The 71,777-nt window shown below is 46.5% G+C and overlaps 5 protein-coding genes across 5 annotated transcripts; 3 read left to right on the top strand and 2 right to left on the bottom strand.

Moving 5' to 3' along the window:
• Positions 1-5,611: 5,611 nt before the first annotated feature.
• LOC136511677 (large ribosomal subunit protein eL20-like) lies at positions 5,612-7,736 on the bottom strand. Its single transcript, XM_066505720.1, has 4 exons — positions 7,582-7,736; positions 7,350-7,465; positions 7,191-7,254; positions 5,612-6,142 (listed from the first exon to the last, which is right to left on the bottom strand). Exons 1-4 carry the CDS (start codon positions 7,594-7,596, stop codon positions 5,801-5,803), a joined length of 537 nt encoding a protein of 178 aa, XP_066361817.1. The 5' UTR covers positions 7,597-7,736; the 3' UTR covers positions 5,612-5,800.
• A 278-nt stretch (positions 7,737-8,014) lies between these two features.
• LOC136511678 (large ribosomal subunit protein eL20z-like) lies at positions 8,015-13,250 on the bottom strand. Its single transcript, XM_066505721.1, has 4 exons — positions 12,912-13,250; positions 8,765-8,843; positions 8,552-8,669; positions 8,015-8,270 (listed from the first exon to the last, which is right to left on the bottom strand). The coding sequence occupies exons 1-4, from the start codon at positions 13,180-13,182 to the stop codon at positions 8,211-8,213; spliced, it is 528 nt and encodes a 175-aa protein (XP_066361818.1). The 5' UTR covers positions 13,183-13,250; the 3' UTR covers positions 8,015-8,210.
• A 29,294-nt stretch (positions 13,251-42,544) lies between these two features.
• Positions 42,545-60,764, top strand: LOC136513097 (probable sucrose-phosphate synthase 4). Its single transcript, XM_066507095.1, is given in 15 exon segments — positions 42,545-43,268; positions 43,399-43,488; positions 44,679-44,920; positions 47,928-47,970; positions 47,972-47,988; positions 48,168-48,870; positions 49,033-49,146; positions 49,255-49,386; positions 49,474-49,650; positions 53,021-53,074; positions 53,169-53,231; positions 53,329-54,231; positions 54,332-54,459; positions 59,763-60,077; positions 60,526-60,764. Coding segments are annotated over 14 exon segments (3,183 nt in total). The 5' UTR covers positions 42,545-43,028; the 3' UTR covers positions 60,040-60,077; positions 60,526-60,764.
• Positions 60,765-65,584: 4,820 nt separating this feature from the next.
• LOC136511328 (uncharacterized mitochondrial protein AtMg00810-like) lies at positions 65,585-66,445 on the top strand. The gene has a single exon (XM_066505435.1). It carries the CDS (start codon positions 65,585-65,587, stop codon positions 66,443-66,445), a length of 861 nt encoding a protein of 286 aa, XP_066361532.1.
• A 3,663-nt stretch (positions 66,446-70,108) lies between these two features.
• LOC136512563 (ethylene-responsive transcription factor ERF094-like) lies at positions 70,109-70,969 on the top strand. The gene has a single exon (XM_066506533.1). The coding sequence runs from the start codon at positions 70,109-70,111 to the stop codon at positions 70,967-70,969; it is 861 nt and encodes a 286-aa protein (XP_066362630.1).
• Positions 70,970-71,777: the final 808 nt, after the last annotated feature.

Genomic DNA, 71,777 nt, shown 5'->3' with positions numbered 1-71,777 from the left:
GTCCAGTGGCGGCATCGAACCTCGTGTCTAGCGCTCCGGCCCCAACCTCTCTCTTATAGCGTTGTGTGACAGCGGCCCGCCGACCAGTGGTCGGTTGTGTGTCCCCGATTAGGACACGGTCAAAGGGTCCGACTCAGTCGTTGGATTGAGTCGGATGAGATCAATCCTAACATTCTCCCTCTTGATATCACCTTATGACTTAAACTTAACTTACTTACTTTATCTTGTTCCTATTCCATCACAGATCAGTGCATAGAGCGTGCCTCATCGTCACGGTCTGTTGCCATTAGATTAAACAGCTACAACGCACCTCTCTGTTTTGAAACAGATACTCAACTAGGCCCTTAGTATCCAGAAATCATAGGCTTTTCTATAAACCCATGTCGACTGTGTGTTCTCTGAACGCACTGGGTGATTAGCCTTTGGAAAGCGGATCCGCAAGTACTTACTCGGTACTTATGTGCTCAATGCTTTTCAAAATGATTCTGGATTTTCTCTTTTACAACATATACCTTAGTGTCAATGTGTTTGACAGCACACTTGACTTGTTGTCTTAGGAGTTAACTTACTTTAAATGGTTATTGCTGTTGTCTACCATTGTTAAATTCGGGTACAAATTCACTTAACCTCCTTTTGCCTGTTCTTTAAGCCTCATGTCAAGCTATACTATGGTATGCATCACTAATGACATCACAACTGTTTCCTTGAAGCTTTTCCACAATAATACTTCAACTGCGAGTGTTAGCAACTGCTATGGATTTCACTACACATCTCGTTAAGACTTAACTTTTGTACCCTCAACTATTTGAGAGTACTTATTCTTTCTTACTCAGCATGAGGCCTATGATACTTTGCTGAATTGCAAGACATTCTCAACTCCATTCCAGTGATCTATATCTGGACTGGACTTCTGCCAAAATATCCCGGATACATAAACTACGTCAGGGTAAGTTCTTACTTGTACTTGTACACTCATCAGGCTTCCAACAGCTGAAGCATATGGAACCATATTCTTTTGATCGATCTCATATTGGTTCCAGGAACACTTAAAATTTCCAAAACTATTAATCTTGACTATAGGAGCAGACGTAGGTTTACTTGCATGCATACTTTACTTCTTTAGAATCTTTTCTAAGTATGCCTTTGCGATAGTCCTAATACCCCCATTTTCTTTTATCTTGGTGAATTTCGATTCCTAGAACCAATGACGCTTCACCAAGATCATTCACATTGAAACTTGAGGACAAAACTTCTTCTTCTCCAATAACAAATTAACATCACTACTAGTGAGTAGAATGTTATCTATTCACAGGATATGGAAAAATAATTTTCCATTCTTGAACTTCACATAAACGCTATTGTCATTCTCATTTTTCTTAAAACCTAAACTTTCTTATCGTTTCATCAACATTAAATACTACTGTCTAGAGACTTGTTTTAACCCATAAATAGATTTCTACAGGCGGCATCCTATACATTCTTTTCTTCCACGACAAAACCTTTTGGGTTGTGCCATGTAATTGTTTTCTTATAAATCCCCATTGAGGAATGCCGTCTTTACATCTATCTGATGTAACTCTAAATCATAATTTGCCATTAACACCATTATGATTCTAAAGGAATTCTTACATAAGACTAGAGAGAAAACTCTCATTGTAATCTATTCATTCTCTTTGCTTAAAGCATATTGTCACAAGTCGTGCTTTATATCTTTCTACATTTCCTTTGGAGTCATGTTTTGTCTTGTAGACACTTTTACAGCCTACTGTTTTTGTTTCATTAGAAATTACTTTTAAGTCCCAAATATCGTTGGTATTCATCGAATTCATTTCAACTTCCATAGCTTCTTGCCATTCAAATGAGTAAACTCTTCTCATGGCCTCTTCAAGTGAGGTGGGATCACCCTTTATTTGAATTTCTTTACTAATATAGACTTCATAGTCATCAGAAAAACTAGTTTATTAATTCTTTGAGACCTTCTAGGGCCTCAGTTACTGACACTTTTATATGGGGCTATTATTGCTCTTCATTGCCAAGAGGCAACTGATTCTACAGGCTCTTGTATAACAAGATCCATATTTATATTATTCATCTTTTTTGAAGAGCTAACAACAGGTGTTGTATTGGTCATACAACATCAACAGGTATTGAGAAACTTGTTGGTCCTGAGTCACTGGAGTGGGCACATAGTCCCTCTTCTCTTCAAGTCTTAGGTTTCTACATACCATGCTCTCCCAGAACTTCCCATCTTTTCTAAAGTTAGTGTATCTTCCAATTTCTTATTTGGGTCCAATCTGTTAAAACCTTATATAGCGCTTTAAGCGCCTCTTTAATATCTTTGATGCTGACTACGCTATCTTCCTGTCGGAACTTTAAAAGGTCCAGAAATTTAGCTATTTCTCTGCTTAGGGGTATCATTTGTTGGAGCAAGTCCGATCTAGGGTTAGGGTTAGGGTTAGCCCTACTGTTCATCTTCCCCATCAGTCTTTGCGGATTAGGGTTAGGGTTCATTGTCTGGGTCGATCCGAATCGGGCCGAATCGAGCCCTCTTTCTTCTAATGTTCTTCCCCTTCTTTCTTTCTCTTACCCCACGCGCCCACGGCGGCTCGGGGTGGCTTCCTTCCCGCACGCCGTCGAAGCGGTGGCGCGGTCTTCTTCCTTAGAGTTAGGGTTTCGGTCCTAATTCTATTTCACTTTTCTACCCCCGATCTACAATCTACACATTAGGATAACCTGGCTCTGTACCATTGATAGAGAATAGAACCTCCAAAACATATATCAGGGGATAAATTGCTCTTAGATGGGGAAACTGGTTCCTGTACCTCGCCCTAGCGTAGTTGCGTCCATGGCGCCGCAGCGATGTAGACGCCGGTGTCGCGCCAGCGTAGGACGCGGTGGAGTCCAGAGGGCGGGGGGCTGCCGGCGGCGCTTCCTGTCACTTGCAGCGCTACCCACGATCGGAGGGGATTCTAGGGTTCTTCGGTAGGGTCCAGTGATGGCGTCGAACCTGTGTCTAGCGTCCCGGCCTCCACCTCTCTCTTATAGCGCTGTGTGACAGGGACCCGCCGACCAGTGGTTGATTATGTGTCTCCGGTCAGAACACGGTCCAGGGGTCCGACTCGACTGAGTCGGATGAGATGAAACTAACAACGTGCACTCGCACATACGGTCACATGCAGTGCACACCAACCGCGGTTCAGACTCTGAGAAAAACTGAAGGGCAAAAATGGGGTTCAGAAATGGCATGGATATGTGTCGAATTGTTTCTTTCTGCGGCTGCACTCATTGTGCGATGGGCCAGCGCGCACTCGAGTCCACCCGGACCGATCGAGCGGAAGGAAAAGCGCGAGCGAGGTGGCCAGGTGGGGCAAGCCCCTGCTGGGATCTCCATCCGTGTGCCACTACCCACTACTATCTGCTTCACCGCACGGCATCACCCCCATCACTCATCACTCACCACACAGTGACTGACCCTTTCCTTTACCTTGTACTGTTGGAGTTTGTACAGGCGAGGTTAACGTTTCCAGAATTCCAAAAGCCACCGCAAACGATCGTTTCATTTTTCACTGCAGGAAGAACCAGACCACGCGCTGTCTGCTGCTTTTGGGGTGCAAAATGTCAAAGGCCCTATTAGACAGCACTTACTGCTGTTGCGACTGATTTATAAAGCTAATTTATTGTGAGAGAAAAATATTATTTCCACGGCTGAAAACTAGAGCAAGCGAACAGAGACTCGTACAGGCGCCTACTTCTACCGTCTGGCCATAGCTGCTTTCACCGAGGCCATAATACTCTGCGTGGCCATGGCCTTTGTGTGCTGCAATGCAAAATTGGTCGTGAATGGTTCGCTGAAAATGGAGTCACCTGTCACCTGACTTTGTCATCGTATAATCATGCCCCTAATCTGCTTTCCAACGACCACCATTCCGTTGGCCGATATCAAATCATAAAAAAAAGGAACCGGAATAATTCGCAGGCAGCCGCCAACGCCAGCGATGGTTCAGCTCACTAGGATCTGCTTCCGCAAGCAGCCTGAAACCAAACCAAACCATGGACGGACGCCCTGAGCAGCCGATGCGCCTTGCTTTCGGGTGGTTAGGGCCTTGTTTAGATTGTGAATAATTTCATCCCGATGAATAGTAGTACTTTCGTCTTATTTGGTAAATATTGTCCAATCATGGACCAACTAAGCTCAAAAGATTCATCTCGTGATTTCGAACTAAACTGTGCAATTAGTTTTTTTTTTATCTATATTTAATGCTCCATACAAACGGCTAAAAATTGATGTGATGGAGAGAGAGTAAAAAAACTTAAAATTTGGAGGTGATCTAAACAAGGCCCGTGAAGAGCCCTGCCCTGACGTCGCTAGCAGCATCTACACATCTAGCAGTATCTACACATCTACTAGTGCGCTATGCAACCATGCACATCCGCCGCTGATGTCGCCTTGATGGGATATCCAACGTTTTCCACGTCCAAATGTGCATCATTTCAGCAGCAGCCGCTCAACTGTGCTGTCCAATCCTCTCCTGACCTGCCTACCTTCGGGCCTCCCAGGCAAGGCTTTTGAGCAGCTTTAGCTTTATCTATAGCTGAACGCCTCTATGACAAACGGCTTCTGCTGCAAAGCACTAGAGCTGAAGCCGTTTTTGACTTGAGCAGGTGAAAGCAGCTTTCGTGGGCTTGTGCATTGAAGCCACGTTTTGGCTTCTCTTGCCAAGGCGCCCCGTTCGCTCGGAGGAATTTTGGAGAAATCTAGAAAAATTTATGAGAGAGAAACACAGTTTCGGATGAAAAAAGAAGTAGATCAAACTAGATTTAAGAGCACGCGAACAGGGTTACTGTTCTTCTGAATGAGAACAAGAGGGTTCCAAACCCACGGCATACAACCACAGGATGGCGGTCTTGAGAGGCAACAAAGTTTGCTGAACCTGAAATTATTTCAAATTTCCTGCAGGCAAACAGCATGCGCTACGAAGTTATAGGAGAGAGTCATCGAGCATGTCCAACAAGCTTCTGGCACTCTTTGTACAAAAGCTAAAATGCAAGTTTTATAAAATATTGACCTACAAAGATTCGACATGTTCAACAACTGAGTGTTGCAGAAATACATGTGTTGCAGTGGATTTGTGGTCACACAAGAATAGACGGAGTTCGAAACAATGATATATGTGATCGCCTAGAGGTAGCACCAATTGAAAAAAAGCTTGTCCAACATCGGTTGAGGTGGTTTGACCATTTCCAAAGAAGACCTCAAGAGACACCAGTGTATTGTGGAGTCCTAAGCCAAACTAATAATATAACAAGAGATAGAGGAAGACCGAAATTAACATAGAGGACAATAAAAATATATTTGAAGGCTTAGAATATACCTATATATATTTATGCTTGAAAAGCAGCTATTGAAGTGACTGAACCGTGACTTAGGGCTCTGGATGGGTTTCAACTATAGCCTATCCTAAATTGCTTAGGACTAAAAGGCTATGCTGTCGTTGTTGTTCCTGCAGGCAAACAGCGGGCCGCAGTACAAAATAAGAAATTCCAGCTATCAGACAACCAGGCAATTTGAACAGAGTATAAACGCATTGAGAACCACCAAGCGAGACAGGGCAAGTAAATAGCAGTCTGCTTATAACTAATTGGACGAAAGTCAAGGGTTTGCATAGCATCATTCAAATCCGTAACTGGAAACATCAAAGTGCTCAATCCACGGGGCACCAAAACTTGCACAGGGAAAATCTTTTTATCTCTCAGGCGCTAAGACACAGAACACACAAGTACGATATTCTGACAACGCCTATCACATGAACAGGTTGGGCCTGGATGCCTTGAAGGTGGTCTTGAGCTTCCTGGTGGGTGGCCTCACCTTGCAGTACACGAGCGGGAACTTGATCTTAGAGTTGTGGAACTGCTTGGTGTTGTCCCTCTTGCACAGCTTGAAGTGGACCGTCGCCGTCTTGATAATCTGGATGCAGGGGGACCTCACGCGGTGGCGGGAGGCCATCTCGTTGTACATCTGCTCCACGGCACCGTTCAGGGTGGTGTCACGGTACTCCTTGTACATATTGTGGTAACCTGTCCTGCTCTGGTAACGCAGCCAGATGCCATAGTTCTTGATAGTGGTTGGGTTGCGCTCAAAGATCTGAGAAACATCAAGCGCATTAAGAAGCAGATATGGATGGGCAAATAAAACATAAGAGAACAAGTGACTTTGGTATTGCAACCACATCCTCATCAAGCTCTGGCTATATCTATCTAGGGCAGGCTAGAAAAAAGACACCAATGAAACCCATCAACAACTAACAAAATTTCTAAATAGCTAAGCACCATTCGACAGATATTACTAAATCAACTTATGGTAAGTTTGCCACCACAAAATGATGCCAGACCACTACATATTACAAATTCTGGTCATCAAGGTTCTTATGCATCGCGAAGTATGGTATGGAACATATGTTTTTCAACAATGGGCACTGCCATAGCTGCAACAGGATTTTGACATGAATTGAAAGTTTGGAGCTCTACACTGAAAAGTGGAACACATGCACTTCCTATGTTTACATTAACAGTACTTGTCAGTTTTGACCCTGATTGATCAAGTAATGGTAAATTTAAAAGTGACAAGCAAATGCAAACTGAGGAAGTGTGATATCACTTCTGCAGAAACAGAAACAGAAACAGAAACAGATATGCTTGTGCTTGTGCATCAAACGTACTCCCTCAATTCTTTAATATGGTAAACGTACTCCCCCAAATCTTTAATATGGTAGTATTCAATACCACAGTTTCATGTAGAGCAGCACCCACTCATTGCTCAAATAATCAGAGAGCAAACCTAGTACATACACGATTGACAAATTCAGAGCCCAGTACATAGCCCAAAATAAAACCTAAGATCTCTCTACATTGAAACAAGGGTCATCCCTACAATTTAAGGGTTTTGAGCTCTTAATTGAAGAATCACCGAACACATAAATTTCATCTATTGAACTTAACTAATCAATGATGAAGTAAGAGACATTATCACTAATCTGGCCAGGAAGGGCATAAACTTCACGACATAACATCAGCAATGGCAACACACCAACGAAAGCTATCTATGGCATGCTGGCAATACTAAACCATTCGATCCACACCAATTCATAAAGCGTAGCAACGTTCAAGGTAAGAGGCTAAAGGATTGGTTGTACCTCGTTGATGGCGAGCATCTGGCCATTGCTCTTCTTCACCTTCTTGAGCTTCCTCAGGAAGTACCTGCGCGCAGACAAGCGAGACGCCATCGTCAGAAATACGCACCGAATAGGCAATCAGAGAATCCTAGCATCGGCCCGAGAGTGTACAGCACTGACCAGAACTTGGACTTGGCGCGAACCTCGTTGGTGGCCCAGAGCTTCATGCGGTAGATCTTGGGGTGCTCATCGGTCGGGGTCGGCAGCGCGCGACCCACCACCTGGTACTGATGGAACTGCCGCGACCGAAACAGATCACAGAAAAGCGGTGGAGATCAGCGACACCGGGAAGAGCAAAGACGCGGCGGATCAAGACAATAGGAGGCGGAGAAGACGGCGGCGGTAGGCTTACCCTGTGGGCGACCATTTCGGCGAGCTCGCGAGCCTGGAGGGGCGGCGGACGTCTCCTAAAACCTAACAGGGAAGATGGCGGCCGACTAGGGAGGACCCGGAGGCGAAGGAGTATTTATGTGCTGGGGCGAGAAACCCTAACGGGCCGTGTATTGTGGGCCTGAATGCTTGATTAGTTTGTTCGAGTCAAAGTAGTGTACTGGGCCGATAACTGTTATCTCGGGCAACAATAAATTGATAGAGGCTTGCTCAAAAAAAAAAATAGTAGAGGCTCATTTGTTGCATTTTCCTTTTTTCTGATTTTTGTCTTCCTTACTTTTTAGTCTATCTACTTTCTGGGGATTCTTGACCCTTGATGTATTGTATAATATCTGAGGCTGTCCAGTGGGCCAGTCCTGCATCTTGCAATTCATTGGAAAACAGAAAATCCGCAATTTACACAAGGTATCTTATATATGATATGATGCAGTGCTGCTTACAAGAAGCAGATGGTACATTACTACATTTAAAATTTCATTACAAATTACTGGAGTACATATGGACATAAGAGAACATGGACGTTGCTCCACACTTTTAATACACACAGATATACAACGCAAGTATACATCCATTGTCTTCTTTGGAGGCAATTCACCACACGTGTGTTCCTTTAGTTACCCCAAGGAGGATGGCAATCGCAGCAACGACGGCCTGTCACATCAAATTCGAAGCAAAATCAGCTTGAGATTCAGAAAAAAAAATGGAGTTAAGATAAAATGATACAGCCAGCAAACAATCACATTCAATTTAGCAGTAATGTACAGTAAATGTAAACTTTCAGCAGATTACAATTTAAAATCAGTAATACTAGGTATGTTTAGTACACTTAATTTTTAGTTTCAGTTGTTACAGCAAAGACTACTAGCTCAATCTCAAATTCCATTGGTGAAATAGGCAGCAGGGTTGCATTGTATTAATAGAAATGAACTTACAGCAATTGTGCAAGCAACGTATCCTGGTTTCTCTCGGTGGTCATGTACCCGCACACATATCAGAACGAAAGCTCCAATGTACCATGGAATGGCCGCAAGGAAAAACCCAGTAATGAACCTTGTTCGAGGAAGAGAAATAAAGTTTGTTAGTAGTTCTGTATAACTTCCGAAAATACAGGGAAATAACACATGTACAGAGGCAGAGACACTCACAGACACCAGCCTAAGCTGAGGCCACAACATGGGAGACGCCTCACTCTCACAGGTCTTCCTTCAGCAACAGGACCATAGCCTAAGGGGCCAAAAACCATATCATCATTAATATAGATTTCTATTTTTCATGTTCGGCACACATTTATTCGATATCGCCACAGTGTAGTTTGTGCAGATTAGCTATGTTCAATTTCTTGTATGCTTTCAGAAACCAGAAGTCACTGGCCCGCCGCAATCACTTTTAGTCAATGGGAGCCACTCAAGAGACTGGGACCGACCGGCCCCGGTTAGCCCCCTCCCCCCCCCCTCCGCCGGCGGCCACCCCGGACGCCGCCGGTTGCTGCTCCGGCTCCGCTGGCCTCCCTCCTTACCCCTCCCTTCCCTTCCGCCCCCTTTTCGCATGTCCCTGTGCCCGGTGCGGGCCGGATCTGGGCCTCCGCCAGATCTGTGCCGGGCACTCTCCTCCCGTCAACGGTGGCTACCCTGGCCGTCGCTGACCGCTTCACTACCGCTCCTCCGCCTTCCCCCTTCCTTGCGGCCACCCGCATTCCTCGATCTCTCTTGCTCCGCTATGGAGAACGGCTCTCCTTCTCGCCGCTCCTGGGCGGACGAGGCCGACGATGAGCTCCCTTCCCCACGGTCCTTGGGCGCGGGGTCCCCGGGTCTCTTCCCGGGCGCGGCGGCCTTCGGTGAGAGTCCGTCGCCGTCGGAGCTGGAGTTCGGCCGCGGTGACAGGATCTCCTTCAGTGACTCCGAGGACTACTCCGACTCTGAGCCTCCCTCGCCGCCTCCAGAGGGGAAGGGCAAGGCTGCTGCTGCTGCTGCTGCTGGGCGCCGCCACCGTCGTCGTTGGCAAGAGCAGGGTTTGTCGGGCTTCATGGCGGCGGCACGGCGCGCGCACCCCACGTTGGAGTCCGTCCCGGTTGATGCTCCGCTGCGGCGTCGAGCCTCCCCCTCGAGCGTTTGAGGAGCCGGATGCGGATGGGTTCTACAGGGTGCGGAGTCATCGTCGCTGGCGCCGTTGCTCGTCGCCAAAGCAAGCGAAGCCAGTTCCCCCTGCCCTTGTCGGCCTTTGCTTCAATTGCTTGGCTGACAACCATGTCAAGGCGGATTGCACTTTCCCAGCGAGGTGCTTCAACTGCTGGTGTGTGGGGCACCGCACATTCGCCTGCCCCCTGCCTCCTCGGCCCTCGGGGGGCAAACGGGCGCGCTCGCCACCTCAGGAGGGTCGCCGCGTGGCCTCGCGTCGGCTGGCCGTCGGGCGACGGCGTGCCCGTGTCTTTGCGGCGGATGATGACACGGCTTCCGCGCGGTCTGCCTCCTTGGGACGCGCATCGTCGGTTCCTCGTTGCTACGCTCCACCGACTCCACCACCACCGCTGGCTGATGACAGGGGAGGGACCACGGGCCTAGAGGCGTCGGCTGCTGGACCGGAGGGCCGCCCGGCGCAGCCGCGTTGCAGTGAGTTTGTTGTCGAGTTTGTCGTCCCTCGCTCTGCGGAGCTGCAGGCTGCCGAGGACGAGCTAGGCCTAGCCCTTGTCGCTTGCGTTGGTGGTACCAGGCCCTCGGTGTCGCCGGCCATGATGAAAGGTCCTAATGGCCAGGAGGTGTGAATAGCCTAATAAAAATTTCTACAACACTTAACATAATGGTTAGACAATTATGAGGCGAAGTAAGTGTTGCACCAGCCTACTCAAAGTGCAAGTCACTTACCACAATTCTAGTTTAGATAAAATCTATTCACACAATAGCTATGACATTATCCTATGTTAGTATGCTCTCAAAGGCTAACTAAAGAGCCACACCAACCAAGCAAGCAAGCTCTCACAACTAGTTACACTAAAGAGCTTGACAACTAGTTTGTAATAATGTAAAGAGAGTGATCAAGAAGGTTATACCACCATGTAGATGAAGGAACCAATCAATCACAAAGATGAATAACAATGAAGACCAATCACCTCGGAATTAATGATGAACACAATGATTTTTACCGAGATTCACTTGCTTGCCGGCAAGCTACTCCTCGTTGTGGCGATTCACTCACTTGGAGGTTCACGTGCTAATTAGCATCACACGGCAAACCATCGATAGGGTGCCGCACAACCAACACAAGATGAGGATCACACAAGCCACGAGCAATCCACTAGAGTACCTTTTGGCTCTCCGTCGGGAAAAGGTCAAGAATCCCTCACAATCACCAAGATCGGAGCCGGAGACAATCACCACTCTCTGCTCAACGATCCTCGCTGCTCCAAACCGTCTAGGTGGCGGCAACCACCAAGAGTAACAAGCGAAATCCGCAGCGAAACACAAACACCAAGTGCCTCTAGATGCAATCACTCAAGCAATGCACTTGGATTCTCTCCCAATCTCACAAAGATGATGAATCAATGATGGAGATGAGTGGGAGGGCTTTGGCTAAACTCACAAGGTTGCTATGTCAATGAAAATGGTCAAAGATGTGAGCTTCAACGGGCCATGGGGCTTAAATAGACGCCTCCACGAAATAGAGCCGTTGTACCCCTTCACTGGGCACAACTCGGACTGACCGGACGCTCCGGTCATGTTGACCGGACGCTCGACCTCAGCGTCCGGTCGCCCAACGACAGCCACGTGTCCCGACTTCAACGGTCACTTGAGTTCTTGGATTCGCCGGGTTCGGTGGACGGGAGTTGCGCTTCGGGTTCGGTGGCCTTGGCTTCGCCGGGTCGATCAAGAACGGACCTGGCGAGCATTGCCAGACTGCTTGGCACACGGCAACTTTGGAAAACCGGCGCGCCGCCGCGTATCAAATTCTTCTTCTGGCTTGTTATGCATGGAAGATGCTAGACGGCACATAGGAGATGGTGTCATGGACTTCAAGAAAGTAACACTTGCATCATCTGTGACCAAGCGGTGGAAACAATGGATCACATCATCCTTGGCTGTGTCTTCAGCAGGGAAGTGTGGGCATCATGTCTGAGAAGATTTCGTTTATAGGATCGTGTGCTTGTTCGGGAAAGTGATGTCATGCTATGGTGGACGGACTCTAGGAAGTGCCTGCCCAAACCGATTCGTCACGGTTTCGATTCCTTGTTCTTCCTTGTCGGTTGGACGTTGTGGAAGGAAAGGAATGCGAGAACCTTCAATGGGACGCCAAAGTTGGTGGCGCAGGTGCTCCAAATCATTGAAGATGAGATTATCATGTGGATTGCGGCGGGGTACCGGCACTTGGGTGCGATGAACTCGCTTCGTCGGGCGGATTGAGGTTGTTCGTCGTCTTAGTCGCGAATTATGTGTACTATGTAATTACAACCACGTGCGAGCCTGGTGAGGGGATGGCTAACTGTAATCTTTGGATTACTGTGTCGGTGCGTCGCCTATAACAAAACTCTATTCCTCTGCTTAATGAAGTACATGCCTAAGCACGTTCTCGGAAAAAAAAACTTTTGGTCAATGGATTCAATTATCTCAGAACTACAGAATTGTATATCATTGCTTCCATCAGGAAAAATCTCCAATTATATAGCTAGTGTTCACAACAATGGTAGCTCAACAGTGGTTAAATTTAGCACAACTAGTTTGAAGATTAAAATCAACTAATCCAGTTTTCATTATCATAACTTGCAGTCTACCCAAGAACAAGTGCTAAGGTTCTGAATCGGTTCACCGGATCGGCAATCATCAGCGAACGCATCACAATCGCTTTTGGTCTGTGGATCCAATCATCTTAGAATAGATGAATTATATGCCTTTTCTAGTTTGCTTCTATCAAAAATATCTCCAATGTCCCTACCACCTGAATTAATGTTATAGTAGTGGTCACAGCTGTGGTAGCTCAGCAACAGCTAAATGAAGCGAGCAAGTTTGGAGATTGAAACCGATTACTCCATTTTCCTTATCATGGATTGCAGTCTACCAAAGAACAAGTGCTAAGGTTCTGAGTCAGTTTATCAGATTGGCAGTTATAACCTGTGAATTTGCCAGTTTGCCTCACGTGGAATCTAGATCATGAACCAACATAAATCAATCAAACAACTCCACCATGAAAGCCTCGTAAATACTTCGAATCGCACTCGCACCCCCAGCTGCATCTTTTCCCCACCACACAGCTAAGCTAAGCAGCGCGAGCAAACAATCTCAGCGAAAAAGAAGACCCCCACCATACCTGGCACGGCCTGGTACCCCTGGGCGTAGTACGGCTCCGCGGGCGCGTAGGGCTGCTGCTGGTGATAGCCGCCGCCGCCGCCGCCGAACCCGGGAGGCGGGGCAGGCTGCGGGAACCCGACGGGAGGTTGCCGAGGGCCCTGGAACGTGCCGTACCCGTACTCCTGCGGCGGCTGGCCCTTCAGGTGCGGCGGCTCCGACGGCGGGAGGCCGGAGGAAGAGTAGCCCCCGGCCTTTCCGCCGTCCGCCTCCGCCTCGTGCCTCCCTCCCATGGGCGATGGGTCGACCGTTGACGAACGCGACGGGCTGTGGTGCGCATGTCGTCGCAACAGGACTACAGGAGACGCGCGGTGGGATCTGGAAGGACACCGATGACTTGATGAGTGACTGTGAGTGATGACTAGGCGACGCCGACTCGCCGAGAGAAGTAGTAGTTGGTAGTTGGGGTGGGCTGGGCTCGGCGGGCCCCTCTATTTGGATCAGGTGGTGGGCCGGGTAGTGTGCGTTAGGTCTGTTGGACGAAACGGAGACCCAGTAGCAATGGACATCAGGACATGGCAGGTAGAGCCCATGTAGTACTGGTTTCGTGATCATGGGCCGAATCGAGCCCATGTACCTCGGCCAAGTGTCAAGCATTTGAGCAATCGGATACGCTCTAACACGCCTTTTTTTTTTGCCACCCGCGCCGCACCCATCTTTGCGTTGCCGTCGAGCACACCGGTGACCTCCACGCTCCACCTACCTGCCCTCTGCGCGCACCGCCGCTGCCCAACTCTGTGTTGCCAGTGAGCACCACGCCGCCGGTGAGCACACCGATGACCTCTACGCGCCGAAGCAGTAAGGAGATGTTTGCACTGAAAGAGCATGTTGCAAACATATTTTTTAAGTGTTTTAGATGTTAAAGAGGTATGTTGCAAGTGTTTTATAACGATATTGCAAAAGTAGATCAAGATGTTACACATGTTGCGATAACTATACACATATGTTTCCAATGTATGTTACAATTGGTTCATCTGTATCAGACGTATGTTGCAAATGTTTTCATCTGAATGTTGCAAAAATAGATCTGAATGTTACATATACATGCATGTTGAAAGCGTATGTTTTAAGTTTTTAGGTATTTCATACGTTTGTTGTAAGTGTTTCATCTCAATGTTGCATACGTTTGCAATGGCTTTCAAGTGTTTTCTAAGTGTTTTGCAAATGTTTCAGACGTATGTTGCAAGTGTTTCAACTATTTTTGGACGTATATTGCAAGTGTTTTACCTGAGTGTTGCGAAAGTAGATCTGGTGTTACACATGTTGTAATAGGACCCGCCTGTCGCAGCCACCTGTTGCAGCTGTTGGGTGATGTCCGTACGACGTGGGCCCGCTACTAGGGTGTCACCGAGTAGGCGCAAAAAAAACGAGCGCAGGCATGGGGGGCCACACTTTGGGGCACACGAGAAATAGACAGTGCGGGCTCCTTCTCTCGCGTGCCGGCACCATAAGACTGCAACACTTTGTTGCAGGTGAAGCTACAAAGAGTTAGCATTGTAACTTTTCCTCCACTTTGAGGTGTGTGTTCATTTGCAACACAATAGTCTACATTTATGTTGTATTTTTTCTCAAGAACATTGTCGGGGACCTAACACCGGGGTACCCCAGGAGGTGAAACCAATAACTATCGAACGTTAAAAACTTATGGACGGACAAGGGCGCCGCTACGTTTTTTGCCCGAATGACGGGAGTTTGGTTCCGCCTCGCCCGACGCCTTTGGGCCAGCTTCGCCTCGCCCGAGGGCTTAGGGATAGACTCCGCCTCGCCCGACCCCCGAGGGCCAGGCTCAGTCTCGCCCAAGGGATAAGGGCTAGCTCCGCCTCGCCCAAAAGCTTAGGGATTGACTCCGTCTCGCCCGACCCCCGAGGGACGGGCTCGGTCTCGCCCGAGGGACGCCCACAGCACTGCTTCCTGTTCCGACCCCGTGACTCCGACCCCGTGATCGGGGCTCGTGGGAAGCCTGCTCACCGCTCTTCTCCGACCGACGCACTGAGGGACGACTAGAGCCATCCGACCGGGGGCTCCCTGTTCGAAGGGAACCAGAAGACGTGAGGAGAAAGGCAAGGCATCGCTCATAAGTCAAAATCTCTGAACCAGAGTCTATACCCTGCGCCCCGACAGGAAAGGTACTGTCAGGGAATGACGGGATGGGTGCTTTAGACCCTTCCAGACGTAGCAGAGCCTAAATAGTGTTCTGAGGCGCATGCTCTTCGCCCTACAGTCCCTACAGAGTTGTAGGCGCCTGCCTTTCAGCTCTCGAACACGGAATCCAACTATAGACATACGACAACCTACTATGGTCCTAGGAAAGGACTCGTGTCCTCCACAAATGATGGATGTGCTGTCACCACGTTATGGCCCCAAGGGAGTCGGCACCCGCTTCACTGGCCCCTCAGGATCCACCAGATTGGAACACTCGCTTTGGCCTTCGGACGCCCTCTCCGATCGGAAGGCCTTGCCCCCAGCGCTACTTCAGACCCTGACCCCACGTCCCTCCTGACAGGAACTCATAGGAATCAGAAGGCATGCGGAGCAAGGCTAGGCAAGGCTCATAAGTCAAAACTACTGTACCAGGAGTCCATACCCTATGCGGGGTAGTACTCTGTAGCCATCCTAACATTCTACAGTGCATCGACAGTATTGTAGACGCTTATCATCCTTTCGCACCCACCGGAATGGACAACAAGGCTTGGTAGACATGAACAATAAAGCTAGGTAGCGTACGCATCCGAGCCCTCTCACTTGTAAAGTCGTCCCCTTCATCTATAAAAGGGGATGTGCTTCCTTCAATGAAGGGACCGACTCTTGACGAACAATACACATCACACACAGTTAAGCTGCTATCAGGCTCTTGACATCCTTTCGACCCTTTCATCAGAGACTTGGGACTAGTCCCTCTCTCGACCGTTTGTACCCCTACTATGAACCATTTTCGGTGCTAATAACACGAGCAACAATAGACTGGACGTAGGGACATTCAACCTGAACCAGTATAAATCTTGTGTCTATTAGCGCACCATCCGGGCCTAACGCGCATAACTATAAATTTACTTGCCGGTGCTTATTCGAAACACCAACAAACATGCAGGTGAGTTGCATGTATTTGTACTAAGAATATTGAAAACATTGTAGTTGTATATTTAGATTTCAAAGGAAGTTGTGTTCTGTGTTCTGCTTTTGGTATATTAAATTCAATTGCTAAACGTTATTCTACTTTTGTGTTACATTAAGAGGAGGACAATAGACATATTTCTAAGGACTAATCGTTAATGTCATCAGGTGTATGGTTGAGATTTTCATATGTTTTTCTCCCTATATGTTCTATATTATGGATTTAGAGCGTTGCATGCATGATTAGTTGTTAATATTTAGTTGTATATGTTGTGCAATCCATTTATTTTTAGCAGCTTTCTGCTTAGCAGTTGTAAACCATTACAGATATGAACTTAAAAAGTAATAACAAGAATAAATTGACCAACAACAAATACTATACCCACAAGTTCTCCGATGGGAGAACCCAAGTCGGCGCGACAATGCCACGCCATGTTTTCTAGTCGTAACAGGAGAACATGGTAACTAGATGCAAATTTAGATCTACTTTAGATCATATTCTTAATGGTATAGGTGTATAGAGTCATTAATTACTTTATTTTGTTTTTACATAACAGCATCAATGTTGGTATATTTAATACACACAGATAAATCCGTAAGCGTACGGATACCGCTGTAGTTTTCACCCGGAAGTATTCCAAGTATCGTATCCACAGGGAAACATGTGAGACTAACTACGGTCTAACTTAACAAGGGGTAGCGACTAGGTTAAAGTTTAACTTAACTAGGAGTAGCAACAAGGCTAAGGATAAATAGGAGCGTAGAGAAGATAACTAAGGTTCTCTAATTCTAACATAGGTAAGCTATGCCTTCTACTGTTCAACTGGGGATATTACTAGGAAAAAATACTAGCAGATGATGCTTTTCTTCGTAACCGGGTCCTACTTAGCCTATAGAAGGGAGGTGGACTACAAAGGATCAACGATGCTATATAGTACGAGGCTATATAGTACTAATGTCACAACCGTGATCTACCACCGATCTAGAATGCAGGGCGCATCACGATTAACCTAAGTCTAAGCACCACGCTTACACTCATGATTAATACTCTACTCCTCCTAGGAAGAGAATAAAGCACTCAAAAGAGAGTCATGATCCTGATGAATAATATAAACAAAATCTTACTTGAATCAGAAGTTGATTACCAGAGAAATCTCAGAAGCAAGCTCAGGTAGAACTTGATTCCGCCAAGGTATAAGCCGTAGAGAGAGCATCGACAGGCCGGCATCTCCTCCAAACTCTTCCCTCACTCTTTATCTCACTATTTCTAATTATAAGACTAAATCCTATAGAGGACTAATCTTCTCTTGATAGCTGGCTCTGATCCTAACGAGGAGAACATAAATTAGGGTTTTAGGATGGCTCCAGAGAGGGTGGCAGGGGCTGGTATTTATAGGCTGGAGCGTCCAATGTGAGCTCTTGGATCAAACCGACTTAAAGGATGGCGTAGATTGGACCTCAATAGCGGTGGAGAACCGACATTCGAAACAGAGACTGACAGGTGGGCCCCATGGGCCGACCGGCTCCACATGTTAGCCCCTCGGGGTCTGCTTTGGTGGGTTGCCTTCCAGAGTGTTCTAGAATCTTCCCGCATCGGTTTTGTTGTGGATAAACGTGATTTACTTTGATGAATAGGTCCTCCTTGATAGTTTTCTGGATAAACCCTTCTAAAAACACAAATTCACCAAAACTCGTGGAATTTATTAGTTTAAACCTTTATACCTATGTTTGGTGATGGAATTAAGTATAAATTCAGATTATGTTGACGGTTTATAATTAATGTTAGTGACCGTCAACAATAAGTGCTTAACTATTTAAAAAATAGAATAGATTCTATAACTTTTATTATTAGGTTATTGCCATAACCAAGTTTTTCACACTTAAAAAATGAAAGATCAAACGCAAACAGAAAGTCTGAACCATTGCAGGCATTGGACATAGTGTCTCCCCACGATCCTACCCCAAACTTAACTGGTTCCCATGCGCACATACGTGTTGTTTAGTTGATTGGATTAATTGGCTGAGTGGTTTATCGGTCAAGCTGAAAGTAGCCTAATCACAGTTGTTATTTCAACTTTCAAGTATACACAGTCTGAACCATTGCAGGCATTGGACATAGTGCCTCCCCACGATCCTACCCCAAACTTAATTGGTTCCCATGCGCACATACATGTTGTTTAGTTGATTGGATTAATTGGCTGAGTGGTTTATTGGTCAAGCTGAAAGTAGCCTAATCACGATTGTTATTTCAACTTTCAAGTATAGACGTGTTTGATCCTCACTTAGATCGATTTACCCATAAGTTTCATACTTGGAGTACTGCAGCTCATGTTAAGAAGAGACTTCAGGGTGTTATTTCTCTTAGTTCAAATTGCTGACTATTGTATGCAATTTTGGATTTGAACCACTAATGGGACCTATTATTCTATTCTCAAAAGTCATAACCAGTTCTTTCGAAAATCAAGCTATAAACATTGTTCGATTGACAATATACTCCATGATTGATTCTCCAAACAAGGTTACATTTAGTGCGCATATATATTAACGGTACCTGATTTTTTAGCTGTCAGGCATTTAGATGTATGAAGATAACTTTTCTTTTTGCTATTTCATCACTACTCCATGCTCTTTGTTGTATTTCTATCTGGTTTTATTATTTGACCACATGTTAAATTGTAGCAAAGCTAATTTATTTTTTCTCAGAAAGAATCATTTGCTACCATATCGTTCTAGGGCTCTCCATTCTTTGAACATTGTTGTTGATCAGTGCACCCATGGTTCAGAAGCATGGGTGACTTAAAAAATGAACACCACATTATCCTTCATTTGGTAGACATTTCATTTTGTCACCGAACTATGCTAAACCACTTTCCCACGCCCTTCAGGCGTGAATTACACTTCCAAATAAGATAATACGGTTGACTTCTTTCATCTACAATGGTGACAGCAAAATTGACGGCTGACTCACCTACGGTACAATGCAGTAGTAGTAGGCTCTACTAGCAGCCTGTTCGCTTGTCGTATTTGGCTTATAAGCCATGACTTATCAGCCAATGAATAGTATTTTTCTCTCACACCAAACCAGACAACAGTACTTTCAGTCATTGCTTATAAGTCAAACAAGCCCAAACGAATAGGGCGTAGGTTGATAAGCACGCTTTGTTGCAGCTGTTTTCACGATACGTTATTTGCGGGTTGTGTGAGTAATTAAGGATTAGAGTAGGTTGAATAGTAGGTCTCATGAGATATGTACGGGGCTCGTTTGAATCAGATTTTATTATCTCTGTTTGGGATAAAAAAAAACTACCGGCGTCTAAGATTTTCGAAGGGATAGGAGAAACCCAGAGGTGAGATCCGCATAAACCATCTATCTCTCCGACCCCAAATAACTCGGGATATTTCAATATTCCCTCCCCTCAAAGACAAGTTTAATCTTATCCTTTCACCTCCGCTCATCTTCATCCCCTCACGACCTCCCACGCCCATCGCCATAAGCCTCACACTCCCAAGCACCGACACCCCCACGTGATGCTGCTGCCACCCCCCACGCGGCACTCCTGCACGCAACCTAACCACCCTTCCTAGGAGATGGACTTTTTTGGCCATTAGGTTTTGGAAGATGACGACGACGCACCAGATCCAGTCAAAGGACCAAACTTCTTTACCGAGGACGACACTTTCCCAATTCAGGACAATGCATCCTAGATTATAGAGTCCCATCATCAAAACTCGTCCAACATACTAGACGTCATGAATATTGAACTCAAAATGTATTGGTTATACGTGACTTCGACATGAGGTTCACATTTGCCATTGCTAGATGGCTAGGATCCACACATGATATGGGAGTATTTAATGATGCCATACACAAATATTGTGATAGGTTTCCACATCCACCAGCGGGTACCCTTCACTACTATAGATTTACTTTTCATTGTCGCCACTTTCACTGTCGTAGCGATAAAAGCGTCGGTGTGATACTTCCATCGTTAGTTGGACCGATAGAGAGGCCTCGTAAGGAACAAAACCGGTAGTTGAAAACCATCAATGCGGCGGTGGTAGTGAGGTTGAATTCCACTGTCGTTTGGAACGCCGAGATAACTAGGATAGGCATTATGGCCGTCGGCCCTACACAACCGTTTTGTGTACCGACGGTAGTAAATTCAGCGTAAGTTATTTCCCCATTTCCTAAATACCCACAACACAGTTGCATCACCATTACTTTTCTAAGGAGTATGCCTCATCTTCCCTAATGCTTATATTAACTGCTCCTCTCTGTTTCTCCATCTTCAAGGTTGGACTATTTAAGCTAGGGCTGGATGCGTTTCTTGGCAATCCACACACTCCTTCTTCCTTAGATACAGATAAAGCTCTTGAGCTAACCATCTATATTTTCTTCATTGCCATGGTGCTCCTTCCCCAACTCCTCTGGCGACAGCAACGGCGTTGGAAGAAGGCCTTCAAAATTGGGTACTACTGGCATCTAGGCGTAGCGGGGGCTACTCGATCTAGGTGCTAGTGAAAGTTTTGTGATTAAGGGGGTTCGCTTATTTGGGCAACCCAAGGGGTACTCAATGCACTTTGGTATCCCTAGTTTGCCCTGCGTATTTCTTGTGCCAATTCACCATTCCATCGCCCTGGCGATCCTCCTTCCTATGGAGCAGCAGCGATGACGACGATGCTTCTCTTCCATGCCTTCCTCGCGACCATGAGATGTGAGCACCACCATATTCTGATCGGCAAGGAAGTTATTACACAAGAAAGGTGGACAAAAATGGTTTCCTTCATTTTTTCCTACTGCTAAACTTACATATTGACAATTAGTCATCCTATGCAAGAATGCACATGCTCGCGACCATAAGAGGTGGAGATGCTCCTCTTGCTCTCTCTTGACTGTGAGAGGTGCAGCAAGGAAGGTAAAGCACCTCATTGAGATGCTCCTCTTTTTTCTCTCTCTCTCTCTCTCGACCGTGAGAGGTGTAGATGCTAGTGGAAGTTTTGTGAGGTGCTGCCTCGTCCTTAGCTTGCACTGCCTGTCTCCAGACTCGACTATGGGATGTATCAGTACTCGATAGGTCTTTGTTATTGTACACCCAGTAGTTTTCGATATGTATTTGTTATTGTACAACTATGGAATGTAACTAAAGTTATGAATGAAGTTGCTGTGACAATTGTTACTGTGTCGTTTATATATAGTTTTTGCCATAAAATAATTAATAACTAAATGGCGATGCTTATTACTCTATTTTTTAAGTGTCGTAGTATTTACCTTGGCTACACAGACATGAGATAAAGCAGCTCACTAAGATGGTGCTGGAGTGAAAGTATTTGCCTTGGTTAATTTGCAAATTGGTTTGTTATGTTTGTTCGCTGAAAAGTACTGTGGAAGTAGTGCTAAAGAACAGGGCAAAGGTTTTTGTCATCATGACTATAGTTGCTGATAGATCCTTGTTATTGTACGCCTGGTGAACGAAAAGTGTAACCGAGTTAATCGAAAAAGAATGTCTTTTTGTTGATTTTGAACACTATTACCTCACTGTGATGCTGGTGGGGTGTTGGTTTGTATGTGCAAACCGCCGTATGGTACAGCTTTGTAATCGTGTCCATTGTTATTGTAGAGATCAGTACCTTTATTATGCAACATCAACTGACGAACTTTGTCATGTTAGCGTCCATTGTTATTGTAAAAAAATATGATATGTGTTCAGAAATCTACTAAGGCCCAATTGAATTACATTGTACAATTATGTCAGCATCGGATATAAGCGGCATTGAAAAAATTATATCACCGCTGCTATTCGCCATTGGATGCTAACATCTTCTTGTTGTAACCTGCAAAAATAATGTTCATAATATTTTGTTCCTTTCCAACGTTCAATTTTCGTATGACACGCCCATCGTTAGGTGCTACTCTCTCTGTCCCTAATTGTTGGTCGCCATGATTTGTGTGCCGATAACTTTGACTTGATTTATAAAAAATGCCTGCAACATTTTTATCTCCAAAAAAATTATGAAAAAACTAGATTCAAATATCTATCTAATAATACTAATTATGTATCATAAACATTAATATTTGTTAATATATATTTAGTTAAAGTTATTTTTCAGGAAGCGAAAATGACAGATATTTAGGGACGGAGGGTACCATCTTCTTTAAGACCCAACCACCACCACCTGTAGCCTTCACCGTCGATATCATCAAAATTTGCAAACTAGTGCGAGGCTCTCGCGTGTTTTTAGAATTTTTGGTGCGTTTGTCGTTAGTTTATAAAGACCGCTACCAACCTAGCCACCACCCTGTCCATCTCCTCCTCAAGTGCTGCTATTCCTCACCTACTCAACGATGTGCAATCCGTCACTCACCGTCGATAAGCTAGTGCTCCACGCCTATCCGCCTCACCGGCACCATCGTGGCCGTTCGAGCTCACTGCCACAAGATCTAATGGCAAGGGTAATGCCTTCTCGCACTTCCCTTATCCATGTTTCTTGGCTTTTATTCCCCTCTTATCTCATCGGAGTATGAATCAAGCTTCCATCTGACCATTAAGGAGCTCATGAGCACATCTCAGTAGGTACTCCTACTCTAATTCAAGCGACAACGCTGCCGCTTCCATCGTCGGTCCCGCTCCACCACATTCTAGTCAAGATGGAGGAGGAGGCCACCAACAAGAGGAATGAAGTAGACATCCTCATAGACGATGTCTTGATCCTTATCCTCCATCGCCTCACCGCCCGTACCTTGTGCAGCTGCAAGTGTGTGTGTCGCTCCTGGTACCTCCTCATCTCTGAATCCGAGCACCATAAGGAGCTGCCCTAGTTTGTCACTAGATTCATGTATGGCAACTGAAAAAGGCAAACACCGATTCACTAGCTTCACCGGTGAATATCCCTCCTTTTCCTTCTTATCCTTCCCCATTCAGGATTTAGTCATCTCAGATTGCTGCGGAGGCCTCTTCCTTTGCTAGTGCGTTGAGATTCACTATGTTGTCTGTAATCTGGTGACTAGAAAATCAGTGGTACTACCGCATAGCAACCTTTGTTATGGTTCAGCTCGCTTAGGGTTCGATCCCACAATCTCCTCACACTTCCATGTGGTAGAACTGTGGGTAAGTATTGATGAAATCTAGTCGACCTCACACATTCGGGGCAGGATTATCCTGCATTGCCTCCACGATCACTTCGTTGCCATCGGCGTTGATAATCTAGGTTATGGATCCAATCGTGAACGACTAGCCTGGCTTAGGGAAGATCATGGATCTCGGGAATTTGACCATCTAGTTGACCATGGAATCAGCACGCACACCCCCTACCTAGTGTGCCACTATCGATGAAATCTAGTCAACAGTCTATTGAGGGGTATACCCATAGTAGTAAATGATCAGTGGGGGTGCGCGTGATCAGAAATCGGATGATAATAGAGACACAAGACACAAGATTTATACTACTTTGCATTGTGTAGGTTTTGGAGTCTCTGTGCTTTTGAACGATTTTTCTGCAATGGCTATGGGAGGAAGAAGAGGGGTTCCATGTTGTATTGGCTATCAAGCTGATCAAGGAGTGCCAATCTGAAGGAGCAGAGCACATCTATCTTGTTTTAGTTACGTAAGTCTGTAGGGAGCAGAACCTTTATTATGCTATCTATGCATCGCTTGTGTTAATTCATCAGTTGACACAATTGTTTTGTTAGTGTCGAGCATTGTTATTATAACAAGTACTCTTCATTGTGGACATGATGAATGATGTGTAATGATTATATTTGTATGGTGTGTGTTCAGTAAGTTATTAATGTCTAGCTAAATTAGTAAATATATTGTGAAAACCGAATGTAGTTTTGTCATCATCGGATGTAAGGGTCGTTGGTTGTTTTGTCATCACCGCCGTACCACTCGCCTTTAGTGAAGCAGACGGCCATCACCACCACTATTTGTCTGATGTAGCAGGGGTCAATAGTGCATCACTGCCGAATCGTTTAGTAACCCGACATCGACTAAAGGATCGTCACGGGCGGATTGTATTACAGCGCGACGGTGACCATGCCCTATGACCAGCCGGTTCATACACTGAAGTGACATTGATGTTCGCCTCAACACAGGTGGGTCATGCTCCAATACGATAGAATAAGGATCTGATCATAGACGGTGCATAAGCCATGCAGTGGTGTTAGTGCATACCCACTCACGCGGGTCGTGCTCCAATGCGATGGAAGTAAGGACCTTATCATGGACGGATGATAAGCCAATACGGCGGTGTAGTGTACACCCCAGTCGGTCTCAGATACCGACGGTTATGGCTATGAGTATCACTGCCCACAACTTACTGGTGAGGCCAAAATTGGACTGTGATGTGGGTTACGACGTGGCTGTGAAAGGTGCAAGTGTAGTAGTGCTTGTGACTTTGTTTGAACTCATATGTTTATTCGATCATGTGTGGCAATGTTTTTTAATTTAGGAAAATTTTAACTCGGGCTATCCAAACCGACATGGATATCTTGCACCGTACGGAGAAACAAAGTATCATTTACGGATTTACCAGAGTTTCGACAAGGAGCAAGACCAAGTGGGAAAAAGAGGTATTTAATTTTGTGCACTCTCGCTACACAACGTGATTGAAAGATCATAGCTTCCATATATGTATGTATATGTGGTAGCGTTTGAATTATATGGGATTTTATATTATCCATATTCCTAAAACCTAGATTCTAGATACTAAAAATCCCTACCTATTCGGACCTTTGGATTCTACTTATTATAGATTATAGTCATCTCAAGCATCTTTCCCCAAAATGCCCTCAGCCTTACGTCTCATGTCCTGACAAGTAAGTGAAACACACGCAATGGCAAATCCAGGGGGGTGCAGCCCCCCTTGGGAACCTTAAATCACATGTAAAATACTGTTTATTAGCCTCTAAATCACCATTATTTTCTTAACTCTAGCCCTAATCTTCATTATTTAGCCCCACGAGGAGCTTATCCTGGATCCGCCCCTGAACACACACGCGTGCCATAGTGTCCAGATTTATATATAGACGTACATATTATTCTACCAATTACAAATCCATAAAAGAACCTAAACATTTATATATAGTCCATATAAATATTCTCTTACATTCACGACCGCATCGCTACCAAGGCATTAGCAATATTATCCATGAACACATTCGTGTCTTCATCTTCGTCTCCCAATTGAGAATTAACACCGCTTGATTCTGATGAGCCGGCCATTGCAAATGACATGTAATTTTCATCATAATCACACATGTCAAAGTCTGCATCGGTCATTGCACTTTCACGAATAAAGCTATGCAGAGCCAAGCAAGCAAGTATTATTTTCGATTGTTTTCTCGTTGGATAACTTGGTAAATCTAACAATATCCACCACTTCATTTTTTGAACACCGAATTATCTACGTAATTTGTGTATGGCATATGTGTTATCTTTTTTAAAACAACGCCTCGAGTCTATTTATTCATTCGCACCGGGTTCAGTGGAATCGTGAACCAAAATATCAGATACAGAACTCAGGAGGGGATCAAGCCAAACATGAGGTTGATTCGGGTCCCAATCTAGATTCAAACTTGTGAGTTCATGAGCACTCCCATTACATGATCTAGGACAATGAACAATTTGTACTAAGACAAAACATAATGAAATCAGCTCCCCTACTTCTTTGTAGAAGACGGATGCAGGGCTAAGATCACGCTCATCTAGCAAAAGTGCACTCATTGTGTTCATTGAGCCAGTTTCAAGTATAATTTTCCCCATACCATGGCTCGACGCCGCTTGCAAAGCTACAATGCAAGCTTGAGCTTCAGCACAATCAGCATTATGAACTGCTCCCAAAGAACCAGATCCCGCCACAACTGCGTGGCCATTATGGTCACGAATAACAAAACCCCAGCTACCTGTCTTTGTTTCAGCAAAGAAGGCTCCATCGCAATTTACCTTGAGGATATCCCTCGGTGGCTGAGTCCATGTGGTATACGTGAGCTCTTGTTCGCCTCTTCTTTTGGCCTAGATTCCATCGTTAGCATGGATGCACAATGAAGAACTTGGCCTAGAGAACACAAACCCTCGCCTACATTTGCTTTACTCCGAGCCTCCCACCACGAGTATAGGAGCATAACCACCCGCAAGCACAATTCCTCGCGTAGTGACAGGATGGCCAAAATCACTTCGGACACTGATTTTTTCTGGAGTAGTTCAATCCATATGTCCTCAAGTATAGCTTCTCTCCAACACTTAACAACAAACTTGCATTTTAAGAAACAGTGCCCCCATCTTCGTTTAGTCTCCAGCATACCGGGCATCTAGTATCTATATCTATTCCTCTTCTCTTTATGTTCATTTGTAACGGGAGACTTATCTGAATGCCCACACAACAAATTGTTTTTAATGTGTTAAAAAAGTAGCTACCCTGCAACCGGGATTACTGATTTATTTGACGCAAATTATTGAAGCTTGAGGCCGCATGCACCACAGTACAATGTGGGGTCAGTACAACCCTTTAGCCCTCCTTTGGAACGAAGGTTTCTCGTAGGAATTTCGTAGGAAAGCGGTTTCTTAGGATTGCTGACGTCACATGCCGTTTGGATCAAAGGAATGAACCTCTCCGTTCCTATGAAAAGGCCAGCTATCCTCCATGAAACACAGGAATGAGAACATCCACTCGGACTCAAATTATTTTGTGGAAGTCCGTCCGAGGCACGCCTGCCATAGAGAGGAGGTGCGCAGGAAACTTGATGAAGTTACTGGACCAAGCGCCGGTGCATAGGGCTACGTCGCCTCTTTGGAAGAGATGAGCAGGTGGCGCAGTATGCTTGACAGTTAAATCGCAGAGAGCGCATTTTAGAGAAAAAGATGAGCAGTAATGCAGGGGAGATAAGAACCAATATGGACAATGGCACAACACTATGCTAGAGTAGGTGTTTTATCAGTGGGCCAGCCGCTAGGTAGCTGCAAAGAACAACACATCGAGTGGGGATTGCCTGTATTTTATGTAGTCGTATAATACGACCAGTGTGACGCTTGGTCACGACGGCAACGGTGGTGTGTGGGGGGGGGGTTGGGGGAGCGAGAGGCGAGGGGCAGTGTGCTACATTATATAGCCAAAATTTTCAGCATGTGTGACAATACAAACTTACGACAGAGAAGAGATGGGAGTGAGAGGCGAGGGCAGTGTTGTCGATGCGGGACCCACAGGATACCCCGCAAGAGAGAGAGAAGATCTAGTCCAACTAGGATTCTCCCCATGTAATCTTAGTAGTATAGCTATTAAGTAATCCTACTAGGAAATCTCATTGTAAACGGACTAGGACTCTGGCCTCCTGACTATATAAAGGAGGGCAGGGCTCCTGAGACAGAACAACAATTGTACAACACAACACTCGACAATCAATCCAACGCAAAGGCTAACGCCGACTGGACGTAAGGTTATTACTCGATCTACGATCGAGGGCCTAAACCAGGATAAATCGACTGCGTCTTGCGTTAATCGTCGAGTTCGGCATACGCCGAAGCCCGAACATACTGCCCCGGGTACCCCCGTGGCAGGCTATCGATGGTGAAACATCGACGGCTGGCGCGCCAGGTAGGGGCCTTCGGCGATTTTGCATCCGAGAACTCGATGGACCTCGACAACATAATCTTCCCGATGGGATCAACTTTCATCTTCGGCTCGTGGATCTGCGAGGCGGACAACAACGGCAAGCTTCAGGGCCATCTCCTCAAAGATCTAGATCGTCATAAAGAATTTCATATTTCACCAACTACAACGGATCAGCTCACCAGAAGATTCGCACAACTCATAGTATCCGATTCAAATCAGATCTCACAGCCACTCATATCCGATTCGAATTCAAACATCAAGGCGAAGTTTTATCCGAGTGCTTTCAAAAAACCGAGTTCTTTTTTGGCAAGATTCCAGAGCACAACCCAAAACAACTCGGATTACCCTCAGAGTTCTTCCAAGAAGTCGAGTTCTTTTCTATTTGGGCTCGACAACATGGCAAAATCCTATCAGGGACAGTTCGAAAGATCTTTTAGTCCAAGATGCGGGATACCACTGACAGGAGCTCAGGAGGGTCTCGTGCTAACAATAACATCCCAAGACTGCATCATCCACTGGCCAGGTTCTGTTCCTGAGGACAGCGGTACCCAACTAGTCGGCACGACGACGACAGCAATTCTACCCTACCAAGAAGGAGACTCGATGTACGACACCGAGGCATCCACTAAAGTTATTAACAACTCCGACAGCATGAAAACTAACGCCAATAACAGAACGGCTCATGTGCGAGAAGTGCTCATGGTTCGACGACCGTGGTCACCATTAAATCCCCCTAGAAGTACCCGATGTCAGATCATCAGATGAATCAGAATCCAACATATCACCTTTTACCCAAGGCTACGACAGAGAAACAGATAGTCAGAAACAAGCTAGAGAAAGAAAAAACAAGTTGAAGCAAGGGCGTCAACACCGTGCTAGGCAGCGCAGGGAAGCTTGGATCAGATACGAGTCAGAATTGGTAGAGTACGACAAAAGAAAATCGCAACGAGAAGTCGAGGGGAGACACACGGCGAATACACCTTACGATAAGATTCGAGAAGCATTAGAAGAACTCGGAAAAACTTCACATCCCAGTGAGAAGTATGAACAGCTCCAGGACTTGCTCCGACCGACGATCCCGAAAACGCATGAAGAGAGAGCTCGATCAAGACTACCCGCCAGATCAACAACCCACAGGCAAGAAGATCAAAATCAAAGGAAATCCGCTTTCGAAAGACTTGGGCCGGGTGGAAGCCATGACGAAGGAAGTAGGAAGGAACATAATCAAGGCCACCGATTTGAACCACCAAAGAAGACTAGGAGTAGGGTACCTACCCAGACAATCTCGCAAGATTATTCCCGTCAGAACGACAGTTGGCTAGAAGAAGGTGCCAAATCTGAATTCAAAGAAACCAAGACGCACGACAGATTCCCCTGTTTCGCGAACAGGCTTGCATTGGTACGATTACCTCACAAATTCAAACCGTCTAACCACTCCAAGTATGATGGCAAAACTGAACCAAGGCAATGGCTCAGAATATATTCACAATCAATTGAACTAGCCGGAGGAGACGACGATATCAAAACCCTGTTCTTTCCCATGGCACTGGAAGCCATGCCTCTCCAATGGTTCGACAAACTGAACCCAGGATCTATCAAAAATTGGGAGGATTTGCAAAGAGCTTTTTGTGAGAATTTTGTAGGAATCATTACATATCCAATCACCCATGCAGAATTAAAAGGACTCAAGCAAAAGGGAGGTGAAAGTCTCAGAAATTACTATCGACGATTCGGCGAACTACGAGCTCAAGTGCATGACATAACCGAACGAGAAGTAATTAAAGCTTTCTCTCACGGAATCATGGCTAGGTGGCAATTTCAAGACTTCTACAAAGAAAATTCGAGAAACAATGAAGAATTCAGACGGACAGTAGAAAAGATGATTACTGCAGAAGAAAAAACACGAGAAAGGTTCCCGGATAGAAACAACCAGGACAACTCGAACAAGCAAAATCATCGAAATAGCAGACATCAAGAAAGAAAACGTAGACCAGACAATACTGTGGCAATGGCCGACAAACCAAAGAAGTTCAACAAACCCAGAAGATATGATGACATTGAAACATACGTTGCCCATTGCACCCTAGTGGGAGGCACACCATCGGAAATTGCTATACTTTCAAAGATCGATACATAAGAAAAGATAGTAAGGAAGACACCAAAGAGGACAATTAGAAAAGAGAAGAAGACAACCACGAGGACAAAGGATTCCAAAAACCTAGGGGAACGGTAGCAGTGATTTTCTCATGGGCTCCGGATTGCAGAAGCAAACATTAAGAAAAACTAGCACTGCGGACCATTATGACAGCAGAACCGGCTACACCAAGATACCTCAATTGGTCACAGTATCCTATCCAATTCACCAGAGAAGACCAATGGACTAGCGTGGGGAACACAGGCCATTACCCATTGGTTCTGGATCCGACTATAGCTGGCATGACCGTCACCAAAGTACTAATCGATGGAGGAGCTGGGCTTAACATCATCTTTTCAGAAACTCTAAGGAAAATGGGACTACAACTCGCCGGGATGATTACACCAACAAGCACACCTTTTTACGGAATAGTACCAGGCAAAGCAGCCATGCCACTTGGACAAATTACTTTACCTGTTACCTTTGGAACTCCTTCAAACTACCGAACAGAGTTTATCAAATTCGAAGTCGCTGACTTCGATTCATCATATCATGCAATCCTAGGACGTCCAGCACTGGCCAAATTCATGGCAATACCACATTATCCGTACTTACTGCTTAAGATGCCAGGACCCCACGGTATCCTTTCTCTTCGAAGTGATTTAAAGCGCACTTTTGACTGCGACGTTCAGGCAATCCAAATTGCGGCTAAAGCACAAGCCGACAATGGAAGAAAAGAAATAGCCGCAATCGCTGCAGAAACAAGCCAAGAAGAATTAGAAATACCGGCTAAAAAACCCAGTATCATCGCACCACCAAAAGAAGCCGACATCAAGCAAATCGACTTAGGCACAGGCGACACCTCCAAGACAGCAACTATCAGTGCTCACCTCTCGGCAAAATAGGAACTCGCGCTCACCAACTTTCTTCGGGACAACAAAGATATCTTCGCCTGGAAGCCAACCGACATGCCAGGAGTCCCAAGGGAGTTGGCTGAGCACAGAATTGATGTTAACGAAGGCTCCAAACCTGTAAAACAACGGTTACGACGATTCTCACCCGACAAGAAGGCAGCAATTAAAAAGGAAATAACAAAACTGATGGCAGCCGGATTCATCAGGGAAATCCTTCATCCAGATTGGCTAGCCAACCCGGTCCTTGTACAGAAGAAAAACACGGACGAGTGGCGTATGTGCGTCGATTACACAGATCTCAACAAACATTGCCCAAAAGATCCATTCGGGCTACCACGCATTGACCAGTTAGTCGACTCAACAGCAGGGTCTGCGTTATTATCTTTTCTCGATTGCTATTCAGGGTATCACCAGATCGCACTAAAAGAAGAAGACCAGAGCAAGACATCTTTCATCACCCCATTTGGCGCCTACTGCTACAAGACCATGTCGTTTGGACTAAAGAACGCAGGCGCCACGTACCAAAGAGCTATCCAGACTTGCCTTGGGAATCAAATAGGTGAAAATGTGGAAGCATATGTGGACGATGTGGTGGTGAAAACAAAGAACCCAGACACTCTAATTGAAGATTTAAAGCAAACCTTCGAAAACTTGAAGAAATGGAGATGGAAATTGAACCCAAATAAATGTGTATTTGGAGTTCCCTCAGGACAACTACTCGGATTTTTGGTTAGTCAGCGCGGGATCGAAGCCAGCACCAAGCAAATTCAAGCTATAACAGAAATGGGCCCACCTAGGAGTGTCAAAGATGTGTAGAAACTAACAGGATGCATGGCGGCCCTCAACCGTTTCATATCAAGACTCGGCAAAAAGGGGTTACCTTTCTTTAAACTACTAAAGAAGACAGACAAGTTCGAGTGGACAATAGAAGCCGACGAAGCTTTCAAAAAACTTAAAGAATACCTCACTTCATCGCCCATCCTGACACCTCCAAAGAAGGATGAAGATATGATGCTATATATCACGGCAACTCCCACCGTAATCAGTACAGCAATAGTCATAGAAAGAGAAGAACAAGGGCGCGTGTATAAAGTGCAACGTCCAGTATACTAGTACTGTCAGAATCCAAGATCCGGTACCCACACGTACAAAAACTACTCTACGCTCTACTCATTATCTCATGGAAGCTTCGCCACTATTTTGAAAGCCACAAGATTACCGTAGTGACAGATTTTCCACTCGGAGACATCCTACACAATAAAGACGCCACATGGCGCATATCCAAATGGGCAGTTGAAATTGGAGCTCTTGATATCAATTTCACCCCATGGAAAGCAATCAAATCTCAAGCCCTCGCCGATTTCGTGGCCGAATGGACAGAGATTCAACAGCCCTTATCAGATACAATCCTCGACCACTGGAAAATGTACTTTAACGGATCACTCAAACTAGGCGGGGCCGGTGCAGGCGTCCTTCTCATTTCTCTAGAAGGAAAACAACTCAAGTACGTCCTTCAGATATTATGGCAAGCTACAAATAACGAAGCAGAATACGAAGCCCTCATCCACGGGCTACGAGTCGCGATTACCCTCGGAATAAAAAGATTACTCGTATACGGCGATTCAGCAGTGGTCATCAACCAAGTCAACAAAGATTGGGACTGCACCAAAGAAAACATGGGTGCTTATTGTGCTGAAATACGGAAACTTGAAAAACACTTCCAAGGATTAGAAATTTTACACGTCCTACGCGATTCTAACATTGCAGCAGATGTCCTTGCCAAGCTCGGATCAGACAGAGCAAAGGTTCCACCCGGCGTATTCATAGAAGAGCTATCAGTTCCCTCTATCAAACAACCCGGTGAAACAACAAATGAAATTCAGGCTAAAAGCGTTCAGATCTTGACAATCAACACTTCATGGACCCAAGATTTCATTGAATATATCAAAGAAAATAAACTGCCAGCAGATAAAGCAGAGGCCACACAAGTTGTTCGCAGAAGCAAAAACTACGTTTTAGTAGGGAATAAACTCTACAGAAGAGCAGCATCATCAGGAGTACTACTAAAATGTGTCTCATTTGAAGAAGGCAAAGAAATCCTAAATGAAATACACTTAGGTTGCTGTGGAAATCATGCCGCCTCAAGGACACTGGTTGGCAAAGCATTTCACGCCGGATTCTACTGGCCAACCGCTTTAAAAGACGCTGAAGAGCTTGTCAGAAAATGCAAAGGTTGCCAAATGTTTGCAAGACAAGCCCATATACCAGCTCACAATCTTATCTGCATCCCACCCGCTTGGCCTTTTTTCTGTCGGGGGCTAGATCAAGTAGGACCCTTGAAAAAAGCAAAAGGCAGTTTCGAGTACATCTTCGTAGCAATCGACAAATTCACCAAGTGGATTGAATACAAACCGCTCGCAAAGTACAGCGCAACCAAAGCAGTTGAGTTCATCCAAGACATTATGCACCGCTTCGGCATGCCCAATCGAATCATCACAGCTCTAGGCTCCCCCTTCACGGCTACGGAATTCAAGAGCTGGGCACAAGACTACGGTTTTAGTATAGACTATGCGTCCGTTGCACATCTAGAAGCCAACGGACAAGTAGAAAGGGCTAACGGACTCATACTAGCCGGATTAAAACCAAGGTTATACGAAGAACTAGTGGACTATGGGTCCAAATGGATTGAAGAATTACCGAAAGTAGTATGGGGGCTATGAACTCAGATAAGCAGAGCAACAGGCCACTCACCCTTCTTCCTAGTTTACGGGTCAGAAGCCGTACTACCCGCCGACTTGATCTGGACTTCCCCAAAAATAGAACAATATGATGAAGGAGAAGCAGAACACATAAGAAGATTAGAACTCGACAGCTCAGAAGAAGTCAGAATAAACGCTACCCTCCAATCAGCCAGATACCTACAAGGTTTAAGACGGCACTACAACAAGAGTACCCAACCGCGATCACTACAAGTTGGAGACTTAGTACTAAGAAGGATACAAAAGACTGATGGACGACATAAGCTACTTAGTCCATGGGAAGGCCCGTTCATTGTCACAAAAGTCACTGGATCAGGCACATACAAGTTGATGACCGAAGATGAAAAAGAAGTCAGCAATACATGGCACATCAGCCAGCTAAGAAGATTCTACGCGTAAAAACAACTCAAGAAAAAACAGATATGCAAGCCACAAGGGACCTACAATCAACGAAAGACAATACTCTTCAACAACATATGTATTAGTTTATACTCATGATCAATAAAGATGATATTCATCCACAGCATATCTTGTCACGAACTCCAATGAGTTGTTTTCACGAAACAAAAAGCAAAATGGCTGAAAACATGCCTAAGCATTCCGGCCGAGAGCAAAATAGCTGAAAAGATGCTTGAGCCCGCCGATGAGGGTAGCTAAAAGCTAACACCCGAAACAAAAAGCAAAATGGCTGAAAACATGCCTGAGCATTCCGGCCGAGAGCAAAATAGCTGAAAAGATGCTTGAGCCCGCCGATGAGGGTAGCTAAAAGCTAACACCCGAAACAAAAAGCAAAATGGCTAAAAACATGCCTGAGCATTTCGGCCGAGAGCAAAATAGCTGAAAAAACGCTTAAGCCCGCCGATGAGGGTAGCTAAAAAGCTAACACCCGAAACAAAAAGCAAAATGGCTGAAAACATGCCTGAGCATTCCGGCCGAGAGCAAAATAGCTGAAAAAACGCTTGAGCCCGCTGATGAGGGTAGCTAAAAAGCTAACACCCGAAACAAAAAGCAAAATGGCTGAAAACATGCCTGAGCATTCCGGCCGAGAGCAAAATAGCTGAAAAAACGCTTGAGCCCGCCGATGAGGGTAGCTAAAAAGCTAACACCCGAAACAAAAAGCAAAATGGCTGAAAACATGCCTGAGCATCCTGGCCAAGAGCAAAATAGCTGAAGAAACGCTTCAACTCGCCAATGAGGGTAGCTAAAAGCTAACAAAAAGCAAATTGGCTGAGTCGACCGAAATTTAACTTCAAAAGATCCTCCAGCACTTCATTCCGAAAAGCAAGAGGCTCGGGGGCTACATCCAGATAGGAATACTTTTTCCTCACAAAAGCACAAGCGCCACTCAAGAAAGCACTCGAACAACGAAGTTTGTCGAGGCAACTTTCTATACTGAGTCGTTTTACACAGCGCAGGCGAAAGGTTGTTCACACAAAAGATCTACATCTAACAAGTCATAGCACGGACAAAGCACTCGACGAATCATAAAGGAAAGAAGAAAATAAAGTACTCGACAAATCGAGGGGCCTCGTCAGGATAACGCACAGAGTTTGTCTTACAAAGCAGAGACAGGAACAAGACAAGGTACTCAGCAAGTCAAGTAACTTCAACCACACCCATGCAAAGAATACATCAACAAAGATAAAGAATCTTCATTTAAAAAGAAGTGTAATATTACAAGAGGACGCTCAACCAAGTCAGGCGTTGTCGTCAGAAAGGGAAATATCAATATTTAGACTATCTACAACCCTACCGGCTAGATCTTCAACCTCGGGTTCCATCCTTTCAACGGCGTCAAGATATTCTTGGCTTTCAGCATCTTCCGCTATTTTGGAGAGAGGCGCTTCTGGAGCAAGGACCCGGACTTGGGCCAGCACATTCTTGGTACATACTTGGGCGCACCTCTTCGCGAACTCTTGGAAACGAGTCAGAATCCGGGGAATAAACTGCGCCCAAGATTGCCCGTCATCCGCTGGAGTCCGAAGGACATCGGCCACCGAGCAAAAAGATTTCCACAAGACATTCCAATTCTCGGTAGCCATCGCCAGCTTCCCGGACAAGCCTTCAATGGTTTTTTGGGCCTGCACAAGATCTCTGTCAGCTCCACGCCTAATCAGCCTAGCAAGGGCGAGTTCTTCCTCAGCATGAGTGTTTACCTCCTCAGCTCTATTATGACTAGAACGGACAAGGGCCTTCATTTCATCAATACTCTCCGAGAGCTTTTGTTTCTCAACTCGGAGAGCTAGACAGAACACCAAAGAACAAGTCAGCGGAAAAAGAAGTCAAAATACAAGAAGAAACAGGCAGAACCCGCGGCACCTTTGCATTCATTCTTCGCAGACTCCACTGCAGTATCTCTCTGTTTCTCCGTCTCCACTATCCGGGCGCGAAGGGCTTTCTCCTCCTTTTGGTGCAATTGACGCTCCGTCTCCAACTCAACCCGGAGAAGGTCAAGATCGGCTTTCAGAGCGTCCACCTCCGAAGACAACTTCCTCTCATTTTCAGATGAGAAAAAGAAGCCAGAATGATCACGAGAAAAAGACTGGGCAGAAAGAGGCAAAGAGAAGCAAGGCGTAAGGATAGAAGAAAAACAAGTATGCAAAAGAGAAGTGGCAGTAAAACTTACCTGGAGCTTTTCACCAAAAGAAGTCGCGAGGGTCGACAAGCTCCCCCAGGTTGCGGTCAGCTCCGATAACCGATGAGTGGCATCGAACTGTTGCACCACGTCATCAGACAGGGAGGGGCCGCCGGAGGCAAAAGAAGGGGAAAGAGAAGCTGGCTGGGGCGAAGCAGGAGCGACCAGAGCAACCTCCAGGGAAGCCGGAACCAAACCCCCAGAAGAACCCGGCGCGACGGCCACAGTTACCTCCGGAGCGACCAAGTCAGCGACTCCGCCAGGTAGCGCTGAAGCCCCCGCCGCGACTTCATCAACAGAATGTTGTGAGTCTCGAGGCTCAGAACTCGTTGGCACGGCGGGAGGCAGAGAAGAAGTCGATGAAGAAATTAGAGAAGACGAAGCACTGAAAAGTGATAAAAGGAAGCACCAATAAGAACCAGAGGAAGAAAGATAAAAGCCAAAAAGATGAAGCGAGAATCTACTCACCCGACTACTTTTTTCTTTGCGAAGCCAAGAGAAGGCCTCGCAGGGGGAACCACGACAGTGAAGACGTCCCCGCCACCCAGCGATGGGAGTGGGACAGCCGACAGCGGAGCTGCGGAAGGAGCCGGAGCTGGAGCCATGGAAGAACTCCACACCGGAGGAGCAGTACAGCTCAGGGCAGAGGCAACCAAAGAACTCGACCCCGGAGCTTCGGAAGAAGTCGGCGTGAGAGCCTCAGAAGAACTCACACCCGACCTCCGATTACTTCAAAAAAAGTTCAAGACTAAAATTAAAAACAAAAAGGAAAAATTCAATGCGACAAGAATATGAAAAACAACTCACCGCCGCATGATGAGGGGAACTTCATCATCCTCTTCTTCCTCAGCCAGTGAAACCAGAGCACCTGCTGAAAAAGAGATGAAAAGTACTCGGTTCAAGAGAGAAACATGAAAATAAAAGAACAAAGAGTACTAAATGTGCTCACCTAAGAGCATGCTAGCAACAACTGGAGTACCTGAGGGAGTACTTGGTTTGCGAGGCTTCTTGGAGACAGGCAAGCCAGATGAGGACCCGTCCATTCGCCCCCTCTTCGGGACACTGCGAGGACCGCGAGGGACTAGACGAGGAACATACTCTTCATATACATCATCAAATCTGAAAGAAACCCCAGGAAGGGCTGTAAAAGTTTGAGACTTACTAATTGCAGAAGTACCGGCTAAATGATCCCCAGTCTCCGCCACAGCAGGGAGAACATCAAGGGGGATCGGATCAACAAAGTTCCGCCCAAGCTCCTGCGAAAATAGACAAAACACCAAGATAAGGAAAAGCTAAGCAAGAACGGACACAGCAAGAGAGCATAAAGAACTCAAATAAAAAGAAAAAAAAGAAGATAGACAACTCACAGCTGGGGGCGGGTTGTTGGCCGAGTACTCAGGGACGGCAGGAGGAATGACGCTCACTCCTTTTAGCATCTTCTAGAGACGCTCGAGTACCTCCTCACCAGTCAGCTCAAGAGCTGGGACCATGCGTGAAGGATCCTCGGCCCCAGAATACTCAAAGCCGAGATGTTCCCGCTCTTTCAAGGGCTGAACCCGGTGACGAAGAAAACTTGAGACGATACCAAAGCCGGTCAATCCCTGCTGTTTCAGCGTGCTAATCCTATCAAGGAGTGGCTGGATCGCTTGAATCTCAGCAGGAGACTCAAGCTTCTTATCCCACCGGTCATTCGCCACAGGACCGGATCCGGAGTGAACAACAAGAGAAGGGATCAAATTGGCAGCATAAAACCACTCGGCGCGCCAATCCTTGACAGAATCGACCAGGTCATAATCAAAAAACTTGATTTTGATACCCTGGCGAAACTGAATCCCACAACCGCCGAGGGCACTGGTTTCCTCGCGGCGGGGTTGAGGTTTCAGGCAAAAGAAAAAACGAAAAAGAGATAGAGAAGGAGGGATCCCAAGGAAGGCTTCGTAAAGGTGAACAAAAACAGAAAGATGGAGAACGGCATTGGAGGTTAGATGGTTCAAACTAACCTCGAAATACCCAAGAAACTGATGAAGGAAGACGGAAGCAGGAAGACAAAGACCACCGCAGACAAAAGAAACAAAAAGGACAATCTCACCAGGACCCGGGGCCGGAACCCGATGCTCGCTCGGAACTCTCCATTCAGCGATGACTTTGCTTTAGATCAAGCCATCACTAACGAGCTCGCGCAGCTGGTCTTCGCTGGTTGTTGGAGCTGGCCAAACCTTCTGAGCTGCCCTCATGGCCACAAACTCCTGGTTTTCAATCAAAGGCAGCGATGACTCCTCGTCCACGAAGGTCGCCTGAGATTTGCTTGCGGTCTTCTTCTTTCCCATGAACTGGCGGAAGTAACAAAGGCGCTAAGGAGGATGAAGTTAGAATGATGGTGCTCGGGCGATAACGACAATGACGGTGGCGGTTTTCTGAGAACTAGGGTTTAAAGGCAAGAGCTGGGTGACAAGGGAAAGGAAGATAAAAGGTCTTTAAATAGATTTCTCAGTGATACAAACGGCCCATAAGGCCCGTTAAAGCACAGCGTGGGAACGCAACGGTCCATTTACCGACGCAGCTAAAACGACGGAGGGCACGAATCCACACAACGGTACAAACCAACGGGCAGATTTCAGACTTATCCGCGCAGCATCACAATAGGGTTATCAGATAGCCACAAGAACAACTCGTTGAACCAAGAAGAAAAAAAGGGCTACCTCACGAGGAACAAAAGAACCCGGTTATGTAAGAAAGAACTCGGTAGACTCATGAACGACAGGGATCACAACAGAAAAGTCATAGACAACTCAGAAGACAAGATTCGTTACATTACAAGTTACTTCAAAAATAGAAGATTACAAATCATACAAGACCCAACGAACTCGGCACCATGAAAAGCAAAGTAGCCAAGAGGAACACGGACACGACTAGGCTCTGGAATGACTACGTGTCCCAAATTGCTACTCGGAAGGACAGACCGCCATCAGCTACACTGTTTTCTTCAAAGGACGAACGCAGTGCATCCAAGGCGGAAATCGGCAGCACGGCAGGGCAACATGGAGCAGAGAAGGCCGGCGGGCATCTGTCTACCCAAGACCGATGTTATGCTGGATATGGTGTTGATCTGCACCAGACGGTCTCAAGACAGGCGACGAGGATCAACCTAGAACTGCCGGATGAAGGAACAAAGCCCACATCACAAGACTTCCTCCAACTACCACCACGTACATCCTGGCACAATGCTGTCGCGGGATTAGCCTACCTCTAATCCCTATCACAAGACTTCCTCCAGCTACGACAAGACACACAGAAACTACAAAACATGCCCAGGGGCTGCTCTACTTCACAAACTACCATGTTCATGATCACCAAGGCTTCAACAGTATATCCAATGAATAAAAACAAGCACTCCGAGACAGTATTTATAGACCAAAGGATCGGCGCACATGGACTAGGAGTACCAACGAAATAAGCCTAACAAAGGACACAGTGAAAAGACAGGACACAATAATGGACGACTCAGGCGAGAAGAGGCAGTACTCGAAAACGGGCATATTCGGAAGAATATACCAGCACAGTACAACCCATGAACAAAAGGCATTTACACTCAACCACCACCATACAACTGCATCTGACAACAGCAGACTATCAAAGAATATGCCAAGACCCCGCATCCGAGTTCTTCCCGAACAAAACAACACGGATATACGCTCGGGGCCTCGGCCAACATCATAGCTTAATCAACACTAAGCTAGGGAGCTCGGCCTTTCATTTCAACTACCCCCCGGAGGCTCGGAACCAAAGACAAAAGATCAAGAATACAAGAAGCTCAAGACTACAACGACGACAACACATCAAGACTCTCCATCCGACTTCTTTTCTAAAAAAGAAGAACACGAAGAAAGCAGGATACATAGCCACAGAATTTTTCGAAGACAAAAATCAAGACCCTCCAACTTTTTGTTCCAAATAGCAAGAGGCTCGGGGGCTACACTCAGTGAGTGCACTTTTTCTTCAAAAAAAGCGCACGTCACCAAAAGACTTCCTCAACGCAGATCACTTCGAGACACTACGACAAAAAGAACTCGGAACGAGCCATATTCGAGTTCTTTTTCATAAAACTTCAACAAACAATCAGAGCAACTTCAAGACAAGATCCTCCAGCTCCTTGTTCCAAATAGCGAGAGGCTCGGGGGCTACAGCTAGGTGGATGTACTTTTTCTTCAAAAAGCACTCACCACTCGAAGATCCCAAGAAGCGCTACAAGGTTTCGCTCCAGAAAGCACTCGGATGACATTTTGTTCCTACTCAACAAAACTTGAAGAAGCAAAGCGAGACTTTCAGAGCTCAACCATGAAGTGCTCGGGGGCTTGTTGATGCGGGACCCACAGGATACCCCGCAAGAGAGAGAGAAGATCTAGTCCAACTAGGATTCTCCCCATGTAATCTTAGTAGTATAGCTATTAAGTAATCCTACTAGGAAATCTCATTGTAAACGGACTAGGACTCTGGCCTCCTGACTATATAAAGGAGGGCAGGGCTCCTGAGACAGAACAACAATTGTACAACACAACACTCGACAATCAATCCAACGCAAAGGCTAACGCCGACTGGACGTAAGGTTATTACTCGATCTACGATCGAGGGCCTGAACCAGGATAAATCGACTGCGTCTTGCGTTAACCGTCGAGTTCGGCATACGCCGAAGGCCGAACATACTGCCCCGGGTACCCCCGTGGCAGGCTATCGGTGGTGAAACATCGACAAGTGTGCTACGTTATATAGCCAAAATTTTCAGCATGTGTGACAATACAAACTTACGGCAGAGAAGAGAAGAAGAGAACCTTAACAGCTGCCAAACTCCAGTTCAATATCTCGACGCCCCAGCATATCTTGGGTGAGGTAGTGTGCTCGCTCTTGTCAGGGCCGCGCACATAGTGGAAGTGGAAATATGTCTGGAGGAGGAGAAAACAGGAGGGGAGAAAACCTTCGTGCCAGAATATAGTCGTTCGGGGAGGGGGGACGGCGCCTGCTATATCGTATAAAAGGGCAAAAGGATAGGCTTACAACCCTACTAAAACAATTTTATTTTGTAATTCAATAATTTAAGAGATGCTAAACTTCCTCTATTTCACGTTTCTCATTTGTTTTTTATGGTCCTCGCTGTGAATCATGCCATTTTCTGGATTTGCCTAATATAACTTGTACCATTCAAGGTTTATGTTAAAGGAAAAGGTTAATGAACCTTTCACTATTGATTTCCAGATTAATATATCATCCCATTCAAGCGTTCCAAACGCCATTCACCGTAAAATTCACGTGTTTTTCCAATCCTCTGTTTTGTCCTACATTTCTTTCTCGTTCCTGTATTTTTTTTTCCTTTCCTTTGTTTTACGATCCTCTGTTCCAAACAAACTCTTATCCTCCCATGCAACTAGAAGAACGCCCCACGCGTTGCTGCCGGAATCGCTGATGAAATTATACTACTTATATTTACTAATATGATTGAATAAATATCATAATATATGTTAGTGGATAATTTTTAGTATTATGATGTGAACAACTAAATATATGTTGGTAAATGATATGGTTTGCTAATGTGAATAGCTTGAATAAAGACATAATGGTATGTGTTAGTTGGATGTGTCAATGGATGCTAACATGGACACTTTGCATGATGAGATAGTTGAATGTCTAGTGGGATATTCTAGTGGACGGTGATGATGACATTTTATATGGCAAGATAAATTGCTAGTGTGGTTTATCTTTATAATAAGAGATATAGATAACATCCACTAAGCTGCACATCCCCCACCGCGGTCACTGAGGGAAGAAAATTCTATGAATCCTATTATCTGTAGTTTTTAGTTTGTATGCTGTAACTTTGACTCGATTTGTAGGAAATACGTGTAATATTTATATCTTTAAATAAATTTATTAAAAACTAGATTTAAAGATCTTTTCAATGATACCAATTATGTATCCATGTATCATAAATATTAATATTTTATAACATAAATTTTTGTGGTGCAAACTTTCTGTCCGTGTGCCATGGCTTCGATGGCCGTCGCGTGGACAGGCACACTTCTCGCAATCTTGCTCTCGTCTCCAGCCACATTACGTGCGCTCCCAGCGTTGGTTTCGAGTCTTCTCCCAGTTCTGCACCTTCTGTCCCGCCTGATTTTTTGACGCCACGCGGCAGCCATCCATGATAGGAGCGCACGCACGCAACTCGTCATCTAGCGCCACATTCATACGCAGGACACGCGGCTGATGTGGGGGGCAGGCTGCACGGATGGGCGTCAATTCTCCCGCAATCAGAGATTTGTACGGAGTATATTCACACGGTTGTGTTTTTTCTAATACTCCTGCCTAGTCCCAATGATAGATACATACTGGCAATCTAGAGTTTTCTGGTAAGTATACTCCTACATAATAGCACTCACAGGCTGGCAAGGTGAGAGCAAAGTGAGTTCCAAAAAGAAAAAGAAAAAAGGTGAAAGCGAAGTCGTGTTCGCTGGCACTAGCTCGCCCCGTGGCCCGTGCTCGCCTCCGACGGAACTCGCCGCCGCCTGCCCCGTGCTCCACTCCCGGTGCCGCTCCTCATCCTCCCCGGTCTCCCCACGCCGAGCCGTGACTTCCTCGCTGTGCGTCGCCGAGCCGCCGCTAGCGCACACCTCCCCGAGCCGCATCCGTGGAGACCCTGCCCCTCTGATTCGCATCCAAACAACTTCGTTTCTGGAATCGACCCATCCGATCCCCTTCCATCCCATCGGTGTTCCCCCGCCCCCACCACTCCCACTCACACACAATCACGCACTGTTTCCAATCCCTCCTGTGAATTAGGACTGCCCACCTCCCGCTGCTCCACGCATACATCCAATCGAATCGCCAAAGGAGAGAGGGGCGATCGCGGGGGCGCCGAGCTCGGCGGGGCGCGATGGCGGGGAACGACTGGATCAACAGCTACCTGGAGGCCATCCTGGACGCGGGCGGGGCCGCAGGAGAAATCTCAGCAGCCGCAGGCAGCTGGGGCGCCGGCGACGGGACGGCCGGGGAGAAGCGGGATAAGTCGTCGCTGATGCTCCGGGAGCGCGGCCGGTTCAGCCCCGCGCGATACTTCGTCGAGGAGGTCATCTCCGGCTTCGACGAGACCGACCTCTACAAGACCTGGGTCCGCGTAAGTCCTTCCGCCGCCGCTGCCGTCTTCAGCTGATGTCTATCCTAGTGTTATGGGCGCGATTTTTTTTTGGCTTGATGTTTTTTTTTTCTGCTTTTTTTTTCTTTATTTATATGAATTTTGGTTTCAGACGTCGGCTATGAGGAGTCCCCAGGAGCGGAACACACGGCTGGAGAACATGTCGTGGAGGATCTGGAACCTCGCCAGGAAGAAGAAGCAGGTATACACGTGTCCAGCCGAATAGATGTTGATAACAGCATTACTTGTTTCTTCAAAATTTTACCGGCCAAGTTTGTGTGCACTTAGAGCAACTCCAAGAGAATAGCCAAAATCATATTGTAAATTTCATCTCTAGCGAGCGAAATTTCTGGGTTGGAGAGCCACTAAATTTAGAGAGGCACTTACAGAGCCTGTTGGAGATACTAATAATAGCCATATTTTTAGCTTTACAAAACCATTTGGCTAGACACTTGGAGATGCTCTTAATAACCAACTACTTTATAAAAAAAAAACCAACTACCCTTTTGGAGATCATGCTCCTGAGGTAACTATTGAGACAACGGATTTTAGTACTAAAAGTATACTAGTGGTAGTGTTTTTGAGTGAAAACAGTAGGGCAAAGCCCATGCTGTGATAGAGAGCTGCCTGACCACCCAATCAACCATACTATGTCGACAACTTGATTGGGTGGTCAGGCTTGGGGTAACTTTTGTTGCACCTGGGGAATAGTTAAATCCTACTCGTGCTGTGCATGTGCTTGAACTGGCTCCTCTGATCAATACTGACATAGTGTCTTATGTGCTGTCTCTTGCTGAGATAAATTTCTTGTATTGCTCTAATGCTGGAAAGCACACATGTTACATTATGGTTTGGATGCAAATCTGTTGAAGTCTGATTTGTACTTACGTCTTTGGCCGAAAGGAAGTATTTCGAGTCACATAGGTTGTTGTTTGTTTTTATAAGGATAAATCAGATAAATTATAAATGGTGTATGAGCTAGCTGTTTTTAATTTTGTCATGGAATAGAGTTGCTTGCTTGTTTTGATTTTTTAGAGGATAGCACAAACAGTATATTTAAGCATAGTATTTTCCACTAACTTTCCAACATACATGATAAATATCTGATACAAATATTCAAGCATAATATTTATCATGAATTTGCCAACATACATGATAAACATCTGATGCAAACATGTGAAAGTGGCACGTATCATTATTATACTATTATTCTTGCCTGTTGTACAATCTTGGCATTGAACTTTAACCACAGAAGGTAGCTGTAGATACATAAAATACATTTGTAGTGCCATAGTAGTATTCTTCATGCCCACATTACATATATTTGTTATTTTTTTCCCATGAGTTGGCTTCAGAAATTATTTTCCCTTTATTGAAATTTTTTGACTACAGATAGAAGGAGAGGAAGCCTCTCGTTTGTCTAAACGACGCATGGAACTTGAGAAAGCTCGTCAACATGCTGCTACTGATTTGTCCGAAGACCTATCTGAAGGCGAAAAAGGAGAAACAAATAATGAACCATCTATTCATGATGAGAGCATGAGGACGCGGATGCCAAGGATTGGTTCAACTGATGCTATTGAGACATGGGCAAACCAGCACAAAGATAAAAAGTTGTACATAGTATTGATAAGGTATGGAACATTGGAGCTAATGGCTGTAGTTGATCTAGATCTACATGCTCTTCTTTTTTTGTTTGAAGTGAATGGTGTTTAGAGTCTAAACACCATAGAGTGGCCCTATGTCTAACTTGTCTTAGTAGAGGCCTATAGTTTGATCTTTACTATAGAGTCCATAGACAAGTTTAATTGATTATACTTTCATACTCAATACTGGACATCATGTCGAAGGAAGTGTTCCTCATAGTTTGGTCCTCATGCAATGGCATGCATTATTATGTTGTCATTGGATGTTGGGCCATAGTCGTAGGGGTCTGGCTCATGCTGTGTTCAGCAACCCCCGAAACATCGTCCCAATTTGCGGGTACTTAACCTCAGACAGCATGTTGAAGTTTATATTCCTTGTAGTTTGGTCCTCATGCTGCTGTGCTAGTAAAAACATTGTAACTTTTCAGATACATGATTCTCCCTTTTTCAGAGCTTAAAAGTTACAATATTTGAGACCCGTAGCCATCAGTTGACTGCTGGTAGAGCCTGTCAATGATCGACCTTGTTGGCATGAAACACGAGACAATTGACTGAATATTTCATCTAGCTGTGCTAGTGAGTTCAATATCTAGTTGAAGTCGATAGCATCACCAACAGGTCGGAACAGAAAACGAGTTTATCATCCCAGTGTCCCAGGGAACCAGAAATGCCACATCTATCACAAGGTTATAGCAGTAGCCAATAGCCCTATGAACAGACAGATAATCATTGCGGTGGGGTGGAGACGGAGTGCGGACACTGGCAACAAGGGTGCTCCGTCACTGATATGGGCCTTGCTGACAGAGTGACAGCATTGATGACGGGTTGGTGGTGGCCCTGAGCAGGAGCGCGACACTTGCTGCCAAGGCTGGAGGCTTGTGCTGTGCGGACCTGTGGTCGGGGAGTACTGGGAGAGGATGCGGGAGAGGCGGATGATTCCGGAGTGACTGAAAAACAGGGGTGGGAGCACCAGACCAAAGGTGGTATGGGTCTGCCCTGGTTGACGTCCCTCTTCCGTGTTTATTAATAGTAGAGAAGTGGGGCACTACAGGTCCATGCCCCTCCAGCTAGGTGCTGATGTTGATGCAGCGCACTGACTAGGCAGCAAAGGAGACTCGTGGGTGGGCTTAGCTCTGTCGCCACAGCTGCTGTGCTGCTGCCCATCAGCTGCTCCGTCCACCTTGACCTCCAGTGAGCGCCAACTCCCCCCATCCAGCAATCGCTCCACTGCTTGCGCACCCACAAAGGCCACCACCAGTACCACTGTGCCACTGCCCGTCTCTAGCACCAGCAGATTTACAGAAAAAACAGAGAGGGATTGTGTATCAGGCATTGAATCTCTGCCGCTTCCTATGCCACACGTGAATGCTATGCTGGCCCAACATGGTCTTCCACTCGTTCATTCTGTGGCACCACCGCTAGTGATTTGCGCACCATGTGATTGTGCCTATGACGCCTTCTTGTTCACCCAAATGGCTGAACCATTTCCAGAGTTGGCCTCTAGGTCCAAGCATGCATGGAAACTTTGTTGGCCTCAAGATCCAGCCCGACCTTCGCATCTGCTTGATCACTTACACCACCGACACTGCTTCAAAAACTGTCTCGCTATGGACAAGGAGGACGTGGATGGTGTGGTCCTTGTCATCATGTAGGGCTCGCACAGTGGAATCTGTGGCTGTGGCCATGGCGATTGCGCCTAGGATGGGTGCTGCCGCGCAGGCCCTCCGTTGCACAGTGAGGTTGCCCTTGCACTGACCATCATGGCATAGCTAGCCTAGAGGCTTGGTGGGAAATCCCTGCTATTGAGCTGCCACGGTGTCCTGTCCTCCATCTCCAAACTTCTAGCATCACAACAATAGGTAGCTAGCTGGTTCATGAATCATAGATCTTGCAGCGCATGGTCAGTCATGGAAACAGGTGTCCGCTGGAGTACCAGACTACCAGTTTATATGCTCACCCACGCGCGTGCCCGTGATATTGTCCAAGCAATGTAGCGTACCCACCCATGACCACCTGATGATGACGTGATGACACCATGAAGTGCCGCCACTGCTCGTCACACTGCCTCTATTCAGCGTGTCTGCCATAGTAGTGCGAGAAGAGCATCCTGGCCGCCACACTGCTTGATTTGTCATGCCTGGAGCAATGGAAACTGGAAAGGGAGATCGTGATTGCATTATTCCTGACTATGGGCTATGTCGAGGCAAACGAGCTCTCTGCGTTGGTCGCGAGGACACCACGTTGAGTCGCAGTCTGCCCTTGACGGCCCCTCCATACTGTCACCACCACAGACGACGATGATGAGGACCCCGATGTAGTTAGCCTCCTAGATCTGAGTCCTAACAACCATTCTTTCCCTTTCCTGCCGATTTTGACTTCGGCTCCATCCCTGATCTCTCAAATTGGGAGAGAGAAACCGTGAGGGGGAGAGACGGGAGAAGACATGGCGCACGGTCAGCATGCAATGTACGCACCAACATGCTGAATAGGGCTGTTCAACCACGGTTTTATCCGGTTTTAGGATGGAAACCAAATCAACCCGTACTAAGACAGGTAGTAGACCATGCAGTAGTGCCTATATTGTCAGTATACCACACTCACCAGGCCTCCATGACAGTTGGTGAAGGCGTGCTCCACGGGAGGCTCTGCGTCCTTCTCCTAGGACATGAGAGGCATGTCGAAGCAGAAGAAGCAGCAGCGCAACACAACAGGAAGACAATTTCCCAGGTTTCTAGTGAAACCAATAGCAACCAGTACAAACCAGCAGCTACGGTTTGGTCCGGGTACCGGGTGGTCTCGTGGGTCGATAGGTTTGCAACCTAACTGGTAAATGAGCCTAGTTCTGAGATGTGTACTTTCGGATCTGCATTCTGCAATGCATCACTAACAAGATTAGAGTTCCAGAACTGCATTTTATGAGTTTGTGGACCTATGCGGTACACCGCAACAAGTTCATGGACGATGGATGTATATAACTCTTTTCTTGTTTACACAGCATTCATGGTCTTATACGCGGGGAGAATATGGAGCTGGGGCGCTGATTCAGATACAGGTGGTCCAGGTGCTTACTATTGTCTCATTTTCCTATCTGCATGTTTCAGTATGTCTTCATGCCTAGTTTTTTATGCTTGTTGCTAGTGGAGTATGTGTATCTGGCCTTTCTTCCTACTTGCTCCCTACAGTTTGCAGTATGTGACAATCATGTTCTAAATTGAACTAATTGGTTCAACAACTTGCAGGTGAAATATGTTGTAGAACTTGCTAGGGCTTTAGGTTCAACACCAGGAGTATACAGAGTGGATCTACTAACAAGGCAGATTTCTGCACCTGATGTTGATTGGAGTTATGGGGAACCTACTGAGATGCTCAGTCCAATAAGTTCAGAGAACTTTGGGCATGAGCTGGGCGAAAGCAGTGGTGCCTATATTGTCCGGATACCATTTGGACCAAGAGACAAATATATCCCTAAAGAGCATCTATGGCCTCACATCCAGGAATTCGTTGATGGCGCACTTGTCCATATCATGCAGATGTCCAAGGTTCTTGGAGAACAAATTGGTAGTGGGCAACCAGCATGGCCTGTTGTTATACATGGACACTATGCTGATGCTGGTGATTCTGCTGTTTTACTGTCTGGGGCACTCAATGTACCCATGGTATTCACTGGTCATTCTCTTGGCAGAGACAAGTTGGAGCAGATTTTGAAGCAAGGGCGTCAAACCAGGGATGAGATAAATGCAACCTATAAGATAATGCGTCGAATTGAGGCTGAGGAACTTTGCCTTGATGCATCTGAAATCATAATTACAAGCACCAGGCAAGAAATAGAACAACAATGGGGATTATATGATGGTTTTGATCTAACTATGGCCCGGAAACTCAGAGCAAGAATAAAACGTGGTGTGAGCTGCTTTGGTCGTTACATGCCCCGTATGATTGTATGTATATCTGCATCAACTATCAGAGCACTTCAATTTTTCTACATTAACTTTATTCTTTTTTTTTGTTATATTATCATGCACACCCTCCTGGATCAACATTCAAAGCACTTCATTTTTTCTTTATTTACTTTATTGATGTATTTCGTGTTGAATTATCAGGCAATCCCTCCTGGCATGGAGTTTAGTCATATAGCACCGCATGATGTTGACCAGGACAGTGAGGAAGGAATTGAAGATGGCTCAGGTTCACCGGATCCACCTATTTGGGCTGATGTGTGTTTCTTTCTTTTATTTCTCCCATAAGATAGTCAGAGTGAATATGCAGATGTGACACTGAGACCACTTTCTTTATTTACTGACTTCTATTTGAAACAATTGCAGATAATGCGGTTCTTCTCAAACCCCCGTAAGCCCATGATTCTTGCTCTTGCTCGTCCGGATCCGAAGAAGAATATCACTACTCTAGTCAAAGCATTTGGTGAACATCGTGAACTGAGAAATTTAGCAAATCTTGTATGTATACAAATTCTTTGTTGTTTGGCTTATTGTGTGCACATTACTGATGTATGTGCTCAGTAATGGTAATTGTTTTTCCTGCAGACACTGATCATGGGCAATCGTGATGTCATTGATGAAATGTCAAGCACAAATGCAGCTGTTTTGACTTCAGTACTCAAGTTAATTGATAAATACGATCTATATGGACAAGTGGCATACCCCAAGCACCATAAGCAATTTGAAGTTCCTGATATTTATCGTTTAGCTGCAAGAACAAAAGTAACTGAGCCTTCTACTTTTTAATGCATTAAGATGTTTCGATGTGATCGGAGTGCTAGTGGATTCCATCTTACCTTTTTTGAGATTAGTAACCCTCTATCTCAAATTGCAAGTTGTTTTAGTTTTGTCCAAAGTCAAACTTGTCAAACTTTGACCAAATTTATTTATTTATTTTTTGAAAACGCAGGAGAGCTGCGTTTCATTGTATTATAGAGATGAAAAAATAGGGGGGTCCCCAACAGGATCCTCACTCATATGGGGACCAGATATGAGTGAGGCGATTACACAGACTCATGGTTTAAACACATAGTGAACAAACACGACTCGACCTTAGCTAGAAGGACCTAGTCTGCAAGCACCAGTCCTAGCCCTTGTAGCTTCTTCGCCCCAGCCATGCAACAGAGGCTGTGCTCATTCTTCAGCTCATTCCAAATCATGCTAATCGAAGGAGAAGCCCCCTCAAAAACACATGCATTCCTATGTTTCCAAATAATCCAGGCCCCTAGAATAATTAAAGAGTTCATTCCTTTCCTGTGCTCCTTGCTAACTCTGCGCATCGTCTTGCGCCACCAATCAGCAAAACTCAGTTCGTTTTGTCGGGGGACTGAATCTGCTAGGTTCAGTGGAGCGTATGTTGCGTTGGATTTGCGGTCATACAAGAAGGGATCGAGTTCGGAACGATGATATACGTGAGAGATTAGGGGTAGCGCCAATTGAAGAAAAGCTTGTCCAACACCGGTTGAGATGGTTTGGACATGTGCAACGGAGACCTCCAGATGCACCGGTGCGTAGTGGAATCCTAAGTCAGGATAGTAACGTGAAGAGAGGCAGAGGAAGACCGAAGTTGACTTGGGTAGAGGCAATAAAAGGAGACTTGAAAGGATGGAATATACCCAAAGACTTAGCCTTAGATAGGAGTGCTTGGAAGACAGCTATTCACGTGCCTGAACCTTGATTGCTTCTGTTGGGTTTCAACTCTAGCCTACCCCAACTTGTTTGGGACTTAAAGGCTTTGTTGTTGTTGTTGTTGTTGTTGTTGTTGTCTTGCCACCACACAAGATGTTAAAAGATGTTGTATTGTCTCATCTTCTTGATCGCATAGAGGGCATTTATCCGGATAAGAGAGGCCCCTCTTAGCGAGCCTATCCGCCGTCCAACATCTATTACGGATTGCCAACCACAAAAACATTTTGCATTTACCCGGGGCCCAAGTCTTCCATAGCCGATGCCAAGGCTCAAAGGTCACAGCACCACAGAAAAAAGCTTTATAGGCAGATTTGGAAGAGTAGCATCCACTTGCATAGAATATTATATTTTTTCTCGAACAACGCAGGAGAGCTGCGTGTCATTTCATTAAGAAGAAGATATAGTACATAAAGGAGGGGGGGTTACTCCCTCCAGAAAACACCCCATACACAATGGGAAAGAAAAATACACACCACCCTGACCACAGAAACAGACTCAGCCCATTAATGATCTAGGACGAGTGACCTAGCAAGGAGCTCATGCAACTTGGAGGACCCTGCCAGGCACTACATGGTACTCTTATTGGCAACTGATTGCAGAAGCACTTCAATGTTAGGCCTAGCACCAGGGGCGGACACAGCGGTGGGGCGGTGGGGCTCAAGCCCCCCCTACCCATTTCGCAGCAGTGAAACCCCTGTGGTGCCCCCATGATTTTTTAGGCAAAATTCTATAGTGTGGGGGGGCTGAGACTTAAGATCGAACAGCAGTGTTGTTTAGCCCCCCCTGAAATATTTTCTGGGTCTGCCGCTGCCTAGCACCCTCAAACACTAAGCATTCTGATGCTTCCATAATTCCCAAGCAACTAGGATGATTAGGGTATTGAGGCCCTTGCGCTTATTTTCTGGAACACTTTTAATAGCGCAAAACCACCAGCAGGAGAAACTATCACTCATCTCTTGAGGAGCAAGAGTCAGCAGGTCGAGCCTCTGGAAAATTAAAGCCCAAGCTTGCCTAGCGAACACACAAGAAATGAAGATGTGCTGGATATTTTCCTCCGCCTGGTCACAAAGCGGACGCCGCTGGATGAGGAAGCCCGCGCTTAGGAAGAAGATCGGCTGTCCAGCACCGATTTTTAATGGCTAACCAAACGAAGAATTTACATCTCAAAGGTGCCCAGCTTTTCCAGATGTGCTTCCAAGGTGCAACCTAATACTTCCCAGGAAGAAAGCATTGTAAGCTGACTTGCTGCTGTAAAGCCCAGAATTTGTTAGCTTCCACATATGTTGATCGGGGACCTCCGGTTGTAAAACCAAACCATCGACCAGATCCTATATTCTCTTAGCACTTGCACAGTCAAGGTCCCTCTAATATCCGCAACCCAGCCCCTATTGTCAAAGGCTTGAGCCACAGTACGTTGTTTCACAGCTCGTTTGGGATCAGTTTACACAAATTGGGTGCTAGCTCAAATAATGTCTTGCCTTGCAACCATCTATCGGTCGAGAATTTAGTTGAAACCCCGTTGCAAACTAGAGTTTCTGCAGCAACATTGAAGAGGGGCCTGACATTTTGTGGCACTTGGATTGACAGAACAGTCCATGAACATGATGCATCTGTTTTTTGTGCCCAAAGGCAGTGTTTCTAGGTTATCAATTCCAAGACCGCCATACTGTAGAGGGCCCTAGACAAGCTCCCAAGACACAAGACAATTTCCACCATTTGCTTGCTCCCTGCCTTGCCAAAGAAAACCCCTGCACCATTTATCAACTGCCTTGATCACCCGTTTAGGTAAATCCATAGCGATCATGAGATAGATGGGTACTGCAGTCAAGACCACCTTAACCATGATCAAGCGACCAGACCTATTCAGTAAAGAAGCCTTCCAACCAGGGAGATAATCAGCCACCTTGTCAACCAACGGGAGCAAATCATTCTTTGTTGGCTTGTGTATTGTGAGAGGGAGACCAAGGTAGGTGCAGGGAAATTCTCTCAAGGCGCAGGACAGAATATCAGTAGCCGTCTTCATGTCATCCTCAGAACAGTGGATTGGGCTTACTGAGCTTTTAACCAAACTTGTTTTAAGTCCTGAAGCTTTTAACCAGACTTCATAGAATATTATATTGAACTTGGTCAAAGCTAGAGAAGTTTGACTTAGGACAAAGCTAAAACAATTTAGAATTTGGTACGGAGGGACTATTATTTTATCAAAATTCACTACCAGGCCGTGCAGGTGATAGTATATCTAACTTGCCAGTGTTGATGACTAGTTTTTGATAATCTTATGTGTTATCTGATGAACTTTGGTGTTTGCTAGTATAATTCAATTTTTTCTTTGTAGTTTTATTTAAAGAAATCTACTGATTGATTCTTGACTTTCACAACTAATGTTAGTTTCAATTATTTTCAGGGAGTTTTTATCAATTGTGCATTCATTGAACCATTTGGACTCACCTTGATTGAGGTGGTTACTTCTGCAATATTTCCTTTGCTTACTTATGCCCATGTTAATGATTGCTAGTTGGTTATTTGATCTTGACTTCTTTTTTTCTTTCTAGGCTGCTGCATATGGTCTACCCATAGTTGCCACCCGAAATGGTGGGCCTGTGGACATACATCGGGTATTGATACACATGCTTTCTTTGTTACTGTGGGCAAATTTCCTGCTTGAGTTGTTAATGTAGTATGTATTTTCCCTGTTTTGATTCCTTGGCTCAGGTTCTTGATAATGGAATTCTTGTTGACCCCCACAATCAAAATGAAATTGGTGAGGCACTTTATAAGCTTGTGTCAGATAAGCAATTGTGGACACGATGTCACCAGAATGGTCTGAAAAACATCCATCAATTTTCGTGGCCTGAACATTGCAAGAACTATTTGGCACGTGTAGTCACTCTCAAGCCTAGACATCCCCGCTGGCAAAAGAATGATGGTGCAAATGAAATATCTGAAGCAGATTCACCTGAGGACTCTCTGAGGGATATCCATGACATATCACTAAACTTAAAGCTTTCCTTGGACAGTGAAAAATCAGGCAGCAAAGAAGGGAATTCAAATACTGTGAGAAGGCATTTTGAGGATGCAGTGCAAAAGTTGTCAGGTGTTAGTGACATCAAAAAGGATGGGCCAGGTGAGAATGGTAAGTGGCCATCATTGCGTAGGAGGAAGCACGTCATTGTAATTGCTGTAGACTCTGTGCAAGATGCAGACTTTGTTCAGGTTATTAAAAATATTTTTGAGGCTTCAAGCAATGAGAGGTCAAGTGGTGCTGTTGGTTTTGTATTGTCAACGGCTAGAGCAATATCAGAGATACATGCTTTGCTTATATCTGGAGGGATAGAAGCTAGTGACTTTGATGCCTTCATATGCAACAGTGGCAGTGATCTTTGTTATCCATCTTCAAGCTCTGAGGACATGCTTAGCTCTGCTGAGCTCCCATTCATGATTGATCTTGATTATCACTCCCAGATTGAATATCGCTGGGGAGGAGAAGGTTTAAGGAAGACACTAATTCGCTGGGCAGCTGAGAAAAATAATGAAAGTGGACAAAAAATACTTGTTGAGGATGAAGAATGCTCATCCACTTACTGCATTTCATTTAAAGTGTCCAATACTGCAGCTGTATGTTTCTTAGTCTTGTTGTGCTCTGTCAAGTTATCCACTGATTTTTTTAAATATCTTCTGTACACTATTGATGTGATAATATGTTTCACTTGTTTAGGCACCTCCTGTGAAGGAGATTAGGAGGACAATGAGAATTCAAGCACTGCGCTGCCATGTTTTGTACAGCCATGATGGTAGCAAGCTGAATGTAATTCCTGTTTTGGCTTCTCGCTCACAGGCTTTAAGGTCTGATTGTTACTTTAATGCTTTCCTTTCTTTCCACAAGCTTGTTTCTTAATTTGCATAAATTGTGGGTTGCCCTTGAACTTTCACAGTAATGTTCCAAGGTTTGACCAACTTGTAATGTGGTCATCATGTGGATTTGAAATTAGTAGATTTATTATATATAATACTCCCGCCGTTCCAAATTATAAAACGGTTTGGCTTTTACATTGCTTTTACTACTATGTATCTAGAAAAGCCAAACATCTTATAATTTGGAATGGAGGGATTATTCCATAAAAAATCAATATATAGTTTTCATGATTACAAGCATTGTATTATAGTTGAAATCAGTGCTGGAAGTAATATTGAAGAGTGTTTGCTGTCCAAATGTCACCCACTTGGCCCTGCCGATGATGTGCCGGCGACATGAGCTAGAACAACCAGATCGAGATGTAAGGAGAGGGAGGAGATCTCCTTTATCCGTGATATTTTTTCAGGTAGCAAATTGTTCACGTTTCCCTTATAGACGCCTGGTCTTTAAATACTCACACCAGCACTACACATAGATCCGACACAACAGTCTGACAACTAATGGAACATTGACAACTCATGATACAAGCTCACGAAGCGCAATTGCTTCACACTGCTAGTTCCCGTGTCCTGAGCGACCCCCTGTTCTGACCTCTCCCGCGCCTGCAGAGCTTGCCTGTCCCCGAGCAAGGATGGACCGAAACCTCTGTTGCAGGACATAGAGGTCTTCCCAGGTTGCTGACACCTCTGGCAGAGAAGCCCACTTGACCTGCACTTGTGGAATTGCTTCAGTACCTTTCTTGACGAGGCGCCGGTTGAGAATCGCTTCTGGTTGCAATGGTGTGGCTTCAAGATCAACCGCTTACGGCAACTCAGAATACACAGGTGTATAGTCCTGTTCTTGGCAACCGTTCACCCATCCAGGCACGATTGTGAAGAGCTTGAGCAACAGTCCTGTTCTTGACAAACGTTCTGGAGGTCTTCTTGTGCAAGTTTGGAGCCACTTCTGCCATTGTTTTTCCCTGCAACCATTTAGCCCAGAACCGAATCTGCTCACCATTACCTATACACTCCATGCCACATTAAAGAGAGCTTGAGCATTCTGTGGTGCTTAGACTGACAACCTAGCCCATGGTTGTAGAGGATCTGTTTTTTGTGCCCACACCCGGCGGGTGTGTAAGGCATATCCCACTAGTTCAAGATTATGAATACCAAGGCCGCCGAATTCCAGTGGACACTGCACTCTTTCGCAGGGCACCAGACAATTACCTCCATTGGCTAGTTCTTGGCCCTTCCAGAGAAAGCCTCTGCGGTTTTTGTCGATGGCCTTGAAAACCCATTTTGGAAGATCAAGAGAGATCATATGATAAACAGGAGCGGCTGTCAGCATTACCCGGACCATAATGAGTCGCACAGCTTTATTGAAGCTTTCCATACTGGGAGGTGATCTGTGATCTTATCAATCAGAGGTAAGAAATCAGCTTTGGAAGTTTTGTGAACAGTAATGGGTGAGGCCCAGGTAAGTGCATGGAAAATCCTTCACTGCGCAAGATAAAATTTCAAAAGTGTGTTGCAAGTTTTCATCAGAGCAATGGACAGGGGCTGGCAAACTCACTATGTTTGTTTTGACTCCCGAGACATGTCCACATGTATCCAGGAGAAGCTTGATAACATTGAGATCACTGCAAGATGACCGCCAAAAAAATCAGTGCATCCAACTGACTTTGCCTTTCCATTGCCATATCTGATACTGGTGTGTCAGTGGTGGTGAAGTTTGGAAGAGCACTGATATTTGGATCGTTAACATACAGAGCGCGGAAGTGAGAACCCAGAGCAGTGTGAAATGAAGAATTATACCAGAGCTCTGCCAGTGATAACCATGAATGCCATTTTTTCTGGTTTGTCATGCACTGCTGCCACCACGGCGGTACGGGCACGAGGCGCGGTCTGGTAGCGAAGATCTGGATGGAGGAGGCCGGCGCCGAGAGGACGTAGGCAATCTGCTTCTGTGACCCACGCTAGAATGACGACGAGGGCGGCAGATCAATAGGATCTGCGCTTGAACAAGGACACTGCCCCTGGCGGAGGTCAATCTCCACCGGCGGCACGTGGTGCGGACGCGATGTCTTTGCCCTAGATCGGAACTTGAACTTGTCATACCATATAGCAGGGAGAGAATTGTGGAATTGGATTTATTGTATTGCTGAGCCTCGTGGGCGGATTATATAGTACTGTCATGTTTGTAGATCCATTAGAAGTAGATTGCTCCACCTTCCTTAGATAAGGCAAGCTGGGATTACACGATCCTAATCTACCATATCTGGAGATATCCCAATATACTAACAGTCATGCACTCAGTGGTGGTAGAGTTTTGGGGTCTGCAAAAATGTCTTGATATTGAGTCAGCAGCTCTTGAACAGCAGGGGGTGCGGAAGATTCAGCAAGCAGTAATTTGATCCAACATAGCAAAAGCCCAAACATCATTTCCCTTGATCCATTTCAGAAGTTGGTAAGGCAGAATAGCAGAAACTTGTGATGGTGGTGTAGATAAACCCTGCAATGTAATAACTGTTACTTTTTCTTGGAAAGTGGTGTCTTATTTGCCCAGTGACGATCCATCAGGCTGTGAGTCTTAATATAGTCATAACCGAGAATGGCATCATAAGGTCCTAATTCAATGACCCTCAGTGCAAGTGTATGACCATGACACCGCCATGTTAAATAGGGTACCATATTGTTGGTGATTATGGACTGCCCATTAGGAAGCTTGGCAGCAGCCTTGGGAGCAATAGGAATGGTAGATGGTCCTGTTTTTTTTTGGACAAAAGAAGCGCTGACAAAACTATGAGAACTGCTGCTGTCCACCAAAATAAGCATCACTTTGTTGCCCACTAAGGCCCTGAGTTGCAAGGCACCCCCTTCAGCTGTGTCAGAGATGGCGTTGAGGGATAACTGGCAGAAATCTGCAGCTAAAGAATCTTCCACCGCCAACTGAGTAAGTACCTCCTCAGTGATGTTTACATTGAGCTGCGCTTTAGGACACTTGGTGCACACTTCAGCATGCGCTGACTCATACTTCTCAGCACAGAAGTAGCATAAATTATTGGCATGCCGATCATCTCAAACTTGTCATTCCTTCCACAGAAGACTGGAGCCATTGCTGGTTTTCTGTGCAGTTAGGGGAGGCTTTTGGAGTTGACTGCTCTTGGGGTATTTGTACTTGCTTTGCTCGGCCACCTGCTGTTGTATCTTTGCTAGCATCACAGCACGATGCATAGTTTCTGGAACTTGGGCTTGGACAGAACCACAAAAATCCAATTTCATCCCCTTGATAAACTATGATACAAAATACTACTTATCAAATCTGGTGTTGTGCAAGGAAATTTGGTACTGCAAGGTTTCAAAAGCATCGGCACTCCACCGAGCCTTCATGTTTCAAATCCAGGAGCCGAGCCAAGCATCACGATAATCATAAATCCAAACTGTGATTTGATGTATCCCGTGAATCCAGCTTGTGACTCTTCTTGCAAGCTTGCAGCCATTTGGCAGCAGTTGCTTCAAAATGGAGTGAAGCAGCTGTGGGCCACATCCTCTTGTCAGATATGGAAAATGTGAAAATAGTCGGTACATTTATCCTTCATCAATGGACTAGTGCCATCAAAACTGGGGAATGACATCTTCGGAAGAGTCGTCGTTCGAGAAAAAACATCTTCGGAAGAGTGGTGATTGAGATGAAAGTTTTCTTCATCAGTTTGATGATCCCGGTGGTGCGAGTGAGAAGCACTTTTGCTCGTTGTGGTCGAGACTGAGGCTGATGATGTACTGAGTACATTTGAGACTGATTATCTGAAGAATCATCATTCAGAGAACTGGTTCACTGTCAGCCAAGCCACTGCTTGACCTGACGCCTCCTGCTTTGCCAAGAGTTGTTGCTCTACCGTGTATTGCTCCAGAGTCTTCATAGTATGATTTACTTTGTCCTGAAGTTCTTGCTGTGCTGTGCCAATGTTGAAGACTCGAGCAAAGAGAAGATTCAAACTGTTGAGGATGTGCTCCCAACATTCCTCATGACAACGCTCTTGTTCAGACATTGCGTCGAGCATGAAGGTCGTTTGTGCTGAAGGTTCAGGGAGCCGTGGACTTACCGGAAGCTGACCAGATGTGGAATTGCAGGATCGATTTCCTCATTAAGGTACGAAGGATATCAAGATGGGCAAACCAACCGCATTTCTCAGATCAAGGCCAACTGGATTTCAGAATCCAGACAAGAAATGCGCCCAAAACAGAGTGAGAAATAACGCAATGCGTTGAACCGAGAAGAATCCCCAACACCCACGCTGGAATCCCAGTAGACCGAGAACACTGCCGCCCACGCTGCCAGAATCCTGGTCTACCGTCGCCTGTGCAGCCAAAATTAATCCACCACCACCTTCACTGCCAAATCCCCATAACTCACATCGTGGAGACCAGGATAACCGACGATATGTCGCCTCTTGATTACCAGCTGTCACACCCTTGGCCGCTGCCGATGTTCCGGCAGCATGAGCTACAACAACCAGATCGAGATGCGAGGAATGTGACGTCTCCTTTACCTGTGAAATTGTTCACGTTTCCTTACAGACGCCTGGCCTTTAAGCACTCACACCAACATTGCGCATCGGTCCTCACAACCAATGAAACATCCACAAGTCAATGATACAAGTGCACAAAGACGTTGTTGCTTCCCATTGCTAGTTCTTGTGTCCTGAGCGACCCCCTGGTGTGACACCAAAATGCCTTATCATTCAGTGACTACGTGTAATAAACTCTTCTATACTGAATGCAGACTGGTGAAAACTCAACTTGGTGTTATTGTTCCTGTTTCCATCTTTTAATAGGTGTATGTGTATCTGTGCTGTACATTACAATGTTATTTTCAATGATACATATCGTGTGAAAAAAATCTTAAAGTGGGAGCATACAAGAGTTATGGAACATGTTAGTCTATATGTGGTGTATGGACTGTTGGAAATGTACGGTGGTTACTCACATAAACAGAAGTCAAAAGAGATGTAGAAAGTACCAAGATATTTGTTTTCTAGTCTCACTTAAAATAATCATTTTGCAATTCTTAATTTATGACGTAATTCTCCACCAGAATGTCTGAAACAGCCTTTTGAGCAACATAACCTTCACATAATCACATTTTTGTAGAATAAAATTTAACCCTGTATCTGTGTATCTTTGCAGGGTGAGAAAAATTCCGAAACAACAATTTTCTGATGGTGTTTGATCATTCATTGATCTTTTTGCAGGTATTTGTATATCAGATGGGGGGTAGAGCTGTCAAACATCACCGTGATTGTCGGTGAATGTGGTGACACAGATTATGAAGGACTACTTGGAGGCGTGCACAAAACTATCATACTCAAAGGCTCGTTCAATACTGCTCCAAACCAAGTCCATGCTAACAGAAGCTATTCATTGCAAGATGTTGTAACCTATGAGAAACAAGGAATTGCTTCAGTTGAGGGATATGGTCCAGACAATCTAAAATCAGCTCTAAGGCAATTTGGTATATTGAAAGACTAAATCTTTGATCTTGCTGGTCAGCAGAGGAATCAAACTAGGTATTGTGAGACAGCTTTACTACAACTTTTTTCTAATGTGGAGCAATATTTCACGCCCAAGATCCATATTCGAAATGCAAAGTTGAAATTACACGTGTGCTTTCGAAACTTAAAAGGAAAATACACAAACCGAAACTTGTCTACATTGTTTTCCTCCCATTATAGTGCATCTTGCTTATCTAGCTAAACAGCATAGGTATGGCGTCGTTCACATTTTCTATTGGATAATTGAACGTACAGAATATTCATCGTGCACATGGAAACTCTTTGCTTGGAATGTGGAACTTAACAGGAACTCCACCTGTTTGGTCTTGTTTGGTCTCAAATAAAACGGCCACAGCATGCAGGAGCCATCTGTTAACTCTGTTTCTTTGATGTCTCATGGCCCAATTATTTGGCTGCTTAGTTGCTATATTCTAAAAAAGAATCTATTCTTTGTGTATGACAGGATCGAGGAGAGTGGCAGGACTTTCTCCATGCTGTAGTACTGCACCTCGCCGAAAAATAATGGGATTGCTATGCATGGCCCTTATTGTACACTAGGAAATTGGGGACACAAATTTGTGTCAGTTTCTCCGTTGCAAAACTCAGTGATGGCGTTTTTGTAACTATACATCCCAATAAGACTGATGTTTACAGACACGGACTATGCAAGCTGAGGGGAAATCACAATTTTCCTAGATCAAATATTTTCTGTTGTGGTGCGGAGATCTGTTTGGCTGATGACCAGTTTACTGAGTTTGTTTTTTAGCTTTGGCTTTTGATTCTCCAGCATTTATTCTTTCCGCATTCTCCATTGGAACCTTGCTTTGTATTGTTTGTTGATAAGCATCAATCTTTAGCGTATACTCCTAAAAAGAGTGATGTTTTTGACTTTTGGACATCGTGTTTGGCTGTTCGTCTTATTCAAAAATTTTGTGTAAATTATAAAATAAATAAATTATTATTAAAGTATCTCATAAGTCATAACAAAATAGATGACATTTATAAATTTTTTTTTGAATAAATCGGATGGTCAAACAAGATGTCTGAAAGTAAAAAAATGACACTTTTTTGGGACGGAGGGAGTACCTCCTAAGAAAAAATGTTTATCATCAATTTTAAGAGGATAAGCTTTTATGTAAATATGTATTTTCAAAGGATTTACATGTTACTTCTACTCCGGGAGATTTATTGTACCTATCGACAACAAAATTGGGACAAAGTCTGTAAAATCGGTTCAGCTGGTAACAGGAACTGGCTGTTGGAGTATGTGTGTATTAAGGCCCATATATGGCCCATGTATGACTCCCATATAGCTATCCTTCTAGGGTTAGCCCAATAGCAAGGAATCACAATTCTATCATGGTATCAGCTTAGGTTTCCCCCTTTCCTCCCTCTCCCAGCCGCCGTCGGCAGCCGCTGCCGCCATGGCCGGTGGCCCACCACCTCCTCCCCCTCCCTCCTACTTCCACTGCTTCCCTCCTCTCCCTTCCACCAGGGCGCAAATCGCGAGCCGCGCGCGCCCCGGAGACCCAGCCGCCGCCGCCGCTTCTCTTCTCGCCGTCGTGGGCCTTCCAGGCGCGGACGCGGGCGGCGCAGATGCGGGCGGCGCGGCTGCTCGCGCGGCTGCGGGCCTCCACGACGCCGCACGCGCGCGCGCGGAATTCCAGGGGCCAGGCGCAGGTGGCTCTCCATTTCCCGCCCCGCATCCTCTGCCGTTTCACGCAGCGCCTCCACCGGACTCCGCCCTCGCAGCGGCTCTCGTCACCGCCCGGGCCGCTACCGCGGAGGGCCAGGCACGCCTGCGCGCGGCGGCCCAAGCCTGGGAGCGGGAGCGCGATGCGGCCGATGTTCTGGCCCGTCAGATCACCGAGGCGGAGCAGCTCCTCGTCCATTCGGTGTACCACGACACCACTGCCACCTCGTCTGCTTCACGTCCGTCCCCTACAGTGGTTCTCTGGCCCAACTCGGCTGATCCACTCGTCGCGCAGCTGCACTACCAAGCCGGTGGTGTCCAGAACATCCGGAGCCTGGTTCCTGTCGTCCTCGACCCTGAGTCGCCCTCCTACGCCCGCTAGCGGGACCTGGTCCTTCTCATCCTCCGCCGCTACGCCCTAGACGACCACATCCTCACCGACGCCCCGCCTGCGGCTCGGACCCCTTCATGGCTGCGTCTCGACAGCATCGTCCTCTCGTGGATCCTGGGGACCATCTCCCTCGACCTTCACGACCTCGTCCGCAGCACCCCTAAGAGCACCGCCCGCCGGGCCTGGCTGGCGCTCGAGGGCCAGTTCCCGGGCAACGCCGAAGCCCGGGCCTTGTGTCTCGACGCAAGCTTCCGCACCTTCGTCTAGGGCGACCTCTCCGTTGGCGAGTACTGACGGAAGATGAAGACCATGGCAGACTCCCTCGGTGACCTTGGCTGGGCCATGGAGGACCGGATCTTGGTCCTCAACGTCCTTCGCGGCCTCAACGAGCGATACAGCCACCTCCGCACCTGGATCACCCGGCAGCGGCCCTTTCCCACCTTCCTCTAGGTCCGTGACGACCTTGTCATGGAGCTCACTCAGGGCATCACGCCTGGGTCACTACCCGCGCCGGGGTCCTCGTCTTCCTCGACTGCTCTTGCCGCCACTCCTCCGCCACGTCCTTCCGCTCCACCAGCGTCGTCCCTTCTTGGTCCTCCTCCTCCTGGGCCGAGCGGGGGTGGGGGGGCGTGGTGGCCGTCGTCAACGCGGGGGGGGGGGGCGTGGTGCGGGCCCTAGCCGTGGGAGTACTCCGACGCCTCCACGGGGTACACCCTGGCCCTCCTTCAACAACCCTTGGTCAGGGCGCATCTCCATGTGGCCCTTCCGGGCTCCCCGGGGCGAGCCTGGTCCACCGACGGCCATGCTCACCGGCGCCGTCCCAGTCGCCCCGTTCTCGTCGCCGTGGGCTTCACCTACCTAGACCTCGCCAGGGCCTGTCGGTTGGGACCCAACGGCTTTGGCCCGCTCTGACCCTGACTCCTCCAGTCGGCCCAGATTGGATCGCCGACTCGGGTGCTACCTTCCACACCACCCCAACCCTAGTATACTCTCTTCTGTTCATCCTCCTTCTTCCTCCCACCCTTCGTCCATCATGGTCGCCAATGGTTCGTGTCTTCCTGTCACTTCCGTGGGTGCCGCTCACACTCATGGCTCTTTTCGTCTTCCTGATGTCCTTGTTGCTCCCTCTATGGTTCACAACCTCCTTTCTATTCGTCGTTTTACAGCTGACAATTTCTGTTCTGTTGAATTTGACTCCTCTGGTCTTACTGTGAAGGATTTGGCTTCCCGGCGTCCTCTTCTCCGATGTGACAGCACGGGGCCCCTTTACACCCTTCGGTTTCCTGCGTCTGCTTCTTCCGCTTCGCCCTCCGCTTCGTCATTTGCTTTTGCCGCCACCACTTCATCCACTACATGGCACCGACATCTTGGGCATCCTGGCCGTAATGCTTTGACCCAGCTTAGTCGTAGTTCCGACATACCATGTACTCAGGCTCACGATGAGCACTTGTGTCAGGAATGCCAACTGGGCCGTCATGTTCATCTTCCTTTCCCTACCTCCTCTTCCCATGCGACCCATATTTTTGATCTTGTATATTGCGACCTATGGACGTCTCCTGTTATGAGCATTTCTGGCTATAAATACTATCTTGTTGTGCTTGATGATTTCTCTCATTATTCTTGGACTTTTCCCTTGCGTGCTAAGTCTGATGCATTCCCCACGCTTCACCACTTTTTCGCCTGGGTGTCTACTCAGTTCGGCCTCACCATCAAGGCCGTTCAGTGTGACAATGGGCGTGAGTTCGATAGCTCCAATTCTCGTGCTTTCTTCCTCTCTCACAGTGTGCAGTTACGCATGTCATGTCCCAATACCTCCTCCCAGAATGGTAAGGCTGAGCGCATGATTCGCACCACGAACGACACCATGCGCACCCTTCTGTTCCAGGCTTCGCTTCCTGCTCACTTCTAGGCTGAGAGTCTGCACACCTCCACCTACCTCCTTAACTGCCTACCTTCCGTTGCCTGCCCAGCTCCCACTCCACACCATGCTCTCTTCGGTACCCCCCTCGTTACGATCACCTTTGTGCCTTCAGGTGTGCGTGTTACCCTAACACCACTGCCACTGCTCCCCACAAGCTAGCTCCCCGTTCGACTCAGTGTGTCTTCCTCGGGTACTCCCCGGATCACAAGGGGTACCGTTGCTTTGACCTCACCTCTCGTCGGATCCTCATCTCTCGCCACGTGGTGTTTGATGAGTCCGTCTTCCCTTTCTCCACCACCTTCCCACCCCCCTCCACCCCCGACCTTGACCTCTTCTCCCTGTTTCCCACTAACACGGTGGACCAGCCACCATTGACGTTGTGTCCTACATATACTACTCCACCGTGCCCTTCGCCAGCTCCGTGCTCTGGCTCGACGCCCTCCAGTGCGGCCTGTGACCCTGCGCCCAGCACGGGTCCGACAGCGTCGGACTCCGGTGCTGCTCCTGGCCCTACGCCCTGCGCGGGTCCAGAGACCTCGGCTTCAGCACCTGCTGCACGTTTCGCATAGCCGGTGCGTGTCTACCACCGCCGAGTGCGACCAGCTCCGCTGCATCCGGAGCCGGCCCCGCCACCACCGTCGCCCCCTCGGTCACCACCGGTGACCTCTTCTCCGCCGTCGACATCTACGCCGCCACCTCCACCCTCGGCTGCCCGTGTCGAGCAGTCGGTGTACCACCCGCCTCTCCTGCACTGACACCCGTGTCATGTTCACCCTATGGTGACGTGGCACGCGGCTGGTACCCTATGGCCCCTAGCTCTCGCAGCGATGCCAGGCGAGCCACAGGTCTCTCCTGTACCCTCTTCCGTTCGCGCCGCCTTGTCGGATCCTCACTGGCGTCGCGCGATGGAGGAGGAGTACGCGACACTCCTCGCCAACCAGACATGGGATCTGGTGCCCCGTCCGCCTGGCTCCAACGTTGTTACCAGCAAGTGGATCTGGACACACAAGCGGCGGGCTGATGGTTCCCTTGATCGGTACAAGGCTCGCTGGGTTCTCTAGGGTTTCACTCAGTGCCCTGGCGTCGACTACGATGAGACATTTAGTCCAGTGGTGAAGCCGGCTACCGTCCGCACGGTTCTCTCACTGGCTCTCTCTCGCTCCTGGCCCGTGCACCAGCTGGACGTCAAGAATGCCTTTCTGCACGGTACTCTGACTGAGACAGTCTACTGCAGCCAGCCTGCAGGCTTCGTTGACTCTTCTCATCCTGATATGGTCTGCCGGCTCAACAAGTCCCTCTACGGCCTCAAGCAGGCCCCTCGGGCTTGGTACTCTCGGTTTGCTGCTTACCTGCTAACATTGGGATTCGTGGAGGCAAAGTCAGATACTTCTCCGTTTATCTATCACCACGGCGCTGAGACTGCCTATCTGCTGCTCTATGTTGATGACATTGTGCTCACAGCCTCCAGTCCGTCACTCCTCCGGCGTATCATCGCCTCTCTTCAATAGGAGTTCGCTATGAAGGATCTTGGTGTGCTCCACTTCCTCGGGGTCACAGTTCAGCCTCGTCCCACCGGTCTTCTTCTTCACCAGCGACAATACACTCTTGATATCCTGGAGCGAGCTGGGATGACTGACTGTAAGCCATGCTCCACTCCAGTTGACACTCAGGCCAAGCTGTCAGAGGCAGCGGGCAACCCAGTGCCAGACCCCACTGCGTACCGGAGCCTTGCAGGAGCACTTCAGTACCTCACCTTCACCAGGCCAGACATCACCTATGCAGTTCAGCAGATATGCCTCCACATGCATGATCCCCGAGAGCCCCACCTCACAGCTCTCAAGCGCCTCCTCCGCTACCTCCGAGGCACTGTCGACTACGACCTCCTACTCCACCGGTCTCACTCCACCGACCTCGTCGTCTACACTGACGCCGACTGGGCCGGGTGTCCAGACACTCGGCGCTCCACTTCCGGCTATGCTGTCTTTCTGGGCGGCAACCTGGTGTCCTGGTCGTCCAAGCGCCAGCCGGTGGTCTCCCGTTCCAGTGCCGAGGCGGAGTACCGCGCTGTCGCTAACGGCGTGGCGGAGGCCTCCTGGCTCCGCCAGCTTCTTGCCGAGCTCCACAGTCCCCTCTCCCGGAGCACGCTTGTTTACTACGCCAACGTTAGTGCGGTGTACCTCTCCACCAACCCTGTTCAGCACCAGCGGACCAAACATGTGGAGATCGACCTTCACTTTGTCCGCGATCGGGTCGCCATCGGCGATGTTCGGGTCCTCCACGTCCCGACCACCTCCCAGTTTGCCGACATCTTCACCAAGGGCCTCCCGTCCTCCACATTCTCTGAGTTTCGCTCCAGCCTCAACATCACCGGTGGCTAGTTGCGTCTGTGGGGGGGCTCGTGTGTGTTCTTCTTTTCATGTCCAGTCTGCAACTCCACTGCGCCGGTAGTTCAGACTACGAGGGGGGGGGGTGTTGGAGTATGTGTGTATTAAGGCCCATATATGGCCCATGTATGACTCCCATATAGCTACCCTTCTAGGGTTAGCCCAATAGCAAGGAATCACAATTCTATCACTGGCTAGGCCAGTAATCCTTTGATCTATGCTGGTCTGGCAAAACCGACTTAGCTTGTTCTAGAAATCAGCTTACTCGGATAATCCTTCCTGAGGATCTAGTTAAGGTCTTGTTTTGTTGTACATGTATTCATTTTAATTTATATGTGTTGGAGTGAATTAGGGTAAAACTTAGTTTAATTTTTACCCCAATTTATTTCTACACATGGAATTATGGATTGAAATAGATACATGTACGTCTAATTAAGCCCTCATATGGTTTTGAGAACCATCTAAGGGTGTGTCTGATTGAGCTATGACTTCGAAAAGTTATTGTGAGCTGTGGGCTATGAAAAAACTGCTATGAGTTTTGGGCACATGTCGTTTGTGACCTTACATGTCAATCACCCAATACATATTTCTCTGTTTATATACGGATAATAGTTAGGACAGTATAAATTAGTTTTCTTGATTCCTTTGGGAGAACTACACAAGAATGCTTCAGTGTAGGGTTTTGAGATGCATGGACCAATGTAGTTGCTGAAGTAAATCATATCGTTCAGAGGCGTTATAAAAGTAAGTAGACTAGCCGAAACAGATCATGATTTCCATCGACAAGAATTTTTTTAATTAAGGAATATAAATATTCTGACCTCCAAACATTCACGAACGAATGAGCATAACCGTTTTGCATAAATTCATGACATTTACATCACGCTTCACCACACGGTGATACAAATCATTAAGACTCATACTAACCAAAGACGTACAAAATCAGTATTCAATCTGATTTTTAAAACACCACCCAAACTTGCTGAAAATTCTAGCAGCATATAGATAGGCTAAAAAGGAAGAGAGAGATGTCCTAAAGAGAGGGAGTCGATTGTTGCATAGACAAGATATGCTATTGTTTCTCAATTTCATATCTCCTTTCATTTGTGTCCAGGACACAATGGCTCGACTTTAAGTATCTTGTAGCTTATGCTGCAAACTTGGGTTCTGAACTTATGAACACAGTGCCGCTCGAAGAAATTGCTAGGCTGCTAGGACTTGGGAAAGTGCTTCAACAATTGGTGCGGACTGTTGAGTGCTTTAGGTGAAAGGGTTCAAGTTTTCATTCATATATTTGATTGTTATTTGTCATTTCTCAAGTTCTTTCAACTGGGATTGATGGATAATGTTGTGTTTCTTTCAATGTTGGACTAGCTTTATTACTACTGACAAACAATTAACCTTGATCAACAGGTCTTCAATGCGGCAAAGCACCCCTATCTTTCCTAGTAAAAATCTAGTATAGAGGTTTGTTTTTGTAAATTTTCAAAAAAAAGGTTGTTTTGGTGAAATGCAGACAAAATATGACAGGTCTGTGAAAATTAGCACAAAAAACTTTATTAGATCTGTGAAATTTATACTCACAAAAGAAATCTAAAATCATGCAAGATTGTAAGTAGATATCGGGGGCATGCTTGTTTCAAAGTTGAAAATCAGCATTAAACGTGACTCAGCGCGGACTACAGTGCTCCCTCAATCTTGAAATTAGTAGGCATGTTTTGTTTTGCTACAACAAGCATCTGATGAACAATCTCTTTTAACAATATATAGTTTTGTAGTACGAAATTGGTGTTGCTAGATTCGTATTGAAAAACATTATGATTACGGTTCAGCATCACTTACTTAACATATTAATAGAATAATCGCGATCAAAGCCACCAGACAAAAATACGCCTACTAATTCCAAATGGACGAAGGGTTTTCAGAGTACTTTGCATTTACACCTTGACGTTATCTTCGTCGTGCATCTCAAGACCATCTCTTTTTTTAACGTAATCTCATGATCTCATCCTATCTCATAATCCTGATCCATTAAGCTGGACAGGCTGGACACAAAGAGGCAACGCTGAGGAGGAATCACACAATGGTCATCCGAGATCACCAATAAATCGGCAAGTGGAGCAAGGGTTCAGACGTGCGCCAGGCACGCGTTCAGGGACAGAGATCACAAACATTCTACCGCCACCTCACAAAGCGATCGATCTGCCCTCTGCTACCGTGCAAAAGCCATGATCAGAATCCATATATGAAGTCATGGCAGTCCGTCAGTCTCTGCACCCGGACGTACGCGTCTTGACATTTCTGCTCGGCTCCGGCGTAGGAGCAGCGCAACGGGACGCCACACGCGATCTCCTCCCGAACGAAAGCCAGGGCTTCCACGCATCACACACTGCTGGCTTCCAGCTTCAATGAAGTGCGTCCAACTCGAGACCCGATGAAACCGTTACTCTGTTAGCCTAGCTTAGCTTGCAGACGAAGCTGAAGGATAAACTAGTTAAACTTCCATACATCAGCTGGCAACGATCGTCACAACGAAGCGACCTGAAATATATAAATGTGTGCTCCATATCAAACTGTTCAGGTTGAGTGATGATTTCGTCAGTTCGATTGACTTGTCCGGCGAGGATTTGTATATTTATTATTCAATGTAGAAACTGCAGGGCGCGTTCAAAGATAAGACCCACAGATCGGCGCGACGCAATGATGGAAACAAGTGGCTGCTGAATCCGAATGATCCGTGTGCAATGATAGACCAGAACATGCACCTGCGTCTGCATGGCTTGTGAAGCTAGCGACTGAGGTCAGGGAGGAAGAAGATGACCCAATCATGAGCAGATTTTTCTTGCTCGCAACGCCAAGAGAGTTGCTGGTCTGAAAGGACTAGAGATGTTGTGTGCTCGCTCCGGCGGGCCTCGATGACTGAGATGCTGTAGCTTATTATTCTTTTGGAGAATCGATGGGGATGTTGTGTGCCAACAGTCAGTGAAGCCAATAAAATATTGGCGTTGCCATGCATATTTGAGCCAAATTCTCTTCAGACGACCCATGCGCAGTGATCAACTGATCATCCAGAAGCTTAATTTGGAGAAAATTCTCACAAATGCGTACGACTACTTGTATTCATACACATTCTGAATACTGAGACCCTATTGCAGTCAACAAAAGAAAATACTGTCTGAACTTACGAAGAGAAAACCATGGACGCATTCACCGAAAATTTGAACTCGGAGATACTGCAGCTAGCTGAATATGCATTACTATATGGTATCCATGCTTTTAGTCAACCGTGCAAGAGAATAAACAAATGCATATATGCCTAGAACACAAAAATATCAACCGCCGCAAGCGCAAGATACCATACATGCACAGGCCACAGGAACGTCCCTGAATTTCTGCAGAGATCTTGCACAAAATTTAATCGCTCACTCGTTCAAGTTTGCAGGCCAGCTAAGTTTCCCTCCGATTTCGCTAGGTACCTTGACGAATGAGCCACAGTGACTTCATTTGCCAGAAATCGCCAACTGCCAGCCCGTGTTAGCCATGACACACAGCCAGTTGATGGCAGATATATAAACCCCAGTGAAGTCCACAGCTACAATCTTCAGAAGAGGAAGAAATTCGATCGAATTGATTGATTGATTCCACGAGCAGGCAGCAATGGCGATTGGCGCACCGCCGGATGATTCCCGTCAGCGGCCTGCTTCTAACCAGGCTGCAAACATCCTCGAGAATGTGTGGGCTACCATCATAGGCTCCGCTACCCCGGCGTCGTCGTCGACGGTCGCGTCGTCAGAGGTTGGCGAAGAGAGGCCGCCGGAGGCGATCTTGGAGAGGCTTCCCAGCCTGGGGAGGTGGATTTCCATGGGAGCCGAGGAGTGGGACGAGCTCCTGCTCAGTGTCACGGCGCTCGCGTCGGACGCCGCCGCCTCCGGTGAGCTGCTCGCCGCCTCGCCGGCGAACCAAGAAGCAGACCGGCAGCACGGTCATCGGGCCAGCAGCAGCTCCAAAACGGCGGCGGCGGCATGCAAGAGCTACAGGGGCGTGAGGCGGCGGCCGTGGGGCAAGTTCGCGGCGGAGATAAGGGACACGCGGAGGAAAGGCGCGCGAGTGTGGCTCGGCACGTTCGCGACCGCCGACGAGGCCGCGCTGGCCTACGACAAGGCGGCGCTGCGCATGCGCGGCCCGCGCGCGCACCTCAACTTCCCGCTCGACGTGGTGCAGCGCGAGCTGCAGGCGGCCGCGGCGGCGGCCGCGGCCGGGGACGGCTGTGCCGAGACGACCCGCGTGCTGCGACGGAAGAGGAGAGGCAATCACGATGCTGCTGCTGATGATACAAGGCATGGGAGTGTGGTGGCGGCGGCAACTGGCCGTGATCCGACCATGGTGTCGTTCGCCTGTGCGAAGAAAGATCAGGGGACGCCGCCGTCGATGATGCCGGAACGCTCGATCAGTGATCAAGGAGCGGTGATCGAATTCGAGGACATCGGTGGCGAGTACTGGGACTTCTTGTTCACCTGACTATTAGGGCTTTTTCCAACAAAGAAAGGTACAGCTAGAATCCTAGATAGGCAGGTTGCCCATTCATGGAAAGAAAAGAGATCAAGGCTACAGCTAAATCTTAATCTCTACTCTCTAGCAGTAACTGTACAGATCATCAGGTTCGACTGCTCTTGAGACTTTGTGTAAGTACTATGTAGATGTAGCCAAACATTATTATATGGTGATTAATTAGCTGATCACTTGATGATATTTACTTGTAAATGCCCATGTAGGTGATTAATTAGTTTATCGATTCATGATAATATGACATGAGTAATTTTAGATACAAATTAAAGTATTTACTTTATATTATTTTTCAGTAATAGTAGATGTGGGTAATCTAAAAACATATTGCCAGTATCTTTTTCGAATACGCAATTATCCTTCATTCCTATATAGTCCCAAAAGTGGGTAACAACTTAGATGTAAAATTAGTGGGTTACTTTATAGTAGTATGTGCGTATAACCATTGCGAAATACATATACATATTATATAATGAAAAAGACACACATACTACTGTATAGAACCGTTCCGAAATTACAGTAGTCAAACTCAAAGACTTTGGGGCTGTTCGGCAGGACTTATTATGGCTGCGGTTGATTTGTAGGGCTAATTTGTTGCGAGAGAAAAACATTATTCCATGGCTGCAAAGTAGGACTGATTCTGGATGATAAGCTGAAACGAACAGAGCGTTTGAAGTTGCCTGACTGAACTGAACTGCACTGCGCTGCTGTTACGTACTTGGGCGTGTGCATGATGCACGAAGTGTAGGCTGGAAGCATGAAG

This window comes from Miscanthus floridulus, chromosome 16 (assembly GCF_019320115.1).
Source record: "Miscanthus floridulus cultivar M001 chromosome 16, ASM1932011v1, whole genome shotgun sequence".
NCBI classification, from domain to species: Eukaryota; Viridiplantae; Streptophyta; class Magnoliopsida; order Poales; family Poaceae; genus Miscanthus; species Miscanthus floridulus.
This window is presented reverse-complemented; position numbering and strand designations above follow the sequence as displayed.

Bases quoted from the DNA above. Each gene is read 5' to 3' on its own strand.
- LOC136512563 (XM_066506533.1), top strand. From the start codon at position 70,109: ATGGCGATTGGCGCACCGCCGGATGATTCCCGTCAGCGGCCTGCTTCT.
- LOC136511678 (XM_066505721.1), bottom strand. From the start codon at position 13,182: ATGGGAGGGAGGCACGAGGCGGAGGCGGACGGCGGAAAGGCCGGGGGC. The intron at 8,844-12,911 runs GTATGGTGGGGG...TTGGCCCCTTAG, and splicing joins GGGGTACCAGGCCGTGCCAG to GCTATGGTCCTGTTGCTGAA. The intron at 8,670-8,764 runs GTGAGTGTCTCT...TCCTCGAACAAG, and splicing joins CTCAGCTTAGGCTGGTGTCT to GTTCATTACTGGGTTTTTCC.
- LOC136511328 (XM_066505435.1), top strand. From the start codon at position 65,585: ATGAAGGATCTTGGTGTGCTCCACTTCCTCGGGGTCACAGTTCAGCCT.
- LOC136511677 (XM_066505720.1), bottom strand. The intron at 7,255-7,349 runs GTCAGTGCTGTA...GTCTGCGCGCAG, and splicing joins CGCGCCAAGTCCAAGTTCTG to GTACTTCCTGAGGAAGCTCA. The intron at 6,143-7,190 runs GTACAACCAATC...GATGTTTCTCAG, and splicing joins AGATGCTCGCCATCAACGAG to ATCTTTGAGCGCAACCCAAC.